At 58.8% G+C, this 66755-nt stretch overlaps 5 protein-coding genes across 8 annotated transcripts in view; 2 read left to right on the top strand and 3 right to left on the bottom strand.

Annotated features, from left to right (window-relative positions):
* Nucleotides 1-436: 436 nt before the first annotated feature.
* Nucleotides 437-13750, bottom strand: ZNF653 (zinc finger protein 653). 2 transcript variants are annotated; one of them, XM_067560455.1, is made up of 9 exons: nucleotides 13471-13750; nucleotides 10323-10366; nucleotides 7323-7538; nucleotides 5930-6529; nucleotides 5039-5207; nucleotides 4251-4362; nucleotides 3404-3518; nucleotides 2556-2655; nucleotides 437-1971 (listed from the first exon to the last, which is right to left on the bottom strand). In XM_067560455.1, the coding sequence occupies exons 1-9, from the start codon at nucleotides 13644-13646 to the stop codon at nucleotides 1794-1796; spliced, it is 1710 nt and encodes a 569-aa protein (XP_067416556.1). In that variant the 5' UTR covers nucleotides 13647-13750; the 3' UTR covers nucleotides 437-1793. The 2 variants fall into 2 exon arrangements, with proteins under 2 accessions (XP_067416556.1, XP_067416554.1); XM_067560453.1 differs by having other exon boundaries at nucleotides 13333-13750.
* Nucleotides 13751-14769: 1019 nt separating this feature from the next.
* On the bottom strand, nucleotides 14770-21077 carry ECSIT (ECSIT signaling integrator). 2 transcript variants are annotated; one of them, XM_067560456.1, is made up of 8 exons: nucleotides 20948-21077; nucleotides 20091-20392; nucleotides 19091-19511; nucleotides 18521-18744; nucleotides 18170-18227; nucleotides 17328-17476; nucleotides 16394-16496; nucleotides 14770-15465 (listed from the first exon to the last, which is right to left on the bottom strand). In XM_067560456.1, the coding sequence occupies exons 2-8, from the start codon at nucleotides 20208-20210 to the stop codon at nucleotides 15245-15247; spliced, it is 1296 nt and encodes a 431-aa protein (XP_067416557.1). In that variant the 5' UTR covers nucleotides 20211-20392; nucleotides 20948-21077; the 3' UTR covers nucleotides 14770-15244. The 2 variants fall into 2 exon arrangements, with proteins under 2 accessions (XP_067416557.1, XP_067416558.1); XM_067560457.1 differs by having other exon boundaries at nucleotides 20091-20245; nucleotides 20948-20970.
* A 2029-nt stretch (nucleotides 21078-23106) lies between these two features.
* Nucleotides 23107-33356, top strand: LOC137161243 (TLC domain-containing protein 4-like). Its single transcript, XM_067560346.1, has 7 exons — nucleotides 23107-23242; nucleotides 27603-27773; nucleotides 28119-28208; nucleotides 28739-28827; nucleotides 29555-29649; nucleotides 32461-32534; nucleotides 33050-33356. The coding sequence occupies exons 2-7, from the start codon at nucleotides 27619-27621 to the stop codon at nucleotides 33354-33356; spliced, it is 810 nt and encodes a 269-aa protein (XP_067416447.1). The 5' UTR covers nucleotides 23107-23242; nucleotides 27603-27618.
* On the top strand, nucleotides 32473-58491 carry CNN1 (calponin 1). Of its 2 annotated transcripts, XM_067560458.1 has the most exons (8): nucleotides 32473-32534; nucleotides 43636-43901; nucleotides 53697-53818; nucleotides 54347-54413; nucleotides 54996-55133; nucleotides 55787-55897; nucleotides 56607-56753; nucleotides 56969-58491. In XM_067560458.1, the coding sequence occupies exons 2-8, from the start codon at nucleotides 43686-43688 to the stop codon at nucleotides 57212-57214; spliced, it is 1047 nt and encodes a 348-aa protein (XP_067416559.1). In that variant the 5' UTR covers nucleotides 32473-32534; nucleotides 43636-43685; the 3' UTR covers nucleotides 57215-58491. The 2 variants fall into 2 exon arrangements, with proteins under 2 accessions (XP_067416559.1, XP_067416560.1); XM_067560459.1 differs by lacking the exons at nucleotides 32473-32534; nucleotides 43636-43901 and adding an exon at nucleotides 49739-52837.
* Nucleotides 58492-64076: 5585 nt separating this feature from the next.
* ELOF1 (elongation factor 1) overlaps nucleotides 64077-66755 on the bottom strand; it is a 3594-nt gene continuing 915 nt past the window's right edge. The window contains exons 3-4 of the mRNA XM_067560460.1: nucleotides 65563-65633; nucleotides 64077-64507 (exon numbers count right to left, since the gene is read on the bottom strand). Of these exons, the coding sequence (XP_067416561.1) occupies nucleotides 64443-64507; nucleotides 65563-65633 (136 nt within the window). The 3' untranslated portion in view covers nucleotides 64077-64442. The remainder of the gene's footprint in view (nucleotides 64508-65562; nucleotides 65634-66755) is intronic.

The following is a 66755-nucleotide window of genomic DNA, read 5'->3' on the forward strand; positions in this document are numbered from 1 at the left end:
ATGCGGACAGCAGGAGACCACAGCGGCACCCGCTAGCTGCCTCCCCACCTCTGCATGCCAGGGCCCCCCGAGCTCACCCCCAAACACAGGGGGGGCCCCCTAACCACCACAGTCAGAGTCTGTCAGGGCGTGTGGGGCCATCGCCACCTGCTGGAGAGCAGGGGGCTGCAGCGAACCCAGGCAGCCCTCACAGGGGGCACCCACGCCCAGAGCAGAGAGTGTGGTAGAACCCAGGAGTCCCGGGCCCACCCCCACAGCTCCAACCACTAGCCCCTACTCTCCTCCCACACCTCAGGATAGAACCCAGGAGTCCTGACTCCCAGCTCGGCCCCGCTCTGAACCTAGGCACGCTGTAATAACGGGGCCTACAAATCTACCCTAATCGGGAGCTCACCCGCACGCAGAGAGCGGACGTCCCTGCCACGTCCGTCTGTCCCTGACCAGTGCGGGGGAAGGGGCCATAGAGCGCGAGACTGAATTAGTCCAACCCCGCGGGCTGCCGGCCACCGCTCCAGGCCTGCGTTAAGATCGGGCCTGGGGAAGGAGAAAAGGGCAGAAGCGGATGTCCGTGACCCAAGGTGGAGTGACATGAGCTAAGTGGATGGGGGGGGATCCAGGGCCACCCCTTAACCCCACCGATCAGTCCCCTCCTGCCCCCACACTAAGCCAAGCCCCGGGGGGGAAGGATCTGAGAGGCAGCAGGGAGTGTGGGAACCGGGCTAGGGCCACGGCCGCACCCCGGCGGGAGGAGAGGGGGTTTATCTGAGCCAGTGCCTGGCTCCTCCTGTCCCTGGCACCCCCGCTTGGGAAGCAGCAGCAGGCAAGTTACCAGGAGTGAGATGTGAAGCGATGCCCCGGGAACCCCCTGCCCTGCCCAGGCCAGCTCCCGCGCCCAGAGCGGCTGGCTCAGGCTGGCTACACACCCAGGCAGCACTTACAGCCGGGCCACGCGCCGAAGGTTTTCTTCACGCCCACAAGAGTTAGAAACTTCCGTTTCGCTTGAAACGGAAGCTGAGATGCTGGAGAGCCAGCGGGAGATCTGAGCCCCGGCAGCGCGGTCTGGGACCAGCCCCACGCAGGAGGGCATGTGCCCCACACATTTTCAGGAACACCCGATTCAGGTAACACAGCAAGATCCCATGCCAGGCTGCCATGGGCAGGTGGCTGCTTGGTATAACGTCACAGCAGAAACCAGCGCTCCCCGTCCCCCTCCGAGAACACCCCCAGCCGGGGAGGAAGAAGCCAGGAGGCGGGTGGATAAAAGTAGTGTTGGTTTAATGGGCTGGGCGTTTTGTTCACCATCCTGGTTTGGCTACTAGCCCCGCCTCACCCCCAGGACGGGGGAAGGAGCCGTGCGTGCTGCATGTTGCTCTCCCTTGAGTCCGAGTGGGCCAATCCATGTCCCGTTCTGCAGAGGGGCATGGACACGTTCCCCCGCCCTTTTGTTCGCTCGACACCGGAGCCTTCACAGCCTCAATGTTAAAAGCAAGCTAAAAACCTCACCCTGGCAGAATCCCGGGGCTGCCTGCTGCGGAGGCCCTGCCATTTCACACACACACACTCACATACGCACTGCCCGCTCCAGGCTCAGCACCCTTTCTCCTGGCCGGGGAGGGCATGTGCCGCCAGCTGGCAGGGACGCACCCCGGGCACCGGGCTCTCCCCCTTCGAGGTGGGAGCAGGCACCGCCAATGTGGCCATCGTCCGGGGAGGGGAAGGGAGGCGGCAGAGGGTCCCCTGGTGGGGAAATAAATAAAGCGGTCCGAGGCTCCGGGAGGATGCCCCAGCCGGGATCACGTGGCCTTGTGATCTGGGTGGCTCTTTAACTTGTGGAATTTGACGCTGTCCATCTTTTCGAAGCGTTTGCCACAGTGCTCGCAGGTGAAGTTGTACTGAACTTCGGACGTGTGCTTCTTCATGTGCCAGTTGAGAGACGCTCTCTGCCGGCACTGGTACCCACAGATCTCGCACCTGCAGGGGGGACACAGACACAGTCAGGCGGGCCAGACCCCCCCTTGCCCGTCACAGGGCTGAACAAGCTGAGGGCGCTCGCTGCAGGAGTGTGCCCCTGACTTGTGCTGAGCTCAATACACCCGCAGCTTCAGCTGGATGTGGCATTGCTGTGTGCTGTTAACAGCTCCCACACCCCACCCCAGAGGCAGCTGCATCCCCGCACCAGGCGAGGGATCCCTGTATAAACAGCTGCTGCGTCCCACCCCAGAGGCAGCTGCATCCCCGCACCAGGCGAGGGATCCCTGTATAAACAGCTGCCGCGTCCCACCCCAGAGGCGGCTGCATTTCAGTGGCAAGAGAGGTAATCTCTCCACCACCTTCGTAAACCTCATTAGGATGCTTGGGGCGAAACAGCCTCGTCTAAAACAGCAGCACTAATAAAAGGCCCAGACTCCACGGGGGCAGCCCCACACCCCTCTCCGCCATTGCCCGGGTTCTAACCCCTACTGTCGCTGACGTGCTCTCGCCCAGAGGTGGCAGCTTGAATGAGCCCGGGGGCTCCTACGTGGGTCACCCTGCGCCCCCAGCTTCCCTGCACGTACTGGAGGGGTGTCTCTCCCGTGTGTGTCCGGCGATGCACCTCCAGGTGATTTTTCCGCTTGAAAGATTTCCCGCAGCTTTCACAGGTAAATTCACGGACACCTGCAGGGCGCAAAGAACGGGAGTTACCCCGGGAGGGGGCTCATCTGAGATTCACAAAACAGGGGCCTCAGTAGGAGAATCCAGGGTCTCTCTCTGCCCACACCGAGCCGGAGGCATACAGCAAGCTGAGCTTTAACCCACCCCAAGGGGGGTGACTCCAACCCACCTGGGATGTCACATTGGGTCTTTGCCTCCCGCTAGTCGGTGACCAACATAAGGCATCTGAGTCTGCCAATGGCACCAGCTAAAAAATTGACGTCCCTTAGCTCAGGCAGGAGAGAACCCTGCTTTTAAATCAAGAGGTTCTGGGTTCGATCCCAGCGGACAACTCAGCCGGGGGAGAGGGGCGTCAAGGGGACATTCTGAGGCTTCCTTCATTAGCAGATCTCTTCTGCAGAAGATTTCCGTCAAGTCCTTCAGTTTGTTCTGGATATTCGAATCTCTCCCCACGATGTACGTGTTGAACGCCACCAGAGTGAAACAGCTGATCCCGGGTGGGGGACCCGAACCAGACCCATTTCCCTTCCTGGGTGCTCCGGCAATGCGCCCTGGCACATGCAGCGGGCGGGGAGAGAAGTCTAAGCAGCGGCAAATGAGTTCCCAAGAACCAGGCGCCGTGTGGTGAAAGGCGGAGCGGAGGCTGCCGCCGGCCTGGCCTGGGGAGTCAGTGTCTCACCAGAGCAGCTTGGCACAAGATGAAGGCCAGCAGGACACGGGGGTGCCGGGGAAGAGAGCCCAGGGGACACACCTGAGTGAATGATCATGTGTCTGCGGAGGTGGTTGGACAAGTAGAATTTCTTGCCACAGCCCGGGTGGGGACACACTTTTGTTTTCCCTTTCCTGTGGACGAGGTTGACGTGATTCTGGAGAAACAAGAAGGGGGAGGGGGCACAAACGCATCCCCAACCACACGGGGTAAGTTTATGGGTTCACTTGGGGGGAGTGAGGTGGGACACAGAGCCCATGATGTTAAATGATTTGCCAAAGGTCCAAGTGGATGCCCAAGACTAGATAAAATCCTTAGTTAGACGCTGAACCAGGACTAATCTGGCCTTCCCATTGTGCAAATGGGGAAACTGAGGCACTGAACAGCTAAGTGACTTGCCCCAGGTCCCCCAGACAGTCTGTGGCAAAGCAGGGAATTAAACCCAGTTTCTCCCAAGTCCAAAGCTAGTGCCCTAACCACTGAGCCATGCTTCCTCGCTGTCCCCACTCTAGTGACTAGCCCCAGCCCACCCCCCTCTCACTGCCACGCGGGCTCGACGTTCAGGTTTTGGGAGAAGATGCGACAGAAATCTCTTCAGAGAGCTGTCAAGTTCCCAGCGCAGAATGTGGGATCCCCCGCAGCGCTGCAAAGCCACCAGGCTGGCCAGGAAGTGAAACTCACCCGCAGCAGAAGGAAAGCAACCGCCCACCGCCACGGCTCAGGCTCCCACCGCAGAGAACCACCAGCCAGCCCGAGAGACCTAACCCGACTCGTCCCCCCGTCTCGCGGGGTTACCAGAACGAGGCTCTCAGTCAGGCCCCTTTGAGCAGCCCTTCCCCCCTACGTCCCCCCCACAGGGCTCCAGGCGTCTGACGCACACGAGTCATACCTGAAAGCTACTAAGCGCTACGTAGACCTGGCTGCATCCTTCGTAAGGGCAGTGGAACATTTCCAACATGCCGTCCGCATCCATCACGCGGCCCCGTCTGCTTCGCCGCCTCCTGCCCAGGGAAAGGAGACGTCAAGGGGCAGGCCGGGGAAGGCAACGCGCTGCCCTCCTCAGAGCGCTCGGCCAGACACCGCCCAGCTCTTGCCCCCCGGATCCCAAAGCCCCTGGCAAGCGAGGGTGGCGATCACAAGCCGGGTTTTACAGACTGGGGGAAGGGAACCGCACAGGGTCACCCGAGAGAATCCAAACCTCATGACTCCTGTCAGCCTCCCTCCCATAGCGCCGCCCCGCCAGCGAGGGAAACCACTGGCCTGTTGTACAGGGGGCAGGGACTGGGCTGGGATCACAGTTGCATCAGCGGCAGAGCCAATGACAGAAGCCAGCAGTTCTGCCTGTTTTCTGACCACTAGGGCATAAACCTGCCATCACAGGGGACGTGGGCCTGCAAGGGTCTTGGGCTTAATTCTGACCTGGTTTACCTGTCTGGATTGAGGGCGAACTGCGGCCGTGTTTGAGCCACAAATGCAGCTCACGGCAAAGGGAAGGAAAATAGTAGGAGCCTCACTGACGCAGCTGGCCAGATCTCTGGCCTTGCCCGAGTGGGGAAACTGAGGCAAGAGCAGGGTCCCCTGCTGGCTTTGCAGAGACCTGGTACGTGGTCTAACACCGCGACCGCTGCTCCGCAGCGACCTGCCCTTCGGTCCCCATCCCCACGTCACGACACTCACTTCTCTGGCTCCTTCGGAATCTCGTAGATGATGGCCGACATGTCATTGCCGTCCATCTCCTCGGCCTCCGGCTCCGTGTGCTCCTGGGCCGGCTCCAGCTCTTCCGGCATCTCCATTTCGGTGGAGGGCTGCAGCTCCTCTGTTTTGAGGCCATAAAGGTCTTCTTTTTCTACCGCCACAAAACACGGGTCAGAAGGACGCGCCGCGCGGCCAGCGCCTGTCGCTGAGAATCTGGCGAAGCTTTTCAAACATTAAGTAGTTAAAACGCAGGCCCCATCCCAGAGGTGGGCAGGAGCCAGCGGCCACTGAAATGCAGCTATTGCTGTGGTGCAGCACAGCGGCTGTTTAACACGGCACCCAAGAACAGGAGAGGCCTGTTGCCAGTTGAATCTACAGACTAGAGAGGCAAAAGGCAATTACACCAAGGCCAACGCTTACCGGGGTGTGACGCGACCTGGGATTTTTAACAGGGCACATGAGCGGGCCCTAATTTCTGCGTCTCCCCCAACACAGTGAATCGGCAAGAGAATTCTCCCATCCAGCTCTGGCACTGAACTGGGGCATCAGATTCAGGGGACGACACCCCCTATGGAGCCCCTCACCCTGCAGCCCAGCACCGGGCTGCAGTACGGGGGTCGCTAATGCAGGGAGAGTGCCCCCTACTGACCCACCCACGCCAACCCCTAGCACCCCACTGGGGCATTGGAGTCAGAACTGCCCCAGAGGAGAGCATTCCCGCTCTCTCCCAGAGGCACAGCGCCCCCTAGCGCCGGGCTGCCCCACTGAACACAGCAGCATTTCCCCCTGGGGCACACAGATCCCTTTGGAGGCCTTCCCTCCCGACACCGACTGAGCCCCCCAGGCTCCCCTGAGGGCCGGGACCGCAGCTACCTTTTTTGGTTTCAATGCACTGCCCGCTCTCCGCCGGCTCCCTGCCGTCTGCCTGCATGTTTTCCGGCTCCATCTGGGTGTAGGCAGTGACGCCCTCAATCATGGCGCAGGGCATCTCCTCGCCCCCGCCGCTGGTGACGTTGAGCTGGATCCCCTCGGCCGTCAGGGCATCGTAGCCCGGCCCGGCGATGATGATCACCTGGGAGCCCTGCATCATGCCCTGCACGGGGCAGCTGGCCGCCATCACCTCCCCCAGCGTCTCCTGCGTCACGTTCTCAAAGAGAGTCCCGTGGCCTGAGCCCACCTGGACGGGCATCGGGACGCACACCACGGTCTCCACGCTCTCCGGGCCGTTGAGAGGTGGGTTGTGGCACAGGCTGGCGCCCTGCTCCGCCGTCAGGTTCTCAATGTGGTGCTCGAAGGGAATGTGGAGGCCGTCCTGCGTGATGAGGCCGCTGCTGCTCCCGCCTCCCATGGCCGAGGACGGGGGTGGCGGCTGCTGCTGGGCCTTGGCCTGGCGGCTCTCAGGCTGCTCCTCCAAAGCCGAACTGGAGCTCTCCGAGGAGGAGTCCGAGCTGCCGGCCCCTACGCCGTTGCCAGCTGCAGGGGGGAGAGCGATCAGCGGGCGCAGGGGTCTCCCCTGTTGGGGTCAGTGCCAGGACAGGACTCTTCCCTAGGCTTTGAGGGATTCCTTCCTCCCCAGCTGCCTTGCCACCCCACTAGCAGCCAGATGCAGCTGCTGTTCTCCCTTCCACCAGCCTGTCGCTGGGCCCCCTCCCCGCTCTGGGGCCCGGCACAACCAAGAAGAGCCTGTCTGCTCAGAGGCAACTCGCCCCAAGGGGTCCCCAACGCCTCCAAACTGTGCCTTCTCTGCAAGCTCCAGCCCCCTCGCCAGCCCCAGTAGTCCGAGATCCTGCCCAGGAGAGCTGTTCAGAGCAGCCATGACCCCCCTGGCAATCAATGGGGGGCGGCCCCTCACAGACAGCCAGACCAGGACAGCAGCGTGGCTGAGACAGTCAAGGGGATCTGCCAACTCTTCCGGCCACAGGGGCAGCATTACTCAGTCAAACGCCCCCTGAACCCGCTCACTCTGAGGGAAGCTACCGCCCAGCGTCACCCTGCGCAACCCTTGGGGCTGGGGGAGCACGACCGGCCGGCTGAGGAGCCCATCTAGTAGCAGCAGAACGGTCACCTCCCAGCCAGGTGAAACGTAAGGCGCTTAACAGACACATTAACCGACCAGCTGCGTTACAGGCCTAGGGATCACTCCCCCTTGCACTGAAAATGCAGCCACCTCTGGGGTGGGACGTGCTGCAGGTTATGTGGTGCATGCAGCACTAAGCACTACTCTGCAGGCCCCGGGAGACCGAGCTCGCCGCCGTTCCCAGCTCACCGTCGTCCGTCTCGTTCTCAGAGTCGCTCAGCGGCTTCAGCGGGGAGTGCAGGTCCTGGAAGTAGCGGTGCCCGGCCTCACACTGCCACACGGCCGTGGTGTAGAGCCCGAAGGTGGGGTCCAGCTCCGACAGGTGGGGCTCGTAAGGGCAGCGGTTCTTGTGGTCCTCGTACCAGATCACCATGTTCTTCAGGCAGTTCACGTTCCGCCGCCTTCCTTGGGGGGGGAGGGGGAAGGAGGAGAGAGGGGAGACGCACATAAGCCAACTGCAGGGAATCAAAGGGGCACCCCCGCTGCTAGCGGAAAATGGGGGGGAAGCACCCCATTGGGTTAAACCATTAGCCAGGAGAGGCCACAGAGAGCTCTGTCAAGTGACAGCTGTTTGTCAGCAATGGATTCCCAGTGGGTCCCCTGTAACTACCCCCCGCCCACTAACAACCCCCAGCACCCTAAGTTCCAGAGACCCCAGCTAGCAGCAGGGGGAGTTCCTGCCATCCACCACCCCTCAGCCCTGCCCCAGAGAGGCACCTCAGTGCTGTGGGTGCTGACATGACAAAAGGAGAGTGAACTCTGGAACCGGGAAGGAAGGAATCTGCTTCTGGCCCAGCTCTCACTCGCCGTCTGGCCCCCAGATATGCCAAACCGCCAGGACAGACAGACTGTGGGACTTGAGCAAACTGCAGACGGTTTTGTGCATGGATACGCTGATGGAGCCGGGGGGGCAGGCAAAGCGGCCTCCAGCCAAAGGCTGGTTAGCATATACACCAGGCTCTGGGCAGACATGAACACACTGTGCCAAGGTTACCGGTCTCATGGAAGCAGTAGCTATGACAGATCTTGATTCTGGTGAGGTTTTGATACACTCCCAAGTGCCATTTGCATAAGCACCGTAGGGAATCCCTACAACGGGTGGTTTTTCAGAACAGGTTGAACAAGCCCCGGTCAGGGTAGGTCTAGGTTTATTTGCTCCCACCACAGTGCAGGGGGCTGGAGTTGGTGGCTAAGTGCTGTGACACGCAGCTGGAATGGACAGCAGCTCTGCGACTGTCACAATTCTTCTCTGGCCTTCTTAAAGAGCCTCTTAGACCACTTTAAACATTCCCAGGAAAGTGAGATCTACTGCCCAAGGAATCCAAATCGCATGATCTAACAGATAACAAGGTCTCTTTCCAGAGCAGGGAGAACTCACACCTAGCAGGTGTTCATTTCAGAAGCAAAGGTCTCCTTCAGGTGTTAAGATGCTGGAAACGAAGCCTGCGACAGGCTGTAACCATGATGAACGCTGAGCAGAAGGTCAGCCTCCTGCTTTGCTAATACCTACAATCCAACCTTCCTCTGTAAAGGCAGAGGGATGTCTGTCTGAGGGGTCCTACAGTTCCATCTTGTTTGCCGTCTCTGGCCCTGCGCATCACCTCCCCACCATTTCCACTGACTGCTATGAACTTTGGCAGCTCACAACCGACATCTCTCTAGCTTTTCTTTCCCCCTCAATGGGAATGCAGCCACCTCTGGGGAGAATACAGCAGCAGCTTAAGAGCACACAGCATTGTTAAATGGCTCGTGGTGGAGATGGGAAAGTTATGACTCAGGCAGTAGGGTAAACCCCCTTAGAAGTGTCATGGGACACAATGTCTGTCTGTGGTACCTATACAGCTCCATGACAGTGGTATCTGAGCAACTCCCACTTATTAATGGCTTTACATTTGCTATCCTCCTGAATCAGGGCAGAACTATACAGATGGCAAACTGAGGCACAGAGAGGCTAAGTCACTTGTCCAAGGCCACCCAGGAAGTCTGTGGCAGAGCTGGGAATTGAACTCAGGTCTCCCAGCTCCTACACTAGTGCACTAACGACGGGACAACTTTCCCCCCATGACAGGGCTTAAGATATGAAGCTCTTTAGACACACACAAAGCTGCATGGCTCTCGATTTCTTTCCCTCAGAGCTGGACCAAGCTGGGGTTTAGTGATTTCCAACCCGACCCCAAGCCTGCTCAGCCAGCAATCCAGCAAGAACTTCAGAAAGAGCCACGGAGATCTACGTTCAGTCGCCATTCTTCACTAACTGGGTCCCTCCACTAGTCTCAGGGCAGCGCCAAGCCCGGATTGTGTTTTGGGGCTGTATGCGTGAATTTACCGAAGCCCCTGAATAAGCTTGCTGGCACTTGGAAGTCAGCCCTGTCAAATAAAAAGCTAAGAAACGAATGCAAACTAGCTCATTCACTGAATGCGATGCCAGCTACTTCCGCATTAGTTGTTCTCCCAGTAAAGACAGGAGTTAAACGCCAGCCTTTACCACAGGTCAGTGCCAGGGGTCAAACCTAGAAAAATCAACCTGCGTCCAATACTACTGCAGCAAACTGCTTTCAAAGAGGAGATATGTTTGCGTCTACAGGGGACACTAGCTAGGAGAAAGGTTGCTCGGGTCAGCAATTCTGATGCACCACGGCAGCTGGGGTCACAAAGATGATTATTTATTAGGTGTATTACAGGAGTGTCTAGTCCCTAGTCACGGAACCCATTTGTGCTAGTGTTAGATATATTACGGCAGCACCCATGAACGCTAGTCATGGAGTAGGACCCCACTGTGCTGGGTGCTGTACATAATTTATCAGGTATATTACAGAAGCATCAAGGAGGCCCAGGCATGGTCCAGGACTGCATTTTGCTAGGTGCTGTACATTATGTATTATGTGTATTGTGGTACAGCCTAGGAGCCCAGTCACGGCCCATGACCACACTGTGCTTGGCCCTGTACATTATGTATTAGGTGTATTACAGTAGAGCTAGGGTTCCCCAGTCATGGAGCAGGAACCGGGTTGCGTTAGGTGCTGTACAAACAGACAAAGGCTACCTTGTGGGGGACTGGACGGATGGCTATGCTAGCAAAGGGGTTGAAGGAACGTGTTCTGGGTGCAGGCACGGCTCTTCAACGTGTTCTCTGTACACCCACATTCAGCCACTGTCACAAGCTGGATCCTCCAGCACAAATTCACTTACTTTTCTTTCGTTTTGGCTTTTTAGGGATTTGCTCCCATGGTTTCCTGCAACAGAAGAAGAGAGCACGGATTTAGCATCAGGATCTATGTATCTGCGATAGACCCCAATGCTGCCGCATTAGGACATCTCACAATCCCTTACTGGAGGAGGCAGGGCTGGGCAATTACTCTCCTTCTAGGGAAACTGAGGCACAGATTCAGTGACTTGACATGACTGGCACCTCATGGGATGCTGCAGCTCTCAGAGAGGAATTCCCAGAAGCAGGGTTTATTGCTAAGGTTTATAACAGGGGCATTGTTTTTTAAACTACACAAAGACCTCTGTTCTACTAAAACACACAGGTTGCAACATCCGTCCCTTCTATCATCAAGGCTACTCCTTTGTCTGGAAACCAGCCCCCTCATTCGTGCTCTTTTGCAAAAGAAATCATTTAAAGGGCATAGATCGCTGGCTGGTGAGTGATCTAAGCCCTTTGCTCCCAAATTCTTTCAGCAGAGCATCTAAATGTGACAGACCACAAAACCCAGTTGACTAGTTGCTACCCAAAGGGACAATGCCCTTAATACAGCGAGGCCATGAAGTTTTCTTCCCACATATAATTAATCTGGGAAATTCCCTGTGGCAGGATATTATGTGAAGAATTTCATAGAGTTTAAGCCAGAAGAATCCATTATATCATCTCATCTGACTTCCTGTATCTTGCAAGCCACTATAGACACCCCTCTGCTGAACCAATGACTTTACTTAGACCAAAGTATTTTAGTCTTCAGGAGACTAAAGTGTGCCACAGGCAGAGAACAGGAGAGTTCGAGGTGCTGCCAGTGCCCCAGGCTCCTGTGATGGCAAGAATCGTTTAGGTGAAACTTCCAGATGATCCCAATAGGCACACCCCATGTTGCAGAGCAAGGTGAAAAATCCCCTGAGTCCATTATACTGGCTGAGGCCCTGAACCTGCAGCAAAATGCATGCAGAGAGATCTCTGCACCTTCAAACCCACAATGACTCAGATGCAGCACCACATGAATGCAGCTCATCTGCCCACGCATCTCTCATTGCAGGATCAGCTCCTAGGATACAATATCACAAGGGAAATTTCCTAAAGCATGAGAGCTGGGATCAGAGAGTAATTTCCTAGCAAGGTAAAGGATTGCCTGGTGAGATCTCTCCCCTTTAAGCATTCATCACCCATCGCTGTCAGGACACACTGAATTAAAAGGGTCAGTGCTCAGATGTGGGATGCCAACCATGATGCTAGCAAGATTTAACAATCCCTTGGAGAGCAGCAGAGAGCATAAGCAGTTCTGCTTTGAGACAGTTCTCGTCTTTGCAGATCCATGGCAGAAGCACGCCTGGGGAATTCAGTCACGACAAGGACAGAATTAGGCGTGTATCTTAGGCGTATCTTTGCTGATTCGGCAACACAGGCAAACCCTCCTAGCGCAGAGTAGTTTATCCTGGCGAGAGAGCTTTGGCTGGTACGGCCAGTTCCCAGAGCAAAATGAGCTGTACCAGCAAACAGCAAACATCGTTTTTGCTGTTATAACCGTGTCTACGCTACAGCTTTGGCTGGTATAAAAATGGTGCCAAAAGTCACACCCCAAAGCAACATAACTGTACAGGCAAGATTCTTCACACTTAACACCTTTATAGAGCCCCTTCTTCCCACACATCACAAAGTGCTTCACCAACTCTCAGACACCCAACTCCTCTGCCACCTGTGTGTGATATTATCCCCTACATACAGTGGGGGAAACTGAGGCACAGAGGTGTGAGGTGATTTGACCACAGTGTTTGCATACCATGGTGATGAGGGTGGTATAAAAATGTGACTAGAGCAGAAGGTCATGGGGGGAATCTCTGTGAAAGCTGAGAGCAAGACCCAGGAGTTCTGACTATCAGTTGCTCTAATCACTACTCCACACAGTCACACATTTTGCTGTCAAATGAAAAGTGGGGGGCCTGGGTCTCATCCCATCTTCTCAGTCTATGGGATACACCCCAGCTGGTGATGGGGGCAGGAACAGATGGGGGTTGTGAGAAATATGTATATTCATGCAGGGACAATATATCCCCTCCCATGTAGACAGAGTGGGATATGACACGTCAATCTAGCTGATCATAGCCCCTGTAGTAGGGGGCAGTAGGGGGATCCTCTCCCCAAGAGATGCTATATGGGGGGGATGGGGTAAATACCCCTGTGAGGGGTGCTGGGCTTCCCACACATGCTCTCACTCCAGATCAGCAGGAAGGAGATATAAGGGGAAGGAGGTAAGGGGGGGGTCCAGACTCCACAACTCCCTTATCCAGCCCCTCACTTTCTGTCCCTGCCCCAGTCACAGCAGGCAGAGACAGCCTGCGGGTGGGGGTCAGGGAGGAAGGGTCCCAGCCCCCCAACTGCATGCTGACTGCTCCAGCCCCAGCAGGTAGGGGTGTAAGACGATGAGGGGCAGAGAATGATTGATCCCAGCCCAGCAGTGTGGTCCTGGCTCAGCCTAGGAAAGAAATGGTATGTGGGGGTGAGTGTAAAGGATGAAGGAGTCCCAGCTCAGTCGGGGTCTGACCTCCCATTCCCACAGCACCCCACTTGCTGCCCCTGCTCCAGCCCCAGCAAATGGGGTGTGCGCTGGGAGGGGGATAGGTGAAGAGAAGTCCTGGCTGAACGAAGGCCTGGCCCAGCATGTGGGGGGCAGGAGAGAACCTGGCTCAGGGGGGTTCAGCTCCCACCAGTGGTGCCCCACACTCCAGCCCCAGCAGGTACAGGGTGTACATGGAAGGGCCCGGCCCAGTGGGGGGCTGGGGGGAATCAGGCCCGGGTGAGGGGGGGATCTGGTCCAGGGGCTATGGGGGCCCCCCCATCTCTCACTCCTGGTGCCCCATATGCTGCTCAGCAGATATGGGGGGTGTGGGGGTTGGGCGGGAAGTCGGGGGGAGGGGGTGCGGGGCAGGAGGTCCAGGCGGGGGGGGCGGGGTCCCGGCCCCCGGGGGTGTGGCGAGGGGGCCCGGCTCTCACCCGCGGCGCCCCGCGCGCTGCCCCCGCTCCAGCCCCAGCAGGTAGGCCGCCAGCTTGGCGTCGCTCCAGCCGCTGCGCCGCCGCAGATCCACCCAGGGCCCGTGCGCCTCGCCCAGGTACACCCGCCGCACGTCGTACTTCTTGCGGGACTCGAGGCGGCGCCGGGCCCGGTCGGACTCGGTCAGGCGGGGCCGCCCCCGGGCCTTGCGGCCGCCGCCGCCGCCCCCGGCCTCCGCCTCCCCCCCGCCGGGCCCGGCCTCCTCCTCCGGCTCCTCCTCCGCGGCCGGGCCCGAGCCCGGCTCCGCCTCGCTCATCCCCAGCCCGCCGGCCGCGCCGAGCAGCCCGTTGTCGGGACCCGTCGGAGCCCCGGCGGCGGCGGCGCAGGGGCGGCGACGTCAAACGCCCGCGACCCGCTTCCCGTTTCCGACGCCGGCTTCCGCGGCGGCGCCGCCAGAAAAGTCGCGGCTGCCCGCTGCGCGCGTGCGCGGAGCCCTCTTTTCTCCCCCCCCCGCGGGGAGGCGGTGCGCAAAGTCACGTGAGGGACGCCCGGGCAGGCGCCTCCCTCGCCCGGGCTTCGGTTGGGGCCCCGCCCTGCGCATGCGCTGGGAGATGGTTTCCCGAGGGCACACGGGGGCTGGCGCGAGAGTCAGGCGCTGGCATCAGAGCGTAATTTCGTCCTGAGCATGCGCACAAGGGTACCACCGCCTGTGCTTTTGGCGCATGCGCCGGAGATGTTCTGCCTCAGAGGCTACCCATAGACTCCCCCCGCGAGAGCTCTTGCGCATGCGCCGCCACCAGCCCTCTGGGGGCCTATTTACCCCCTCCCTCAGCAGCCTGTAGTGGGGAGGGACGCAGGGGCCCAGGGCCCCCCCCCTCCCAAATCCTCCAGGCCCCACCAACACAGGGCTCCTCCCGCAGCCCAGGCCCCCAGGACAGACCCCCCCCACCCCACGGCCCAGCCAGCACGAGGGGGGCCCCTCCTCCCTATAACTCCCACGCAGGCTTGGGCCCAGCCCCCCCAGGCAGAGGCGTGCACATGCCCCCCCCCCCCCCACCTCTGCCCCTAGACCCAGCCAGCACAAGGCCACTCCACCTCTCAGGCTCCCGGGCCCACCTAGACTCAGCAGGCAGAGAAGCAGGCTCAAGGCAGCTCAGCCACACCCTCTACCCGTAGCAAGGGGAGCGCAGTGCCAGCGCCCTCCCACTCCCCTCAGCGAGAGCAGCTGCGGGTCTCCCCTGTGTCCTCTGACCCCCCCCTCCTCCCCCCCCACATGAGGCCAGCTCCTGCCTCATTCTTCGTGCAGCTGCAGTGCAGCACAGGGAGCTCGGGCAAGCTCTGCCAGGCCCACAGGAGCTTTAGCAGGGCACCCACGCTGCACAAGGCCACAATGTTGACCTGCCCCAGTTGTCAGGAGAAGGACCAGCCAGGCCAGGACGTGGGTTGTTCCCCACAGTCTTCAGAAAGTGCTGAAGGCTTTTTAATAACATCTCTGCTCCACAAAAAGGGGGAGCAGTTTTAATAGAAGTTGGGATTACAACTCAGGAGGTTGCGAGCTCTTACTGCCACGATCAGAGACCACACGGAACAATGATCAGTTCCAAGTATCTTCCGCTGACGCTGCCATGCCAGATCCATGGTGACAAAGCACATTCACCCAATGCTCTATACAGTACTTTGTGCTTCAGCGAAGGAAGCATGGGCATGAGAGGGAGGCAGATATTTGCAGCACCCCCCCATTACCTGCGACTCTACTGAAAGTTGCTCAGACTGATTGAAAGGACGGATCCATTCCTATGCCATGGTGGCAGCTGAAGCAGATTCCCTCTGGCTTATACGCTCAACCTACAAGGCCAGGAGGAAGCTACATGCAGTTAAATAATCATGAAGGAAGACGACGAAACGGAGACCGGTTTAAAGCTCTTGCTTTGCGTGCTGACTTCGTGGGATCTCGTCCTCGCCGCTCTCCGAGTCAAAGGCCAACTGGAGCTCTTGGGGTCCTGGAGTGAGGTGGAACACTACTGGTGTCTGACTCAGCACGGGGTTGGTTTGCTGCAGGCCCAAAATCCACTTGGCCAGAGTGACTTGGTCTCCTGCCCCGGCCATGCACATGGCAAATATGGGGTATTCCTCCGCTGCAGGGGAAAGGACAGAGTACAGAAGCAGCGTTACTACTAACAAACCCTATAGCACTTTGCATACAGTGCAACAGAGCAATGGAGTTCACTAGTCAGAGCACGGGAACCAGAGATCAGGACTCTTTGGGGGGGGTCTAACCTCACCATTTCCCCTCCCTCCACAAGAAAACTTTGTCACCTCACTGTACAACAATCATGTGCCACCCTCCAGGGAAGGAGGCTTGTTTGTCAAAGACTTCAGATCCCTGGATGCAAACTCCATACGTACAGAAACTTTTTTTTAACCCAGCACTGAAATGCAGCCAGCTCTGGGGCAGAACACAACAGCTGCAACACATCCACTTAGAACACAAATGAATGCTGTATCCAGCTGCAGCGGCGTTCTGACGTAATGTGTTCAGGTAGGGTAGAAAAGTATCCGCTAATATCAGTAACCTGAATGCCTTCTTTTTATGGGGTCAGATACAGAGAGGAGAGGGGAAGGAGGAAGATCTCTTGCTCTGGATTAGGGTTGGGACTATTTGTTGTGGCAGGAACATGCATCCGCTGCTGACCTGGGCTGGATTTGAAGGGGCAACCTAGAGGTTGACACCAGATACACTGAAATATTACAAGTGTTGGAAGCTTACACCGAGGGGGAGTGGCTTTGGTTAAGGGGCAGAGTTAGACATTCAGAAGCAGTAGGTTTAGGGTGAATGAGAACAGAGACAGCAGTTAGCCTATGGAGCAGCCTCCTGGGGGATGGGGTGAGAGGCCGACGGCTGAGGCCTAGAGCCCAGCAGGTGGGCTACAATGCTGGAGACGGACTAGCTGGCACCTATTTCCGTTTCACTCCCTGGGCCTCCGGCTCTGCTGTTGCCCGACTGTAGCTTTGATTTGCTCTAAACATGCCTCCACCCCAGTGGGCTACCCCTGCGTCAGTTACCTTCATTCACGTTAAATTCCTCATCATCCCATTCTCCCCGCTCCAGGTCAAAGTCCAGGTACATGGGGTAGTAGAAGTTCCTCTCGGAGTCGATCATCTCTTCCTAAGTGGGAGGGGTAAAGATATTTATGTAGGGGGAGTTAATACCCCCCCTCCACCCCCTCTAACCCTACCTAATGTCTAACCAGCACCCCCCAGCTGCACGCACCAGGCTAGGCTCGGGGTATAGCATGCATCCCTTTACCCTCCTTGGACAAGACATGGCCACTCCACTCACTAGATATTCAGCTTGCGCAGCGCCTGGATCCCAGATTTCCAAAGAAAGATGCCAGAATGGCAGCCCTGTGTATCAGCAAAGCAAACTTCCCTGGACGGACCCCCCCCAGGTGGAAGAGGGGACCTCGCCTCTCCATTGAGGCTGCTGGCGAGGGGCCTGCTCACTGCAGATTATGCTGGTGGTTTCTGCGACACGTTCACCAGCCTGGCTTGTGGAATGAGCTGAGACCCGGCAAACTCATTGCGTGCAGGCCAACAAACGGCTGTCAGGCGGTGGTAATTATTGGTCTCCACTAAAGCAGGATGGAATGGAACTGGTGCCCCGTAGAGGGGAAAGGCCCCATATTCCAGTCTCTAACTCCCCTGAGCCAGCCAGCCAGTCCTCATGCTGTGGCTCTGGATTGGAGCCACCCCCCCGCCCAGAAGGGAAAATCCCTGTGTCCCATTCCCCACCCTCCTGATCCAGCTAGTCCCCCACCACTACACGACTTACAGCATTTCCAGAGTGACTTCTGTCATTCCCCAAACCAGCACCAACCTTGTGGACTTTGCAATGCCAGAAAACCGCCTGGAAATGCAGACCGACCCTCCTCCCCAGAGCGCCCAGCTGGCAGCATGCTGCTAAGAACCCACGCAGGGAGGCAAGCCCATTATTTACCTGTTCTTCAGGCGGTAACGGCTCTCCTCGGAGTATGTAATAATAAACACACGTCTTCTTCAGCCACAAGCGGAAGGGACCCTCAACAAACACAGGTCTGTCCGGATTGTGACAAGCCAGGAGCTCCTGCTGATCAGGACTCAGGATTCCTAGAGAGGGGGAGGGGAAAAAAAATCACACATGCCACAAACCACCCTGGATTAACCACCATGGGGAGAGAATTAAACACCCTCTAGTGCCTTTGTGTTGAACGGCCTTCACACCAACCAAAAGCGCCCAAGATGGAGAAGCTCCCTGGAGCCTGAGCAGCGTACAGCTCCAGAGAACACAAAATGCGGTGGCTATGATTCCTACCTAAGAGCTGGGCTTGCAACTGACACACAGGACTCCTGGGTTCTAGCCGAAGCCGCGTGCGTTGGTTACCCCGGATGCAAGAGAGGGGTGAGATGCCCTGCACCAAGGCCTTTCTAAAGCCTGGGATCCTCGGCACCAGAGCAGTGTCATTATTTAAAGGGGGAAGGAAGAGGTAGAGGCGAGGCTATAAAGAGGCCGAGCAAATCAGTGTCAATAGGGCAAAAGAGAGGACCCCCCCGTTCCCACCCTGCACACCCCCTCTTTCTGAGTCTATGCTTGTGGCACTTAGCCCCATGGCTCGCAATTCCTGCTTCCCCACAGCCTGGCTGCTTCTACAGTCTTCAAGACAGCAGCTGGAAGGACCACACGCTGCTCAGTGCTAGCTGAGACTCCCAAAGACGACAGACGGAACGGGCTAGAGACTTTTAGCTTCCACGTCATCCAGCACCGGCCAGTCAAAGACAAAGCTGTCTGGGGGCATCCACTACCTACGATGTGCGGCTGGGTGATCTCTTTTCCGGCATCGGAAATATCCGTCAGAGGCATCTGCAGGGACGAAGACGCCTTCATTAGAGACAGTACCCTTCACGCTCCTGGGACCCCCGACTCACTCCCCCAGTTCGGTACAGCCCAGCAGACTGTAGATCCCAAGCGTCCCGGGCCCCCTGCCTGCGCTGGAGACAGATCCCAGGCATCCCGGACCCCCTGCCCGCGCTGGGCACCAGCGAGAGGCCCATTGTCTTAGAGTCCTGCCCCCAGCAGCGCTCACTCCCCAGTGCCCAAGAGTCAGTCACGCCCATTGCTACAGCAACGCGCTATCACCCAGCACCTTTCACTACCTGATAGACCGTGATCTTGGCACTCAGATCCGCGGCAATCCTCTGCAGGCTGATCCTCGCAAGGTCAATAGGGTCTTGGGGTAGGACCTCCGGGACCGGGTAGGGGTTGATATACTTGAATCTGGGGAACCAGTACATGAGCCGCTGGTACTTGCGTATGGGATGGCTTTTATCACCAAAGATCTGGAGCAACAGGAATTTTGTCTGCTTGTTGGGCATGATGCCTGCGCATAAAGGGAGGAGAGGCTGGTAAGAGACGCAGACGGCGCGTTCACCGGCAGGTCAGTGGATTTCATACTTTTGAAAGTTATTGGTCCCTGGAGGTGTGAGATTTTACTGTAGAGCAAGCATCCCGCTCCCACCGTCCTCAGACCAAAGAGACTCAATTTTAAGTCACCATTTCTTGGAGGTGGAGACTAAGGAACAGACAGGTTAAGTGACTTGCCCAGTTTAGATGGGGAGTCAGTGGCAGAGCTGGGGACAGAACCCAGGAGTCCTGATCCCCACCCTCCAGCCCTAACCACTAGCCCACACTGCTGCTGTGGGTGTTTGGGCACCCCCTATCCTTACCATGGTTTTCCATCTGCTCCAAGAGGTGGATCCCACATTCCTGCTGCCTTGGATAGTGGTTGAACATCCTCTGGATGTAATTGTGGGGTACGAACACTTCCTTGGGGAAGATGTCCAGGATCTTGTTGTAGACGTCGATATCCCGCTCCACCCCATACTCTGGCATCTTCTTGAGGGCTGCATAGATGAACTCGATGTGACCTCTCCGCCGGATGTCTCTCTGGCAAAAGATCTCCACAGCTTGCTTGAAGGCGGCCTTGTCCTTGCCCCCTTTGCCAGCCCATTCGAAGAGCTCATGAAAGGGCACCAGGGACTCGTCACGGAACTCTTTCTCTTTGTCCCTGTTTGCTGAGGGGACGAGCTCAGAACGGGTAAGGGCGGCGCTGCTCCGGATGCTCCGAACAGGCACCGGCCGGAAGCACTAGCAGAGAATCGGACGCAAACGAGGCCTTTAGCACCTGCCATTTTACTTGCTGATTAGAGCGCTCTCACTGGGGCAGACTCCAGACATCGGCACCATGCTCTCTACAGCCCCCTTCGCTTCCCCTGGCTCCCGAGCGCTGGATTCCAGGTTCCAGCTCAGGGCAGCAGTGTCTGGTACAAATGGACAGCGGGTTGTGCAGTGAAATTGGCTGGGGTCTCAGACTGCTTCCCAGCGGCCCCTCCTTACCACCTTACTGATCCACTGTGATACCACCCCTATTAATGGGTACCTGCTGCCCTCATTCCTGCTTCCAGTTCCCACCCCTTTTCACTGCCCTCGGATTACAACGAACGAGAGCGACGGTGGGTGCTCAGCCCTTCTCGAAATCAGATCCCCCTGGACCTCTGGGCAGCAAATAATAAACCAGAAGAAAGGTTTTTAAAGATGCACAATCTCTCCCTGGGGCATCTCTCCCCAACTCCGCCCGCCTGCCTTGGACTGGAAGCTCCTCAGGGCAGGGCCCATGTGGAATCTGTGGGTGCCCAGCATGCCATCCTGCTTAAGTAAGGCTGATACCTGCGCACAGCTGCTTCCCTGCAGCCATGGGAAATCCCGTCCTGGAGCGGCTTGCCACAGAACGCCTCTTCGTCCAGCAGTGAGCTCTCGGGCCAGGAGCAGCTTCCACAAGCAGTTCATGGTGTGGAATTTGTCCCTCCAGTGCAGGGCGGGGGCTGGCAAGGAATGGGGGTGTTGGGTGATTCGGGATCACGGGGAGCCGGGGGGGGAAACAGCAGGGTCAGCCAGGCCTGGTCTCCAGGGTTTGCTTGAAACCGATGTAACTTAGAGATTTACCGACAGGTACGGGGACAGGAAACCTACTGCAAAGGGGGGAGAGAGAACTCACTAACCTCTGCCCGGGCTCCCCCACTCATGGCCCCTGCAGATGCATCCACACACACCCCTTTGGTGTCCTCCCCCACGCTCAGCTCCCCCCCACGCGCATGCCGCCACCAGCCCCCATCCCTGACACCCTTCACATCCAACCCTAGCTCTCATCCCCCCCTTGGGCATGGCCCTTGGCCCCCCACACTCCCCCATCCCCCTGACATCCCATCTGCACCCCCCAGCTCTCTCATATCCCCCCAGCCCCACGATACCCCATCTCCACCCCCCCGACACACCCCCTTCCAGCTCTCATTACCCCTATGGGCATGGCCCCCCACACTCCTCCCAGCCCCACACACCCACCCTTCCAGCTCTCACCCCCCTACGTGGGCATGACCCCGGGCCCTCCACTCCCCCGTTCCCCCCACGTGGGCCTCGCCGTCGTCGCCCCATCTCCACCCCACACATCCACCCCCAGCGCTCGGCGCGTGGACGTGGGTCCCGCCCCACCCGCGACGCGTCCCTGCCGGGCGGCCGCCCTCACTCACCCGGCTGCTGGGCGCCGCCATTGGCTCCGCCCCCTCCCGCCATCCCTGCCGGGTCAGGGGGCGGGGCTAACCACAACGCGCAGCTCTCAAGCCCCGCCCACTCCCAGCCTCCCCTCCCCCCCCAATTCCCGGTGGAGGTGGGGTAGAACCACGCTCCTGGATACCCCCCGCCCCTGCCTTCTAGAGTCCCAGCTCTGGGAGGCGGCCTGGACTCCTGGGTTCTCTTCATGGCTCCCCCTCTGACTTTGGCCAAGTGTGTCTGTGCCTCAGTTTCCCTGGCTGGGGCTGCGGTGAGGATAGATCAGGTAGTGCACGGGAGCTGCTAAGCCCTTCACATGCAGCCTCAGACAGGCCGCAGCCGGCCTTCACTGTGATTCATCACATCATGCCGGGGCCCCTTGTCCTGGCAGAAGGGGCGACAGGTGCAAACTGACGCCATGGGGGGGCGTCTCACCCAGACTCCAGGCAGGGAGGACTGTCCTGCACGGAGGTTTGACAGAATCCACAGTCCCGGTGAAAATCCATGCTATTATTTAATAGTCTCTCTTCACCCCACCAAGATCAGGGCCCCCCATTGAGTCAGGCACTGTACAGACAAAGTCCCTGCCCCATAGTGATCCCAGTGAAGGAAGGGTCAATAACCCCATTTTACAGATGGGGAAACTGAGGCACAGGCTGGGGCATCCAAGGTCACTCAGGGATTCTGTGGCAGAGCCAGGGACTGAACCCAGGTCTCCTGAGGCCTTGTCCAGGGTCTCCACAAGGCCCCCCCTTCTCCATCTCCTTGCTGGCTCAGGGGGTGCCCTGGCTTTCCTTTCCCCAGCTCTGCTGTAGTAGTCCACCTCCAGAGACCACCGCCTGGGTGTAGCCCTGCCTTTGCTCCAGCTGGTCCCTGGATTCCCCTACCCCTGCAGAAGGGGACACTTTGCTGGAGGCCAGGGAGTAGAGGTTTGGGCACCTGATTTGGACGCTGAGTCCTCAGTCCCGTTCCCTCCCCTTGGGGTCCCTCAGAGCCTTCCTCATTCACTGCCCCAAGCTGTGGCACGGTGTTGCTGTGCACCGTTAAACACCTGCCGTGCCCTGCCCCAGAGGTGGCTGCATCCCAGCACCAGGTGAGGGTCCTTGTATAAACAGCTGCTGTGTTCCAACCCCCGGGTGACGGTATCTCAGCGCTGGATGAAGGGTCTCTGTATAAACCACCCCTGAACCCCACCCCAGAAGTAGCTGAATTTCAATAATGGATTATGTGATCACTTTCTAACACACTTTCGGCTGAAAGCGCTTCTATAAACATGGGGCTGGGGGGAATGCAACTTGTGGCAACAGACGTAATTAAAGCATCGGACGTACGTTGCCCTGGGAGATAAGGCTATATTGTCCCCTTTTTCAGCAGGAGAAACTGAGGCATGGGGAGACGACGTGACTTGTTCATGATCAGGCGGGGGAGGCAGTGTGAGAAGTGAGACTAGAAACCCAGGTGTCCTGGCTCTCAGTGCTAACCACTAGACTCCATGCCACGCCCCTCCCAGGAGCAAGAGACCTGGGAGTTTGACTCACAGCTTCCTGCTCTAACCACAGGGCAGCTGTGAATTCAGGGGAATACCCAGGGGTCCTGACTCCCAGTGCCCCTCCCCCAAAAATGCTAGATCCCACTCCCCAGCTGGTGCTGGGATAGAACCCAGGCATCCTGGCTCCCAGCCCCTGGACTCCACTCTCCTGCGGCTGCTGGGAGCAGCATGGGGGGGAAGGCTACACTTTACCGGGGTTTGGAGGCCCTGGGGGGCCCGGCCCAGACAGCAACCCCCATGGGTTGGTGTGTGGGAGGGGGCCCGTGTTACAAGTTTGTACTGGGCCCCAAAAAATTATGCTTGGGCCCTGGCTGGGGAGATAGAGCCCAGGTGTGCTGGCTCCCCTGACCCTTCCCACAGCCAGGTACAGACCCAGGCGTCCTGCTGCTGTCAGAGCTGCCCCAGAGGGACTGGCCCCTCACCTGGAACGTGCCACCTGGCAGGATCCCCACCACCAGGCGGGGGGGAGGATGCAACGGGGGGCGGGGCTATCCCCAGAAGGGGGCGTGTCCTGTGCCAGGATTGGTGGAGGCGGGGGGCGCTGGCCAGCCCCGCTGTCAGAGGCGAGCCAGCAGCTGGGCGTGGGGCCGGGGCGGCTCCGGCTGGGTCTGGGGATGTGGCAGCTCCGCGGAGCCTCCGCCTGGGTGGCCGCGGGAGCTGGGAGCGCGGCGGGGGCCCCTGGGCTCGGAGCAGCGGCTCCCCACGGCCCAGGGCAGGAGTCTCCCAGGTGGGTGGATCGTGCAAGCCACGTGGGGGAGCCGGATCTGAGGTGGGGAGCTGAGCCCTGGGGGCGAGTGGGGGGGAGCCGGATCCATGGGGGGAGGGGCTGAGCCCTGGGGGCATGTGGGGGGGAGCTGGATCCATGGGAAGAAGAGATGGGGAACCAGATCTATGGGGGAGGGCTGTGCCCTGGGAGATGAATTGGGGGGGTCTGGATCCATGGGGGTGGCAGTCTGTGCCCTCGGGTAACGGGGGGGGAGGGGCTCTGTGCCCTGGGAGGGGGAGTCGGGGGCAGCTCTGGGTTCAGGGAATAGAACCCAGGAGTCCTAACTCCCCCCCCCCCCCCCCCCAAACACACACACAGACTCTACCCACCAGATCCTGTTCCCTTCCTGAATCTCCGAGGTTGCCTAGTGGGATGGAGAGGGGAAGCCATGTGGGGCCTGACTCCCTCGTGGCAGCCCCACATGCTCCTAAATTGGCATGGTGCGTTTGGGGGAGACTGGGCAAGCCCCCCTGAAATCAGGGCTCCTGTCACTCATCCCTGAGCCATGGGTGCTTCCCTTCAGCCCACAGCCAATGCTTCCATCCCGCGCATGCAGAAAGCCCTGGAGGGAGGGTTACCCCGGCCTGGCTGGCTGTTGAGCCCAGATGGAGTCAGTGGCTGGGGGGCAGGGAGATATAGGGAGAGTTATTTGCCCAATTTGCTTATTGACCTGCCAAAATCACTGATAATAATTAACCCCCTGCAGGGGGCTGGCTCACAGGAGGTGGCAGGAACTGGATTTTTGAATTGCATGTTTCTGCTCCAGCTCCCTGGCGTTGGTGTTTTGCAACCTTTAATTATGGAATGCGAGCGCCTCACCCACCCTGCAGGCCGGGCACCTCGGGTGCTTCCCCGCAGGTTGCCGACTTCCCTAGAATCCCCCCTCCATGCTGCGCTACTGGTAACCCACATTCCCCGTTCCCAGAGGGGGGGCTAGAACCCAGGAGTCCTGACTTCTCAGCCCCAACCCTGCTCTAACCCCTAGACCCCACTCCCCTCCCAGAGCTGGGCTAAAATCCAGGAGTCCTGACTCCCAGCCCCCATCCCACTCTAACCACTTAGGTGGCTTGATCCTATTTTTCCCTCTGTTAATTCCAGATTTTGAGCTAAATCACATGCTCAATCTGTGAGAGCCCCCCCTGCCCCCTTTGCAGCAGCATGGCACAGGAACTGAGGGAGCTGGTGCTGATGGCTAAACCCCACCTGGCCTGACCCAAGGGACAGCGGCCTTTGTCCCCGCACTGTCCCGCCGCGACCTGGCCTGGCTCACAGCTGCAATCCGCTTGGGAGGCATGGGGTGAGGGGGGGGGGGGGTTGCCCTGGCACTGAAAGCAGGAAGTGGCATCTCGATTTAACTTCAGAGCCCGTTTTCGTTATGTTGGCGCAGCCCCGAGGCTAGACACCCAGCAGCCGCTCTCAAGAGTGTCGGGGGAGAAGGCAGCTTGAGAGGGCGTCTGCGCCAGCCCCTCCAAACTGAGGCGGGACCCGGTAAAACCATCCTATCCCCAACAGAGCTTTGGCCAGCCTGCTCGTCAAAACTGCCAGCAACGGGGATCCCGCAGGCAGCCGCCTGGTTAGTCCCAGCCCCCCGTGGCTAATGCAATTGGCTCTAAATACAACTGTTCCTCATGGACTGCAGACCGGGCAGTCAGGCCCAAGGGTTGGAGCCACAAGTCAGGAGCTGAGCAGGGGCAACTGCAGCTGCAGGGAGTGCTACTGCTGGGCTTAAGAGCATGAGCCAGGACCCCCGTTGTGCTAGGTGCTGTACAAAACAGAACAAAGAGGCTGTCCCTGCCCCAAAGACCTTCCAGTCCCACCAGCGCTGATGTTGCTTCACTGCTCGGTGGGTCAGCGTGGGTGGGATCGGGGTGACAGTGTCAGACGAGAGATGGGTATGGCCGGGGCAGGCACGAGGGAACAGTGAGATGACACAGACGGGTTTGACGGGCAGCGGGCTCAGCTCTAGACTATCGTATTTTGTATGGTGCCCCTCACCGCGGTTTCTGGGCTGGAGGAGGAGGGAGGTGGGGGGTTAGTGTAATCTGGGCCGTGTACATCTGTGGATGATGCTAGAGGTTTCCACTTTGGTCATGGAGGCCAGGGCAGCCCCCCCCTCCCCCCCCTCCCGGTGCACCATAGCAAGCCATAGCACTAATCAGCCGTGGTGCCCTCTGCGCAAAGGCACCCAGCACCTAGCTCCAGACAGACCCGGAGACCTCGCCCACACCAGACCCCTTTCCTTCCCCACGCGCAGGGAGCCAGCAGTCGGTGCGGGGACCCCGGAGCGCTGCCTGCCCTCCCCACGCACAGGTCTCTGGATGGGCTCAGCTTCAGCTGGGACTGCTGGGCCCTACCCCATGGAGCTGGGGGCTCCGGGCCCCACTGGAGGGGCTCCCCCATGCCCAGAGCGAAGGGGTGGGAGAAAAGAGCAGGAGCTCTGTATTTTAATAAGCAGGATCTGCCATTGCACCACCACTCTGCCAGCGCCCCTCAATCCCAACCCGTAGCCCCCTGCTACCCCAGTCCTGGGCTCCCCCCCAGCTCTGCCGTTGCCCCTCAGTTCCAGTTGCAAACCCTTCCCTTCCTGCCGCTTCAGGCCAGGCGCTGACGTGGATGATCCCCAGGGCTCAGTGAATGTTGACTAAGGTTCACCAGTTTGCAACGTCGCAGCCTGTTTGGTTTCTGATCATGACCCGCTGGCTGAGAGAGGTCACCTGCCCTGAAACATCCCCCACGCCACAGGGTCATCTGCCCTGAACCTCTTCCCTGGCCCGCAGGGAAATCTGGGGTTCCAGCAGAACACATCTTGGGCAAATATTGAATGAAGTGCAGAGGTTAGTTTAGAGAGGAAGATCAATATACAAATCCTTAATTGCAGTCAGCAGGGGCGTCTGGGCAAAGATCTCTGCCAGGCTGTCAGGACTGCCACGTTGCCAGCACCTGCAATATCCAGGCTTGGGTTTAAAGCTCCAGCCTCAGGCATTGTGGGCTGGGACACCAGGAGCATCTCAGCTTTTGCTCATGAACAAAAGGACCCCGTTCCCCTCCCAGGGCTGGGGAGAGAACCCTGGAGTCCTAGGTCCCAGCCCCCCTGCTCTAATCCCTAGACCCTGCCCCCCAGCAGGGCTGGGGATATAACCTAGAAATCCTGGCTCCTAGCCCTCTGTTCTAACCACTGCACCCCACTGCCAGAGCTGGGGCTCAAACCCAGGAATCCGGGCTCCCAGCCCCCCTGCTCTTCCCATTCAGCAACGCTCCCTCCCTTTAGCAGGCCTATGGCATCCTGCCTCTCTCCCGAAAGCTGATCCTGCTGGGACCCGGAGCCTAGACAGTGTCCGTCAGGAGAACAAGCCCTGGTCCCATGAAGGGTTCGATTTCTTAGCTCCTGGAAGGGAAAGAGGCAGAGGGAGCCTCATAGAGCAGGGGGCTGGGAGCCAGGGCTCCTGGGTTCTGTCCCAGTGTGTGGGGCAGGGATTCAGTTTCCCGAGGAATCTCGCTGAACCCTTGATCTCTGTAGTCAGCTCCCACGGGTTGGTTTGGGACTGGGCAGTGGAGTCTAGTGGTTAGAGCAGGGGGCTGGCCCACCCTTGGATCCTTTTCCAAACAGCCCCTCTTTCCTCCCCAGCTCAGCAACTACTGCGACCCCAGCTGGCACTGCCCAGGGGGCATGGCCCCCTCCCCATCCCCCACTTTTCAGCCCGATCCCCATCTCAGCTCCAGAAAGCGGGGCATGTACTGGGTGGCTGCTGGCGTTCCCCCTTCTCCGCCGGTCTTGGCATGCTTGTGCTGTGCGCTGCCCATTCCCTTGGCAGCGGGGCTGGGGGCCAGCTGGGCAGCAGCCACTGACAGCCCTGGCCACATCCCCCACTTTGGGCTGCCCCACGCGGCGCTTGCGGTGGGGGAAGGGAACAGGCTGGGCACCGGTCCGTGCTTCCGGTGCTCTGAGAACTGGGGGGGGACAGGAAACCAGAGAGAATTAAATACCCAAATGCTCTTCCCTCTGGAGGGGACTGTGACGCAGAATTATCGCTGGGGTAGCAGGAGACTGCAGGTCGGGGCTGAGGAGCGTTGGCGAAGGACTATGGAGGGGTGTGTACTGCTGTCCTTCGCTGGCTGGAACGAGAACAGCTTTGCTGTGTGTCCTATGCCCTATAGTGCTAGCAAGAAATGGCAATTCTCTTGCTCAGGAGTGGGGGGCTGGTGCTTCTGGAGCAGGAAGCTCCAGCTCCGACCCCTGTGGGGCCCGTGTGGTTGAAAGTAGCCGGGCTGCAGCCCGTGAGGACGGCCGGATGGCCACGCTAACAACCCCCCACCTTTGCAGGTGCCCCTGAGCTGCCATGGAGGAATCCACGCGCCTGGGTTACTGCATCATGGCCAGCAGCTTCGTGGCCTTCCAGTTCCTGTTCTCGGCCGTCAGCCCCCAGCTCTCGCCGTTGCTCAGTCGCCATTACTGCAGCCTGCCCGCTGTCAAGAAGAACGAGTGGGACTCCAGGTACCACCGTCCTCGGGGGCCGGAGGGGAACGGGGCAGACCCCGGGAGTCCTGGCAGCCCGCTCCCCTGCTCTAACCGCTAGGCCCCAGCCCCCCAGCGAGAGCCGGCCGGGGGCTAAGCCGGCCGGACATTCCCGGGGGGCTCAGCCTGAGAACATCCCGGCGCATGAGGCGTCTTACGGGCTGAAAGGAGCCATTGTCAAAGCATGGGGGCTGGGCACTTGGCATGACTTGTGGGGCCAGAGGGCCGTGGGGGAATGGGAGGGGGGGTGCAGGGGCTGAGCTGTGTGCACTACCTCCGGGGGAGGCCATGGGGGGGCTGATCCCTCTGCGTGTCCCCCCCCAGGTGCGTCTCCACCCTGCACGCACTCGTTGTCGGGCTCTTCTGCGTCTACATCCTGCTCTTCGACGGAGCCGTTAACGCCAACCCCATCTGGTGAGCTCTGCCGGTGCCCCTCACCCTCGACCTGCAGCCCTCTCCGAGCCCAGCCCTGGGCTCCCCCTGCACAGAGCCCCGTAGCTCTGAGTTTGGGGGGTGGGTGGGTCAGATTGTCCCTTTCCCAAGCCCCGGCTCTCGCAGCTGGTTGGAAGGTGCCAGCCCTGAGCCTGGGGCGGGGGAAGAGGGAAGAGGATCCCGTGGGCAGGGGGGATAAAAGGGTGTTTTGTGCCTGGGAAGAATGGCCCCCTTGTTCCCCGGCTGCCAGGAGCCAGAGCCGCCCGTGCAGCTGGCACTGGCTGAGCAGGGGGGGCTGCGTGGCACGGAGCCACTTGCATTGGGGAGCGGAGCCAAGGGGCTGGCATGGTGCCCAGACATGTGGGTTGCATGGGGGAAACGGGGGCCCAGGCATGGGGGAGAGCTAGCGCCCGACGGGGGAGGGGGGATTGGTCCCATGATCACCCCCCCTGCCTGTGCTCATGCTCCACCTCCCCCCCCACATATTCCCCCTGCCCCCCGTCCCGTGCCAGCCGTTCATCTTCTGACTCCTTGTGCTTCCAGGGGGACCCTCACCTGGTGAAACTCAACGTGGCCATCACCTGTGGCTACCTGCTCTACGGTAAATGCTGGGGGCACCGTGCTGCCTCTGCTGGCCAATCTGGGGACTGCGCCCCCTGCCCGGGAGGGAGCAATCAGGAGTGGGGCCCCAAAACAGATTTCAGACACAACATTATCTGCCCCCTAAAAGACTGGGGAAACTTTGTACACTGTTGATGGCTTCTTCCTTCAAGACTGAAAGGAGCCGCTGGGGCCGTGGGTTTGGGGCGCTGCCCAGCGGGTCCAGGATGTGGGGCTGAAGCAAGGATCGGGGAAGGGGGCCGCTGGGGGTGGTGAGATCAGTGGGTCTGAAACCCCCGCCCCCGGGGGAGCCGTTTGTCCTTCCCCCAAGCCGAAGATCCCAGGAAAGGGATGGAAGGTCCAGGAGAAATCTGGGCGCCCAGCCCGGGGTGAAGGCCTCCTGGCAGGGAGTGGTTTTTAGGGGGCCCCTAAAGGGCGCTCTAGGAATCGGGGCCCGTACGGGGTCTAGCAGCTCCAAGAGAGGAGGGGTGGGAGAAGTCGGGTGAGCGGGAGGGTGGATGTGGGGAGAGCGGTTGGGGTGGGCTTGGGGGGTGTGGCTGTGGGGGGCGTGTGTGTGTGTTGTAGGGCCCGTGTGTGTGTTTGTGCATTTCCCCACTGCGCAGTCTGACACAGCACCCTCCCCTGGCACATTGGCCTGTCCCCCCTCCATTGTGTCCCCCCTCTGCTCCCCCCCTAAAGCCCCCTCTCTGTGTGTGGTTAAATTCCAGATTTGCTGCTGCTCCTGCGCTACTGGAAGACGCTGGGCGACTCCCTTTTCGTTTGCCACCACTTGGTGGCGCTCTACGCCTACGGATACGTGCTGGTCAGTGCCAGGCCCCGGCCGGCCGCTGTGGGGCAGGTTCTCTCCCATTCCAGCCCCCCAGATCTCTGCCTCTCTCTGTGCATCCTCCGCACCCCGCGGCCCTGCTCAGATTTTCCTTTCCCCCCCCCCCCCCCCCCCCCCCGAGGGCAGCGGCTGGCTCCAAATGCAGCTTCGGGACAGAACAACCCCTCCCTTTAATCCCCCCAATTCCTGCTCCGATTTCATCCCCCGAACCCGGGGCCTTGCTGGAGGGTGGAACTGACTCGCCGGGTGACATCCCCCCACCCCAGGCCCGGCGGGACGGAAACGCAGCCAGAACAAATGAATTAAAAGGGTTTCTTTGCCCCTGCCTCTGGTGCCGGCCCCTCTCCGAGCCGGGCGGCTGGGCTGGGATTGGGGGTAAAGGACTGGGATTCAAGAGAGCTGGGTTCGAGTAGGACTGGCTGCTGCTGGAGACAGGATACCAGGGTAGAGGGGCCCGTTATCTGTTCTGGAGTGGGGGGGGGCGGATAATCTCAGAGGGTTTAACACCAGGAGGCTCCCTTCGAGAATTTCACCCATTTCCCTGCTGCCAGAGCCCCATAACTCATGTCACAATTTCTACAGCCCCACCCCCCTTGATCCCAGCAGCCTCCCTTTCTCCGTGGGGCCTGCGCTGGTCTGGCAGGAACTCAGGGCGTCTCTTGCAAACTTCAGCCTGGCTGAGACATGGGGGTGGCTTAAGAAGGACGCGGCCAACATAACAAATCCCCCGGCCGTGGGGTCACCTGCACAGGAAATTGTCTCAGGCATTGAGCGTGTCCCCTTCAGATCAACCCCGCCAGGCGCTGAACGCCCCGATTGCACACTGCTCAGGGGGGGCACCATGGGACAGACTGAGAGGGCTGGACCAGGGAGGAAGGATGATCCAGTGGTTAGGGCCCTGACCTACAACTTGGGAGACCTGCTCTGCCACAGACTGTCTGCATGACCTTGGGCCAGTCACCTAGCTGCTCAGTGCCTCAGTTTCCCCCTCTGTACAATGGGGCTAATAGCCCTGCCCCACAGGGGCATTGTGGGGCTCAGTACACTAAAGCTGGTGAGGTGCCCAGATGCCGTGGGGCTGGGGGACAAAGCACAAACCCGCACACTGCGGCTGCAGGGCTGTGCTGGGGGATGACAAGTGGCCCTTTCCCACCACCCCAGGTGGCTTCTCTGGGGGTCCAGCAACTCTCCATGTGCAAGCAGTGAGGGGGGGCAGTTTGCCTGTACAGTCCCAGCTGCTCATTAGCACCAAAGCTCCCTGTACTGAGAAGGAGGCAGAGCAGCCGAGATCTGGGGCACGCCTGGGTCCTGGACTGGGTTTGGTTCCACATGGCCTGAAAAGCCCCCTAAGGCAGGTCAGTTACCTGGTATTAGGAGTATTACGGTATGGCCTAGGCACCCCGTTGTGCTGGGTGCTATATGTTGTGTATTACGGTAATCGCTAGAAGACTGTCTTGGGCCAGGACCTGATTGTGCTAGGTGCTGTACGTTATTTCTTAGATGTATTACAGCAGCACCTGGGAGCCCCGGTCATGGCTGGGACCCGGTCGTGCTGGGCACTTCACAGACACAGAACAAAAATTCCCCTTACCCTGGGAATCTCTGAGATCCCTCAGTCCTGACCGCAGCCCCCCTGGCTCCGCCAGGCGCTGGCACCCGCTGCCCCCAGGGAAGGGGAGAGACCCCTGGACGGGCAATGGTCGGAGACTCTCACGGCCCTTCCGCCAGTTGGCTCAGCGCGAACTTTGGCTGAGCCTCTCCCAGCGCGGCCAGCCCCCAACATTCACAAATGGGGGGGGGGGGCTCAAAATGGCTTTGAAATCAGGACTTGAAACAAACGTGGGGTTCGCCTTATTAACCCTCGGGAGAGCAGCCGGGAGCCCCTCCTGCTGGGAGCTTTATCCGCCCTCGGAGAGACGCTCTTGGAAGCTTTTCTCGCCCGCCCCGAGGGCCAGGAAGCTGCTTTGTCTTTGCGGGGAGGGTGGGATCCCCTGGGACTCTGGGGCTGGGACCAGACTGGCAGCTGGGGCGTCAGTTCAGAAAAAGGGGTCACTGGGAGGCAGAGCTGTCAGCGTAGAGAACATAGAGGGCGGTATTCCAGCCTGCTGAGTCTCGGGGGAGAGGGGGGTCATATATACCTATGAAAAGTCAGGGGGGAGGGCGAACCAAAGGGTGGGGGGCAAATGATGCCCCTGCTTGGCGGCACTGTGAGGATGGGCCAGGCTCCCTGTGACCCGGGCTAGTCACTCACGCCGTGTTTTCACCTGGCTCAGTCTCCCCCGTTCATTTGTTCTGGGGCTTTTGGGTATCAAGGGTGGGGGGAGGCAAACGGCCCCCCCAGAACTTAGCCAGCGGGAGAGTCAGGCCCCAGCCCCGGCTGGCATCTCTCTCCCCGATCGGCCCCTGCGCTGTGCCCAGGCCATGGGAACATGTGAACATCTCATTTGTGACCCGGGCCACAACTCACCCTCCCTGGCATGACGCGGGTACTGCCCTCTCCGTGGGATCTGTCACCCCACAGCCCAGACGCAGCCCCACAGCGGCTTCGGGGTCGCGGGGGGACACCCAGAAGGAGCCTGCCCTAAATATTTGAACAGGGCTTTGAACGGGATGGAGCAGGTCGGGAACGAGCCATCGGCAGAGCCGGGGCCGGGATAGCAGGGGGCAGCGGGTCGGGACTGAGGGGCACCGGCAGGGCTGGGGTGGTTCTCGAGCGGGATCCTTCCTTTCTCTCCTCCCCCCACAAGCCCTGTGGGGCAGGGGACTAACGGCCTCTCTCTCCCCCAGAGCCGAGGGGTGCTGGCCTATTTCGCCAACTTCCGCCTCCTCTCCGAGCTCTCCACGCCATTCGTCAATCTGAGGTGAGTCGGGGGGGGGGGAGGAACCCTGAGTGGGGGGTCTCGAGTTCGAACTCTCCCAAGGCGCTGGCTGGAGGACGGGGCTGGTGCTGCTCCCCCAGAGGATGTGGGGATGCAGATGAGGGTGGGACTGAAGGCACTCCACCAGGGCAGTGGTCTGCCCCATGCCCCCCCAGCCATGGGGCTGGCAGACGCAGCTGCACAGGGTTCCCCTTCTCCCCCTTCCCCTTGAGCAACGGGGACAGTAATAGGGGGCTGCCAGTTCTTACCCCAGCAGCCAGGATGTCTCAGGGCGGGGGACAGCGGCACTCTCCCCTGCCAGCCCCACACAGGGACCCTCGCTCCGTGGGGCTGGGAGTTAACACCCCTTTGAGTTGCATCAGGGCAGCTTCCCGGCTGCACGCTGGCCTCAAGCTCTCGGCAGACTCAGGTTTCATGAGCCCGCTGATGCGATCATGTGACTCCTGGGCGTGGGCGGAGCCTGTGAAAAGTGACCTCGCCCCTTTCTCGTGGCCCAGGTGGTTCTTTGACGCCGTGGGGCAGCCCCGCTCCTCCTGGTTCGTCCTGGCCAACGGCCTGGCCATGACCGTGGTCTTCTTCCTGGTGCGCATCGCCGTCATCCCCAGCTACTACGCCCGCGTGCTGGCCTGGTACGGCACGCCCGAGTACGCCCGCCTGGGGCTGGCCGTGCAGGTGGCCTGGATTGTGCCCAGCCTGGCCCTGGAGGTCCTCAACCTGATCTGGATGTACAAGATCATCCGGGGCTTCTACCGGGCCTTCTGCCGGCCCCGGGAGCGCAAAGCGGCCTGCAGCCACGGTGACTGAGAGGGAGCCGGACTTCCCCGGGGAGGGGGACGTGGCTGGGGGGACCTCCAAGGTCTTGGCAGAGGTAGAAGATCCACTCCAGTTCCCATCAGAGCCAGCAGCGATAGAAAGACCCTGGGCTGGCATGTGCCCCGGGCACCCAGGAAATACATGGGGCTGCAGCGACCTGGGCCGAGCTGCCGGGAGCAGGGGAGTTTGCTGAGGAGCTGGGAGGGCACATGGGTCCCGGCAGGGGCATCTCTGCCCCGGGTCAGGACCCAGACCCCAGCCTTGCACAAGCCAAACGTGTTCCTCACCCCCCTGGGCTGGGGCCCCAAAGATCTGGGCTCTGGTCCCTGCTCAGCTACAGGCTCCCTAGCGAGTTGTGGGGCCTCTGTGCCTCAGTTTCCCTGTCCGTTCAAGGGGGACAACGCCCCTTCATGTGTGCCTTCTCCAGCTTGGCAGCTCTTTGGGCAAGGCCTGTCCCTTACTCTGTCTGCAGCGCCCAGCACGGCTGGGGGGGCCCTGATCTTGGCTGGGCCCTGGCAGCACCTGGCACGGTCGCGGGCGGGGGCCTTATCTCCGCCGTGGCCTCCAGGCATTTCCATGCTGTCAGTGACACTAGAAGTGCCCTCCCTCAGCAGGTCTCGCTGTGGCCGGCTCCGAGATCGGATTTTCCTGCCGATTTCCAGGGCTGAATCTCAAACGTCTTCCTTTTTCCATCTGTTGTGTCATGACCGACAGCAAGGAATTAACAGCCCAACCCACACACACCCGGGCAGGTGCAGGCAGGTTCCCAACTCAGACCCCCCGCTCTGGGCCAGGGGACGAGCGCCCGGCTCGCTGCCTGTCCCGGAACCCAGCTCGGCCCCGACTTCTCTGGCCAGGTCCTCAGCCAGCATCTGCCTCCAGGGTCCATCTGTCAGGGGAGGGGCGGGTGGGACTCTCAGCGGCTGAGTCTGGGGCCAGGCCACCGGGCTGGGCCTCCGGACACCTGGGCTCTATCCCCAGCTCTCCCACTGGCCGGCAGGGTGACTCTGAACAAGTCACGGCCCGTTCTGTGCCTCGGTTTCCCCTCTCGTCCATTGTCTGTTTAGACTGGGAGCTCGTTAGGGCAGGGGCTGGGTCTCATTATAGGTCTGGGCTGCACCTGAGATCTTGGGTGGGGTCTGCCTCAAGTGCACTCGACCCCATGGACAGAGCTGCCCTGACCTCAAACCTGCCTTGCCGGGCCCTGTGCCGGGGGATTCTCCAGCCCGTTCTCCGGAGGGGGAGCAGAGTGTCCACCAGCCTCAGAATCCACTGCCCGGGGCCCTGCCCGGTGCCCACTCTTGCCTGGCATCGGCCCGCACCCCGCACAGCCGCGCAAAGGCTTCTGAGGCCCCCCTCAGGGCGCCCCCAGTTTGCACAGCAGGAGAAGGGGGTGGATAAGCGGCCGGCCCGTGACTGAGCTGCAGGGACCCGGCTTTGCCGGCCCGGTGAGTTCACGCGCTCCGTGGCACCGCGGTCGCTGGTTCCAACGGGCGAATCCTCCTGGCTGCGGCTGCATCTTTCCTGCCCCCGTCCCCGGCGTACCTGGCGTTTGATTTCTACCAGGCGCAGGCTCCCCGGCATCCGCTGGCCGGCAGGTTTTTAAAACAATAAACATTTTAGTTTATTACGCGGGGCCGTCCCGCCCCCATTGCTCAGGTTTGCGCGCAGCGAGAGTTGGCTCCGGGTGTGTTTTCGGAGGTGTTGTGTATCTGTGTGTGTATTGTGTACATGGGGGGGCAGACAGCTCCTTGACTTGCTGAACAAGTGTTTCATTAAGACAAGGGTGGAGACCACCCTGGGGGGAGGGGGCGAGTTGGTGTGTGAACGGCTGCGTGTTCGGGGAGGGGCGGGAGTGTGTACAGACTGCATGAGGGGGTGTCGGGGTCCGGGGGGGGGGGTACATCGGGGCTGTGCACACGTTGGGCTTGCATGTGGGTGTATTGCAACTGGGAAAATAACCCAGGAATCCTGACTGCCAGGACCCACCCCCGCTGTAACCACTAGACCCCACTCCCCCCCTTCGCTGCCCAGACAGCCCTCCTCAGACAGAGATGGGGTTAGGGGAGACAGTTTCCCGGACAGGAGACAAGGGAGTGTGTTGGTAAAATGGCAGGTGATGCACTCCCTCCCCCCCCCTCCCCGGCCCCGATGAAACAAGCATTAACTTGGGCAGCAGCTGGGGGGGGCCATTGTGCGTGTGGCTGTGAGATCCGCGGGCCAAGGGGCCGACGATACATCTGGAGCGAACCCCGGGAACTTGTTTCTCACCCGCCAGGGCCGGTGGGACTCCCTGCCACATGATGTACAAGACCAGGCGGCCAGGCCACGCTGAGAAGAGGCTGGGGCATTTTGGGAGAGGCCCCTCCTCCCCCCGTGCTGGGGGAGGGAAACGCGAGAGAGCCCAGACGAGGGGAGCTGGGGGGAAGCCTCCATCACTGCGGCGAGTCTCACACCTTCCTCTGTAGTAGCTGGTGCCAGCCCTGGGCTTCCTGGGATCCTACCCAGATGTCCTAGCGCGTCGGGCGCTGCAGCTGGCACCCCAGCCCCACGGCCGGTGCCCCCTACACCTGCTGCCCGTCGGTAGCTGTTGAGCAGTGGGTGCCCAGAGGAGCCTGGAAACCTGGGCGCCCCCCAGGGGCTGGGAGAGCTCCAAGGTTCCCCTCTATCCCCAGGGGCTCCCCGGCCGGTGATTTCACACCCCCGCTCGTTCCCCCCGGCTGCTGCATGGCTGGAGCGTTAGTCGAGGGAGCTGTGGCCACCCCGGGTGGGGGGCAGGATCCTGGCATATCTGCCAGGCCCCCAAGCGGGACCCCCCGTTCCCAGGGGCTCCCTGTTTGCCGAGCCGTGGGCGGGGAGGCCGCCAGGCAGCTATAAATGGAAATGCTCATTGTGTGCGATGGGGGGTGGGCTGGGGGGGGGGTGCCCGGCCTGAGTCAGCCACTGCACATCCCAGCCTCACGTCATCAGTCAAAATTAGAGGCCCGCCAGGTCCCTCCAGCATCCCAGCCCCTGGGGCCGTGAGCTCAGGGCTGAGTCAGCCTCGGCCCTTAACCCTGCGCTTGCTGGGGCCTGCGCACACACGTGTGCAACACGCACAGCCTGGCGGTGCTGGGCTGGCCGGATCCAGCCTGCCGGGGGGTGTGGAGGCCGCAAGCTTGCCCCCCCGCCCTTGTGCATCTCCCTCTGCCGGGGGGGGGGGGCACATTGTGTGCATGGGGGGGCTCACCCCGCTGGGGTCCCCCCTGGGACACAGAGTCTGCACCCCCAGTGCTGCCGCCAGCACCCAGGTACAATGAAACCTGGCAAGGAGGGTGCTCGGGGAGGCCCCACCCCATCGCATGGCCACACCCCTGGGGGTGCCCCTGCCATCCCTCCACTGACCCCCGGGGGTCTCTCCGGGGGGGGGGGGGGAACAGGGCCGGGCCCCGGGGTGAGCATCCAGCACGGCAGGAACCACGGCGAGCCACGTCCCAGCCAGAGCCCCAGGGGTGCCATGGCTTGCCCCGGAGCAGCAGCTGATGCTGGAGACTGGGCCACACAGAGCCCGGCCTGGGCATCATGGCCATTCCCACACTCCTCCCGGACACCCCGGGCCGCGCAGCTCCAGTCCACCTTCCTCGCCACATGGCCCTGGCAGCGTGGCAGGCTCCCCCTGGCCGGGGCCTTCCCACCCCTGGCCGGGGCCCCCCCTCTGCCTGCCGGGCCCACCTGGCCTCTGCTGGGATCATTATTAGTGCTGGGGGGCAGCGTGGGGTGGGGGGGTGCCAGGAATAATTATCGGCCAGTGACCCCTGCTCTTGGAACTTCTGCCCGTCGAGCGACAGCAGCGCAGCGCTGTTAGCCCCATGTCACAGATGGGGAAACCAAGGCACAGAGCGGGGTGCTGCCTTACCCAGGCCAGCGGCAGAGGCGGGGACAGGACCAGCTTTCACTCCAGGGCTCCGGCCGCTAGGCCGCGCTGCCCAGCTTGTAACCCGCTCAGAGTCTAACCGACTGGCCCGTGTGAGGTGGGGGTTGCCGGGGGGGGGGGGGAGTTGCCTTCCTCTGTGCCATGGGGTGTGGGTCAAGTGGGCATCTCTCTCCTCATCAATTCCCTGCCACTGTGGGGGCCACAGGCATTGGCAGCCCCTGGGTCCCCTGATCCCCACCTCCCCCACCCCCACCCACTCCAGACCCTACTTCAGGGGCGGCTCCCTGAGCCCCATTTGTTTCCTGGGCTTCCAGCTGCGTCTCAGCCTTTTGCCGGGGCCTGGCTGCCCCAGGCCGTCCCCGGACCCCAATTTCACCAGCCCCCTTCGGCCGCTGATTTCAGGCCAGGCGCGGCTGATTGAACAGGCCGGCTACCTCCGGGTCCCCTGTCCCAGGCTGGGCCTGGAACGGGCCCTGCGGCTTAAACGCTGGGAAATCTCTGAGCCAGGACTCCTGCGTTCAATCCCCGGCTGTGCCCACGGCTGCGGCCGGGACACTGGCAGGCTCCGGCCTTTGCGCTCGCTCCCGGGGTCGCTTCAGGCTAGCGGCAGCGAGCCCTCGGCGCACTTGCTGCTCCGGGGCGGCACGCAGCCGGGGGGGGGAGGCGGTGTATGCCTCGTATGTGTCGTGGGAGGGACGGCGGGTCCCGGCCCAGTTGTGCCATGTGCTGACCTGCGCAGGTGGGAGGCGGACACACGGCCTGTCCGTGCTGGGCGGGAGGGAAGGCTGGGGCTCCTGCACTAGGTGAGGTGTGGGGGGGGGGGGATATGACCCATAAGTGCTGTGTTTGGGGGGCACACGGCCCATGGGTGCTGTATTTGGGGGGACATGGCTCATGGATGATGTGTAGGGGAGGGAACGTGTCCCATGGGTGCTGTGTTTGGGGGATATGGCCTGTGGGTGCTGTGTGGAGCGGGACGTAGTCCAGGAGTGCTGTGTTCTGGGGGGACGTGGCCCGTGGGTGCTGTGTTGCGGGGGATGTGGCCCGGGGCGCTGTGTTTTGGGGGGACGTGGCCCGTGCGTGCTGTGTTGGGGGGACACGGCCCGTGGGTGCGTGCGGGGGCAGGACCGTGGCCCGTGCTCTGTTTGGCGGGGGGATGTGGCCGTGCCGTGCCGGGATGGCTGCAGGATGCACCTTCCATCGTTAAGACACCCCCGGGCCTGGCTCGGGGGGGGATCAAACCCTCTCCCCCCCACAAGTCCCTCCATATTGGCTGGGGAGCTCTTCGCTTCCCCCCTGGCCTTCCCGGGTCCCACCGAACCATATAAAGGCTGAAAACGACTCCAGCTTGGCCGCGGCCCATCGTGTTTATAAAATAGCCTTTGGATTTTGGCAGGGGCGCGCCTCCCCCCCCGCCCCGTGCTGCCTGCCGAGCGCGGCCGCTCGCCTTTGATTGTTCCCAGATTTATGGGGCGCGAGGAAAGGGGTGAAGGCAGCAGAGCCACCAGGAGGGAGCAGGACTTATAAGGAAAGTGAGGAGCAAAGCCTGAGTGCGAGCGGCCAGGCTTTGGCCTGGACGGCTGCTCGGTTCTAGGGTGATTTAAAGACACAGGCGCGTCGTGTACCTGGGACGCCGGCACAGGACTCCTGGCCTCTTTGGGGAGTGGGGGGCTAGTGGTGGGAGCAAGGGGTTGTGAGACAGGTCTCCTGGGGTCAGTGCCCAGCTGGGCAAGGGCAGTGGGGTCCAGTGGTTAGAGCAGCATGGCCTGGCCTCTGTTCCTGGCCAGGGCCCAAGCATAATTTTTTCGGGCTCAGTACAAATGTGTAACACAGGCCCCCTCCCACACACATACCTAGAGCCCCCCCCCCCATGTGGGGGCCCTGTTCCTGGCTCTGGGAAGACAGCAGGTTGGTGTGGGAGGACTGGGAGCCAGGCTGGGTTCTGGGAGGGCAGTGGGGGGTTGTGGTTGGAGCAGCGGGGGCTGGGAGGCAGGACTCCTGGGTCTGGTTCCTGGCGCTGGCTAGAGAGTGGAGCCAGGACGGCCAGAGATGCTCTGGGAGGGCCCCCTGGGCATGTGCCCTGGTACCAAGGGACTCCAGGGAAGCTCTGCCTTTGCTCAGGATGCTGCAGCTTTCCAAGAGGCCAGAAGCAGAACCCAGGCCCGGACTCCGGGGCATACAGAGCTGGCACCAAACACTGAGTTCCTGGCTCATGGGCCAGATCTTCGGCAGTTCCCCCGGGGGGGAGCAGCCTGGCTCCCGTTTCCCCTGCTCCCTCCCTTGGGGCCGGCTGGCTGCGGGCGCCGAACTGCTGCTGCTTCTCCTTGCGGGAGGTGGCTCCGGGGCCGGAGGTGCCAGGACCCTGCCCGCCTGGCTAGCGGGACCAGCGGTGCCCTGCCTTGCATAGCCCAGGCTGAGGCTGCGTTCCCAGAGCTCTGGCCTGGCCTGGGGAAAGAGACCCCTCAGATTTCTCCCCTTCGCTGTGGCCTCGCCCCGCTGCAAAGGGAAACCTCAGGGAATGAAAACCCAGCTCAAAGAAAAAACTCGCTCCTGAGAGCTCCTCAGTTCAGATTTAGGCTCCTCAAGAGACATTTTTATCTCAGTGCCCAAATGCAGACGTAGGGGCCACCCTGCCAGGCCTCCAGCTTGGACAATGGTGGCCTAAAGCAGCAAGAAAGGGCAGAGTTAAGGTGATGTGGTGGGCAGAGTTAAGGTGATCAGGATTGCTCAGGTGACTTCAGGGTTTGAAGATCCCTTCGCTGTTCGTGCTCTTAGGTTCCTCAGAGCCAGCGTGTTTGGCCGTGCGCTGAGCAACCCTCTGAAAAGGGGAATGTCCTTGCCTATGTTTGCATGTGAAGGGGAAACGTGCACAGACTCCCCGGTGCAGGAAACCGTTCTGAGCTGGGAGCAATAAAGACCCCCAGCAATTTTCCTCAAAGCAGAGCAGTGTCATCAGCCCCATGTTACCGAGGGGGAAACTGAGGCATAGGGCAAGGCAGTGATGGGCCCAAGGCTGTCCAGCGGCACAACCAAGACTAGAACCCAAGTCCCTGGCTGATGTGCTAGCTACAAGGCCGTGCTGCCTCCCCTGAGTAGAAGCTGGACATGAGTAAACTGAGGCTGGAAGGGGATGACAGTTTCTACCCCTGAGAGGAATGAGGGTCAGGAACAGCCGACCAACAGGCGTGGGGGGCAAAGAACCTGACTAGTTCTAAGAGCTTATCTGGGCCAGCGAGGCAGCCACGAGGCCCCGGCCGATCTCACGTGCTTCAGCTCTTTGCAAAGTGCCTTGGGACCCGCAACTGGCCAGTGCCAGAGGAGCCTGGGATTTACGATGATTTATTTGATGTTTCTTTCTCTTCATTTACCCAGGCCCAACCTCCCAGGCCAGGCATTTCCCGGTTTAAACGTGCTGGGTTTAGAAATGGCTAACGGGCTCACCCACCTGCCCAGCTGTGGCAGAGGTTCCCATTCACCACAGGCCGGGGCAGAGAAATGAAAGATGATGATTGCGAGACCCAAGCAGATCCAGGCCCATCTGGACCCATATCCTATCTCCAAAAGGTTATGAATTATATTACTGTGGCACCGAGATGTGCCAGCCCACATCCAGCTCCATCGTGCCAGGTGCTGTACAGAGACCAAGTGAGAGACAGTCCCTGCTCTAACCACCAGCCAGAGCTGGGGACAGAACCCAGGAGTCCTGGCTCCCAGCCCTCTGCTCTAACCACCTGACCCCCTCCCAGAGTTGGGGACCAAACCTGGCTCTCAAGCCCCCCTGCTCTAGGGAGTTACCCAGGGTCACACAGATCTGTGGCACAACCGGGGAGAGAACCCAGGAGTCCTGACTGATAGATTCCAAAGCCAGAAGGGGCCGTGGTGAACATCTAGTCCGACCTCTTGGCTGACGCAGGCCAGAGACCTGCCCCACAATCGCTGCTGGAGCAGATCGTTAGAAACACGTCCAAGCTGGATTGAAAAATAGTCCGTGATGGAGAATCCGCCATGAGGCTTGGGAAATTGTTCCCATGGTTACTGGCCCTTCCTGTTAAAAACGAACGCCTGATTTCCAGGCTGAATTCGTCGAGCTTCATCTTCCAGCCGTTGGCTTGTGTCCGACCTTTGTCTGCTGCCCGACGAGCCCCTTTTCAAACGTTTGTTCCCCGCCTCGGTTCTTAGAGACTGGGACCAACTCACCTCGAACCTGTTTGAGGCTGGCACGATCAGGCAGGTTTTCTAATCCTTTCATCATTCTCGTGCCTCTTCTCTGACCCCTCCTCAATTTATCACCGGCCTTCTGGAACTGTGGGCACCCGAACCGGACACAGGACTCCAGCCGCGGTCGCCCCAGTGCCAGATACAGAGGGGAAATAACCTCTCTGCTGCTACGCAAGATTCCTCTTTACGCCTCCCAGGATCCCATTAGCCCTTTTGGCCACATGGGAGCTCCTGTTCAGCTCATTCTCCCCCAAATCTTTGTCCATCGCTGCTCCCCAGGACAGAGCCCCCCCCCCGTAATTATGACCCACATTCTTTGTTCCTAGATGTTTACATTTACACTGAGCTGAATTCAAACACGTATTGTTTGCTTGGGCCCAGCTTAGCAGCTCCCACCTGCTTTAACCACTAGACCCCACTTCCCTCCCAGACCTAGGAAGAGAACCAGGAGTCCTGACTCTCAGCCCAATGCCTGATCCACGAGAGAACCGCGGACTAACCTGGCCTATGGGGAAGTTTTTTCCTAACTGCCGGCGGTGAATGTTTGGCAAAGGTCCCGAAGGAGTGAGCTTAGCGCCCCGCACCAAAAAAGGGGGCTTCTGTGTCTCCGATGGCAGAGTCTTTTATTTCCAGCGTATTTCTCGTTACCTTTCTTAACTCTGGGTTGGAGGTGCTGTGTGTGTGTACAGACAGCACATGTGTGTGTGCATGGACGTGTGCAGACAGCATGTGTCTGTGTCTGTGTGTGCGGTCTCCCACTCACAAGCTTATCAGCCGATTTGAACCCAGCCCTGTGAGGACACAGCTGGAGGCTGCTGCTGGGCTGTTTTCTGAGCTATTTCCGAGGGCACGTTTGGGTTGATAACCCCGATGGAGCTGGGAGTGAGGGGGATTGATGCTGATCTCAGCGACACTGGCATAAATCAGGAGTAACTCTACACTAGGGTAACACTGGTGTAAGCAAGAGGAGAAGCAGCCCTTCTTTAGCAAGCCCCAGGGCCCAGTTACACTTAGCTATCCATTTGCAACGGAAATTACGGGAATTAGGTACCAGATAGCCAGTGAGAATTGGGTGCCTGATCTCTGACTCCCCCTTGAAGCTCTCTGATGTATCTCTGGTATTTATCTGGCCTCCATCACTGTAGTGTCTGGGCACCTCACAATCTTTAATGTATTTCTCCTCACAGCACCCCGGTGAGGCAGGGCAATTATCCCCAGTACAGATGTGGAAACTGAGGCACAAAAAGGCTAAGTGACTTGCCCAAGATCATACAGGAAGTCTGTGTCAGAGCAGGAGATTGAACCCATCCCTTCCTTACTGCCCTGCTCCCTGTTCATCCTGTAACTCCAGCAGCTTCGGTGCCAGCCACAAAGCTTCATTATTATTAATAATTAATAAACACCAACAATTAACAGAGGCTTCATCCCACTCTAGGCCGCCTGGATCACGGTGCCCTTCTCTGAGAGAGGCATTCAGAGTTGTGTCTGCCCATGGGGACTCTGGGAGGATCTGGAGTTTGATCTATTCCACAGCTGTTTGAAAGGAGTGTATGGGGTTTTTTTTATATACATGCTCTGATAAATTATAAAAATTCCTGATGGGGGAAAAGAATTAAAGGCCAGAGGAATGTCTGCCGAAGTGAAGTGTGCGTCCAAAACCAAAAGCCAGTGAGGCCAGAGGAACGGGCAGAGAAGGACCGGGAGATCGGGCCTGTAGCTCCTTGTTCCACCTTGAAAATACTGGGGTTACAGGAAAGCTTTTTTCCCTACCCTTGTCTTTTGGGGTGCAAAGTGTGAAAAGGGAGCGTGGCATGCGGGGAAAGGGGGCTTTGGTCCGACATGATGCTGGGCAAGAGACAAATGCAACCTGGGCAAGGGAGAAAGAGGGAGGTGAAGAGGGCCAAGAGTGTGTGGGGCAGAGAGAGGGATGGTGTGAAAAGCGTGTGGAAGCGGCAGGGAGAGATGGCGTGAAAGGAGGCCTGAGCGTAACACCGGTGGGGAGAGCAGACGCCGACCCTGCAGCAGTCTGGCAAGCCGGTCGTCTGTGATGAATCGCAGCGTTCTCTAAATATTTGCAGCGTCCGCCCCACTTGCCCCCAAGGTGGAAAAAATGACACCATCATTTCTTAATACCAACAGGCTGACATCAGGGTCCCCAGTGGGCAGCGATTGGCCGGGCCGGCCGGCCAATGGGAAGGGCTCCCCCCCAGACACGCGGAGGGGGAAGAGCCGGAGAGCAAAGAGTTTTAAAAAGTTGCAGGGAAAGCGAGGAAGAGGCAGAGGCGCAGAGGGCACCGAGCAGGGCTCCCAGCTCCAGCAAGGCCGGCGGTGACACAGGCAGGATGTCCACCCCGCATTTCAACCGGGGACCAGCCTACGGGCTGTCGGCGGAAGTCAAGAACAAGGTGAGGGGGGGGATCGCAACCTGAAACGCCGGGGTGGGTCAGGATTGGGGCCAGTGGCAGCTCGGGATGTGGGACCACACTCCGTGGGTCAATGCTGCCTTGGAGGATGGGCCCGGCTGTTCCCAAGGACGAGCCATCCTCAGGCTTCAAGGCACATGCTGGCCACTGGCTGGGGGGTCAGGAAGGAAGTTGGTCCTCCGTGGGAGAGGGTCGCAGAGCGAGGGGTTTTGTGATGGAGGAACACCTTGCGAAGGAGCCGGTGGCGGATGAGTCTGTTGCTCTGACCTGGGGTGGCAGGGATGGGGTGACACCGTGCTGGATGGGCCTGGGGTCTCATAGCTCATATCGCCCCAGCTAGCGGATCCTAATACCCCCGTGTAGCTCAGCTGTCTCGGAAACTGACCCTTCCTGAGCACCCCCATTTCCTCGCCTCCTAGCCAGGTCGGCAGCTGGGTCTTAGACCAGGGAGCAAAGGAACCAAGACCCGGCCGGCTGCGGGGGAGACAAGATTTAAGGAGCACCCTGCACCAAGCCCCCTCGAAGCGGCCACTCCAGCCGCTGGGCAGAACAGGGGCTTAACTCAGGGGACGTGGCCTAAAGGGCTCCAGATGGGCAGGGGAGGGTCCTGTGTGTGCCCCCCGTGGGCTGGCAGACAGACGCCCTATTGTAGAAGAGTCTCAGAAACAGTTGGGCGGAGGCAGGGAAATGGCCGCAGGAGGAGGGGTTTGTAATACCGTAATAAACCTAATAAATAATGTACAGCGCCTTGCACAGTTGGGTCCTGGGCTATGACTGGGGTTCCTTGGTGCTACCGTAATACACCTAATAAACATGAATATGATGGGGAGCAGGACAGGTGTGGGGCGCGGTGCTGCCCCTCAAGTGCGGCAAAGGGCTGAATTGGGAAGGGGCGCGTGTGCGGCAGAGATCAGGGGCTCCAGCGCAGCCGCCACAGAGCCAGCCAGACCCCGGGAAGTCTCCCGGCCTCGCCCCGACCCCCAGAGCCACCAGTGGGTGCTGATGGGGTGGGGGACTCTGTTCTCTGCATGGGAGGGGGGGAACATGCTTCATTCCAAGCTGGATTTTAACACCCTCCCCCCCCCCCACAGCTGCTCAGGCTTCCACACCCCTTTTGGAGCCTAATGTCCGGGGGGGGGGGGGAGGCACCAGAGCCCCACGTGCTCCCAAAATGCCCCTGCCAAAGCACAGTGCATTTACCATGGGGGAGGGGCATCAGGGATCTCCCTCCCCTCCCCGACTACCCACCCCAGGCTCAGTGCCCACCCAGGACAGATCAGCCCCAGCTTTCCCTGCGAGAGTGGGGGGGCATTAGCACAGGCTGCACAGCACAGGGTAGAGACGTGACCCCCCCTCAACAGGACAGAACCCCCTGCTGGCCGGCACACGGCAATGGCCTGGGTCCTAGCCCCAGCTCTGCCACTGGCCTGCTGGGTGACCTTGGGCAAGTCACTTGGCTCCGCCATGCCTCAGTTTGCCCACCTGTACAATGGGGATAATGCTCCTTTGTAAACACATCGAGAGCCACAGAGAAAAGTGCTAGGAGAGAGCAAGGCCTTCCACCCCCGGCTCTGGCATCTCCGCCCTTGGTATCTAAATCCCTCCACCCCCACATCCACTCTAGCTTGAGCTACAGCCACCCTCCCATCCAGCCCCCCCCAAGAACCCCCACCCTTCAGCCTAGGAATGGCATCCCTTGCTCCCTAGCCCCACCACCCATCCCTGCTAGCCCCCCGCCAGGCTCCAGCACATGCTGGATGCTGCTGCCTTCCTCCCCATGTGCCCAAGGAAGCGTGACCACATCTGCCCCCCCTCTCCCCACTTGAGATCCTGGCTCGACCTGCCCTCCCCGGTTGTAAAGCTCACCGGGGCTTTGCCCCTCTGGTCTCACGGCCCAACTTTCTCCAGCCCCAGCCTCCTCCCCGTGCCTTGACACTCTCCGGGCCGCTGGCGCGAGAGCCTTCTCCTTCGCAGCTCTGGCTGGTGGGAAACAATATCCTGCGTCCCTGCCTCGCGGCTTCCCCGGCCCCTTTCAGATCACAGCTGGGAACATCTGCTCCTCCCGCCCCCTCCTCGGTCAGGGCTCAGCCTGTCTGAGACGTGATACAAATACAGTGAAGTTCAGCTGCAGCTGGCGGAGCGGGGTCCAGTGGTGAGAACAGGGGGCTGGGAGCCAGGACTCATGGGCTCTAGCCCCAGCTATGGGAAGAGCATGGGGTCTAGTGGTTAGAGCGGGGGAGCTGGGAGTCAGGCCTTCTGGGTTCTAGTCCCAGATCTCACACTGACTCTCCTTTGTGGATTTTTCCTCTCTGTGACTCAGTTTCCCTATCTGTAAAATGGGGATATGGCCCCTCCCACCCAGAGTTATGCACAAGGGGAGGCAAGCAGGGGCACAGCCCCCCCCTCCCCCCCCCCAATAATCAGCAAAGGGCATAGAACTCTTCCAGAGCCAGGTGGGAAAAGCAAGTTCCTCCGCTCCCACAGAATGTGTCCCCTCCAGGGGATCCAATTTTTATTTCTGCTCCCACCTAATTATGGTTTGTGAAGTGCTCTGGTGCCGAAGTGCTGGGCACGACCCTAATCCAACAGGGTGCCCAGATCAGGGCATGAAAGCACTGGGTGGGGTGGGGGCTGCTCAGATACCAGGGTGAGGGGCACAGGATACCCGAGGCTAACTAGCTCAGAGCACGGCAGAGGCCGTGTTATTTCCCACTGGAGCCAAGAGGAAGTGCTGGGGGCTGCTCTCCCTTTGCTTGGATTTCTCTGAGGAGCGAGGTGAGGGGACCTGGGACACCCCCCCCCAAACCGGCACTGCTTCCCAAAGGGAAGAGTCGGCATCATGCATCCCTAGAGCACTTTTCATCCCGAAGGAACCCAGTGCGCGTTGGAGGCCTCCACACGCAGCACTGCCCAAATGCAGCCACTTCTTGGGTGGGGAGCAGCCAACAGCCACGGGGAGGGAAAGTTTGGCCCCAGGTCCCTGCAGCAAAGCCCAGCTCCCAGAGATAGCAGCAGAGGATTCTTCCAGGCAAGGCAGCCATTGAATGAAAGAACCAGCCCACCCCCCCTCACCCAAATCTCGATCTTCCAGTAATTCTGGAGGGCAGGGAAGGTTGGCCCAGGGCAACGGCAGCACCCCCGCAATCCACATGGATCGACGCCCCTCTTCCCACTTCCCGGGGGAGGATGGGGGAACATTACAGCGCGACCTAGGCAAACTGCAGGATTGGGCCAAAAGAAACTGCTGAGGTTCAACAAGGACAAGGGCAGAGTCCTGCACTTAGGATGGAAGAATCCCAGGCACTGATACAGACTGGGGACCGACGGGCCAGGCAGCAGTTCTGCAGAAAAGGACCTGGGGGTTACAGTGGACAAGAAGCTGGATAGGAGTCAGCAGTGTGCCCTGGGTGCCACGAAGGCTAACGACACACTGGGCTGCACTGGCAGGAGCATTGCCAGCAGATCACGGGCAGTGATTGTTCCCTCTAGTCAGTCACCTGGAGCAGGGAAAATCATCCCTGGGTGCTGAGAACAGCTCCAGGACGAGCCTTTCTACACTCTCGAGGCTTTAGGCTGGGGCCTGGCAAGGGTTAAACACCCCCTCAGGGACCCCCACACACGTCCTGGGGGGGTCACCCTGCTTTGAGGTTCTGCTCCCCAGAGGGGCCTAGGCCCAGCTCCGGGGGCAGAACTAGCCCGCCTCCGTGCCCATGGCCAGCGATTACAAGCCAGGACCCCCCCCCCCACCAGCCCTTGTCTGGGGCTCCCCCCGCTGTGAATTCTTCAGCTACCTTCCTGGCCAGCCAGCTCTGTGTACAGAGGCCACGGCAGGCTGGCCATATATGGTCGGCTTTGGGGATTCTTTGCAGCGGCCCAGGCGCGGGGGCTCTATATAAGGCATGGTTTGCTTTAGAAAGCCGGCGCGGGTGAGGATGCCGGCAGCCGGCTGTCTGCGCTGAGGGATCCCAGGTGGGGGAGACACCCCAGTCCCGGAGACGGAGACCCCTCCCCACCCCCAGCCAGCCGCTTGCTGGTGCCAGCTGTCAGAGCCGGACTCTGGGAGGAGGGGGATCTATCCTGGCAACTGGGGTGAGGCCCCTTCCAGGACTTTGGCCTAGGACCCCCCCATTATCTCTCCCCAGATTGAATCTGCCCTGCCATGGGGACCAAATCAACCAGCCATGCTGGGGGGCAGGGAGCGCACTCTGGGCCAGGCCCAGCCCGCACCAATGCTTAACCCTGAGCGATCCCCACCCTTCGCCCCTTTCAGGGCTCCCCTGCAGGGGGGGACTCGAGACACCCAGAGGGAGGAGGGAGTGACGGAGTGGGGCTCAATGCCCCAGGCCCTTCTCTGGTTGCTCCCTCTTTCCTCCACCCCCTCCCACCAGCCTGTGAACCTGCTTGTTGGGGGCCCCCAGGGTGGAGGTGCAGGGGGGTGTCAGCTGGCTCAGCAGAGGGGCTGGGACTGAGCTCTCGGAGGGAATCCGCTTCTTTCCCCCGGTGGGAATGGTCCCAGTTCCCAAGCAGGCAGCACGTGGGCAGCCGTGCCACAGGAACGCGAAAGGGGCCTATTCCTTCCATCCACGCAGGGGAGTGGGGTCTAGTGGTTAGAGCAGGGGGCTGGACGCCAGGACTCCTGGGTTCTGTTCCCAGCTCCGGGAGGGGAGAGGGGGAGGCTGCAGCTTGGATCGTTTGAGTTATGCCAGGTCCCAGAGCGGTGGAAGCTCAGGACCGTGGAGGAGCAGGGGCTTCCTGCAGCAGCTGGCATCCTGGCGAGGGGCAGTAGCTGTTCCCATCAAGCCTAGGCCAGCTTGGAGGCTCCAGGGGGAAGGAGTTTTGCTGGATCTCAGCCCGGCTAGCAGCAGGAGACGAGGTCCCGTTGGCACGAGCTGGGCTCCTTGCTGCCATGCCAGGGAGAGATCGAGGATTGACCTCCCGCCTCCCCGCCCAGGCGCCGGCAGGGTGCTGAGGTGCTGTACAGAGAGCGGGGCTGGGGGAGCCACCGTAGCCTCGTTTTATAAATCGGGAAATGGGGTCACGGGAGGCCAAGTAATTTCCTCCCCAAGGCTGGGACGTAGAACCCAAACCTTGACTCCCAGCCCCCGCCCCGCCTCTAACCTCCAGCCCCCCCGTCTCCCCCAGAGCTGGGAACAGAACCCAGGAGTCCTGACTCCTACCCCAGCCCCCCTCCCATGAGACCCCACTCCCCTTCCAGGGTTGGGGCTAGAACCCAGGAGTCCAGGCTCCCGCTCGCCCTTGCTTTAACCACTAGACCCCACTCCCCTTCCAAAGCTGGGGATGGAACCCAGGTGTCCTGACTCCCAGCCCCTCCCCACCCCCGTTCTAAGCACTAGCCCCAGTGACCATCCCTCCTCCCGAAAGTGTCACCCAAGCCCCCAACTGCTACAGCAACCAATGGGGCTGGCGGGGCCATGCAAGGGGAGCAAAAGTACCATGAAGACTGATGGTAGGGCTGCCGGCCCGGTTGGGGGATGCAGGTTGGTTTGTTATGGTAGGGTTGCTAGCTGGGCTGTTATTATAGGGTTACTGGCCAGCTTGGACGGGGTTGTAGCTGGTTTGCTGGGGGGTTGCTGGGCATCAGGTCGGAGGCAGTTTGCTCTCCCTCCCAAGGGGACAGCATGGTGGGTGCGGTGGGATGGCTCCTGCAGTGCCGGCGCTGGCTCCGCGCTCTGGGGGTGCAGTGACTGCAGTGCTGGGGTGCAGCCCAGGGAGGTGAAGGCAGAAGAGGGGCAGCCCAGCCCGAACCCCAGCCCACAGATGAGGGGAGTTTAATCCTCGCTGCCCAACAGGGCCAAAATTTAACACCCATTGTCCCTGGGAATCGGGCTGAGACCCACCAAACTCATTTCACAGGCCCCTGAACGCAAACAACTCGGTCACTAGCCCCCCCCAGCTGGATCAGAGCTAGCTCAGTAACAGCAAAGCCCCATATGCCATTCCCTGCCCCTCCGAGCCAGCCAGCCCCCCAACCTGGGACCAATCAGAGCCAGCACCCTCTAGGTGGGAAAGGCGCCATCTGTGTCCCATTCCCTGACCCCCGAGCCAGCCAACCCCACCACGCCGGGGCTAGCGCCCCCTATAGTGAGCCAGTCCCCTGGACCCGGCCTTCTAATAATAACCCCACTATCCTCCGGGGTAGCAATCCCATGTCCCATCAGATTGTGCTTGTCAGACACCCAGAGAGACGAAACGAGCAAATTCCTCTTTCATGGAGCTCAGCATCATCAGAGTCTCAGCCCTTCCCGTCTTCACCGCCCCACAGCCCCGCTAGCTAGCGCCAGCCTGCCCTGGGTGGAAGGGGCCGGGGGTGTGTGGGTTCTGCCTTCTCTCACACCCCGAATGCCTCCCTCCCCCGCGCCTCGGCCGGGGGAGAAATCCACGAGGATCTGGGACAGGCACGGCCCCATTTTTCTCCCAAATTTGGTGAATTCTTCCTGCAGGGGCTGTTGCCTGTTTGGGTTGGCAGACGGCCCTGGCACGGGCTGGAGCCATGAGACAGGCCGGGCCCCTCGCGCCCAGAAAGACGGGCCCTAGGAATGTTAGCGGGGGGCGGGGGGGGGACGACACAGGTTCTGGGCGTGGCAGGTGCGGACTCCTGGGACATGCCACTTCCCAGCACCCCTGCACAGGCTGCCTTGTCTGTTAGAGCCGAGGGACAGATCAACCTCCAAGCTGGAACCTGGGATCACACCACGGTGGGCAGGGCAGGGCCGGGAGGCCAGGAACAGTTGCCATCCCTTCCTGCCAGTGCCCCACCTGTACCCCACGGGCTCCACCCCACACCTTGGCTTTGGACCGGCCTCTTACAGGGACTAGTTAGCCCTCACAGGAACAGAGGCTGTGATCCAGGCCCTCTCTGAACAGCCTGCGCTGCCCCCAGGGGCCCGAGCCGGGGCAGGCATGTGACCCCGAAGCAGGAAGGATGTCGACTTAATGCAGCACCTGAAAGCCGTAAACCCAACATCGTGACCTCACACGGCAAGCGGTGCCAGAGCAGGGGCCATGGGCAAAGTGCCAGCTGGGATCATTACTTTCTGCCACTGTTATTTTCTGGACATGGGGCCAGACTGAGTCCTGGTGTCACTCTGGAGTCAATGGACTAACACCAGGAAGGAAGAATTCAGCTGTTAAACAGCTGCTGCTTTCCACCCCAGAGAGGGCTGCATATCAGCAGTCAGGGAAGTGGCCCGTAGCTGTGTGCAGGCCCTAGGCTTCCCGGGATGCTCCAGAACTGGCTGGGGAGTTCAGTTTTTAGGAGCCGATACGAATAGTCCAGGGGGCGGGGGGCAGAGAATTAACCGGGAACTCTGTTTCCCTTTGTGAGTGGCAGGCCTCCCTCGATGAATTAATCCCTCTCTTTACTAGCAACCAGCCTGGGACTCTTCCAAGGGGAGGGCGCTTGGCAGAGACCGATCGTAAACATGTCAGAGCTGTCTCCTGTCACTCAAGCACGGGATTCCCAGGAGAGCAGGGTCTGGGAATTCCTGAGGCCATGGGGGGCCACTGATGGCCCCTTTGGGGGCTCAGCCGGCCCTCAGGAGTGCAGGCACCCGGTGCGGAAGCACATTTCCAGATAAAGAGGTTTGGCTCTAGAGACCTTTCTCCCCAGCGGTGAGTGCAGCACAACAACCACAAGCACAGGGCTGGGGGCAGAGCAGAATCCACTGCAGATCTGCTCCACTGTGCAAGAGAAAAGGGTTTATCTAGGCACTGTCCACCCGGCCTGGGGCTTTTTCTGCCCCCTCCAGATGCTGCAATCAGCAGGGCTGGTGCAGAACAGAGCCCAGCTGCTGCTAGCATGTCACACCTAGGGGTCCCGCCTGAGATCAGGGAGCAGGTGCTGCCCAGACACGGAGCGGGAGTGGCCCTGCCCCCTAGAGCTCAGTGGAAAGTGATGAAGATCATCGACTCCTCCCCACATCACAGCTGGCGAACTGAGCCCAGAGGGAGGCAGTGACTTGCTCCAGGTCACACGAGGAGTCTGGCCAGCTCTGCAGGAGAAGCCACCCATGGGGAGATGAATTGGTTCTGCTGGCGCTAGCCCTCTTCGGGGAGTGACTATTCCAGGACGGGGGCTCCCAAAGCGGGTGCTGCTCCATAGCAACGGGTCAGTTAGCTGGGGTGGACGGCTCATTTAGATGCTAAAAGGTATTAAAACCAGGAACAATATGGCTCGCCAGACTGGACCACGTCCCAGGTCCATGGGGCCTAGGATCCTGGCTCAGCAGCCAGCACCAAGGAAGATGCAAGACCTGCACAGGAGGCAGATGGGGGTAGTCTGCCCCCACGAGTTAGAGACTGGCTTAAATCCTTGAACCTGAGGTGGTACATCCCGTCCCAAGCTACCACCTATTCCGACTCTGGATAGTTTGCTTAGCCAGAGAAATGTCCAGTCCCTCTTTGAATCTGACTAAGTTCTTGCCCTCCTGTGGCAAGGAGTTCCACAGTCTAACCTTACACGTGGAGCAAAAAGGCATTTCATTCGTTTCTAACCGGCTGCCTTCATTTGCCTGTGCCCTTCTTCTCATGCTGAGACCGAGACCAGAAATTCCCACTCCCCCTTCTCCAGCCCAGTCAGGATCTTCTATATTTTTCTCGTGTCTTCTCTTATTCGCCTCCTCGCTAGGGGAAGCAGTTCCCATCCTTATGGTCTCTCCTCAGCAAGAGCCTTTTTTTTTTTCCAGACCCCTAAATCATTTTCACCACCCATCTAATTCTACAACAAGCGGGGAAACCAAGTTGCTGGGGTTGCCATGGAGACGTCATTCAAGAGCCAATGGGATGGGAGGCGGGGGCCACACGATGCTGAATGGTCCACGAATTGATTCCTATTAAGCACTGAGCAGATCTAAGATGGCCCCATTTTAGCAGACAAGCCCCCCCGCCTTCCTCCAACAGTGAGTTTAAATAAATACCCGAAGAAATGTGTGAGCGCCCAAGGTACAGAGGCAGGGTACAGAGCTAGCCTGCCACCTGCTCGCTAGCTGTACCCTGTGAGACCCTAGGCAAGCCACTTAGCTACTCCGTGCCTCAGTTTCCCCAGCTGTACAATGCCCTGCCTCCCGGGATGTTGGGAGGAGAAACACATTAAAGATCAGAAGGTGCCCAGATCCCCAGATGATGGGGGCTGGATAAGCAAGTTCACGATTCCCTGGAAGCTCCCCCACAGGGAAGAAAGGGCTCTTGGCACCGGCGGACCAAGGCAGAACCAGGTCCAACGGCTGGAAAGGGAAGATTTTGCCCAGTGGTGGCGATTAACCATCAGGGTCGGATTCTCCAGCACTCAGAGCCTGGTGTCTTTCTGAGAGAGACGCAAGCTCACCCACAGGGCAGGGACCGACTCAGGGATCAGACGGGAAAGTTCCATGGCCCGCGATACGCAGAAGAGCCGGCCGGCCCCTGCTGGCCTTGAAATCCACCCAGCATTTGTACCCAGAACTAGGTTCTGGCTGTTATCAGAGTCGGCCCCGGGCACATTGGCCAGTCCGGCGCAGAGGGCTGAGATCAGCAATGGAGGGTCCCTTGCCAACAGGCTCCCCACAATGCCGGGGGGGCTCACGATCCCAAAGGGGGTTGCCTCCAGCCAGGCGAGGTTGCCACTGGCGTTACCAGGGCTCCTGCTACCCGGGGCACGGCTCAAATGGTTCCAGCAGAAGGCGGCAGTGTCGGGGCCAGCCGGGGCTGCCCCATGCTCGTCCCCCAAAAGCTGGCACACGACCGCTCAGCCGTGCCCAACGCCCTCTGGCTCTGTTACAGCTGGCCCAGAAGTACGACCCCCAGCGGGAACAGGAGCTGCGGATGTGGATCGAGGACGTGACGGGGGAGCGCCTCGGAGACAGCTTCATGGAGGGGCTGAAGGATGGCGTGATCCTGTGCAAGTGAGAAGCCTTCTGGGCGGGGGGCGGGATCTGCCCTGCTGGGGGGGGGGGGGGCTCCCCAGCAATGGGGGTTAGGGCTCCTGGGGCCGTACGAGATCCCATGATGCTGTTCTGCAAGATTTGGGGTGGTAAGTTGGGAGTGTGACCAACTTCCAGCTGTATCCCAACATCACCAGTCCCAGCCCGTCCCCCATTCAGCCGGGGCTGGCTGAGTCCTTGGAGTCAGTCCCCAGGCGAAGGAAACCCATCTGCTGCAGGAGTCATTGCTGGTTGCGGCGCTGGGAGGGGCTGGAGCAGGAATTTGACCTCCGAGTATTTTCTGCCTGACGTGGGGCGTCAGCCCGACCCCACGGCCACCTTCAACCCGCTGCCCTTCCGTTCTACATCCCACGTGGGAGTCCTGCCCCCTGTCCGGAGATTGGCACGCTGGGCCCCGTTTAACAGCGTCTGCGTCCCACCCCACAGACAGCTGCGTTTCAGTGGCGGGCGAAGGCACCGGCCGACAAAACAAACCCCTTCTCGTTTCAGACTCATCAACAAACTCCAGCCAGGCTCCGTGAAGAAGGTGAACGAGTCCACTCAGAACTGGCACCAGGTGAAGGATCCCGCCACCCAATGCAACCACCTTTGGGGTCCAATCGCAACCCCGGCCACGGGGCCTGGCTTCCAACCTCCACCAGGGTCACCCTGGCCGTGTCCTTTGAAGCTAGAGCTGGTCCAAAAGTCAGGAGATCCATCCCCCACTCTGGGTTGGGGTTCCAGGCTCCCCAGGGCCCATGGGTGCTGGGAGACGCCCCAGGAAAGGGCAGGGGTTGCCCGCAGTGACATCTTTGTGGGCAGGGGGAGGGAGGAATGGCACTGCAGCTTTCCTTGGCTGGTGCAATGCGTGGGCTGGGCAAGACAGAGCCCTCGCCGATGCATTAAGCAAACGCTCTGGGGGTGTCAGATCAGACGCCAGGGCAGCAGGGGCCCCCTCTGTGCTCTGGGAAGACGCTGAGTGGAGTCCTGGGACGGCAGAGTCTAGTGAGCCGTCATCTGGGACGTTCGCTGGGTCGGGGCGGTAGGAATCCCGAGAACGGTTGGATTGGGGGGGCCCCTGGCTGCTTGGGAGCCGGCCGGGGCTGGGCTCGGGCGGGGTGGATCAGCCGCTCGGTAACCACCGGCCGTTCCGCCGCAGCTCGAGAACATCGGCAACTTCATCAAGGCCATCACGAAGTACGGGGTGAAGCCGCACGACATTTTCGAAGCCAACGACCTCTTTGAGAACACGAACCACACCCAGGTGCAGTCCACCCTGATCGCCCTGGCGAGCCAGGTGAGTGCAGCGACGCCCCCGCGGCCCTGCCTGGCTGGTGCCTCTTGGGATGTTTGAAAGCACCTCAAGACACCGTCTTGGCAGCGGTGCAGGGCACGGGCACCGCAGGCGACAGGCGTCCTTACAACCCCCTGCTTCGTGGGCTGCTGATCCGAACCAGCCTGGGCCACGCCCCACACTCGGTCCCTGCTTTGCCCATCGTGCTCCGGCGCCGGCCCGGACTAGCTAGTTTGGTTACAGAAGCCTCCGCCTCACCCCGGGTTGGGGTCTCAGGCTCCCCGAGGCCTGCGGGGGCTGGGAGAGGCCCCAGGAAAGGGGGTGGCTTGCCAGACAGTGACCTCTCTGTGGGCAGGAAGGCACGACCTCCTGGGCTGCAGAGGGGTGGGACCACCGCAGGGCAAGACCCGGCTGACACCCCCCCGTCCCCCCCCCCAGCTCACTGCACTGGCCTTGGCTTTGAATCTAATCAGTCATCGGTAACACAGGAGTAGAATCGGTGGGGGGGGAGGGGGACTGTGCCTGGGGGCAGATGAGAGCTGGTATCCCCACCCAGGCTGGGCCATGGGTTCTTGCGATGGGGGGGGGAGGTAGGGAGAGCTCCCCCTCCAGCCCTCCCCACGAGGCCCTGTTTGTTCCCGCCTCCCCCCCCCCAGGCCAAGACAAAAGGCAACAAGGTGAACATGGGCGTCAAATACGCGGAGAAGCACCAGCGCCGATTCCAGCCCGAGAAGCTGAAGGAAGGACGGAACATCATCGGGCTGCAGGTCTGGGACGTCCCCTCCCACACACCCCCGCCCGGGCAGCCCCGGGAGCCCCCGAGGGAGGAGGCCAGAGAACTGGTCCAAGCACCACCCAGGGGCCCAGGGGAAACAAACAAACCGGGTCCGGGGGGTGGGGAGAGACAGCTCAACAGCCGCAAGCTGTCGCTGCTGCTCGGGCTCTGGAGTTACACCACACCTAGAGCGGCTGCTGCGCCCGCAGACGTGTGGGCAGGGTTCAGACAGACAGCTGGGGGGGAGGGGGCAGGAAAGCCGGCCCAGCCCATGTCCGCAGGCTCCCACTTAAACCAAGGGGCCCTTTCCTGCCCCCATATCTGGGGCTTCTCTAACAAGCGACGGCCCCATTTTGATCAACAGCAGGGACCTCGGGAGCTGAAAGCAGACACCTGGCGAGCTCCAGGCAGAGCTTCCCTGGCAGGAGATCCTGGGGCAATGGCAGCTCCTGGAAGGCAGGAGGCCCTGGGAGGCTGCGTCTTCGCCCCCAAACTGCAGCAAAGCCTGGAAGCCAGCAATCCCTCCTCACCCGTCCAGGCGCCAACTGGCGTCTGCTCCCTTCCCCTGTGGTGCCCACCCCCGTGGCAGAGCCTGGTGCGGAGCGCGGAGGCCCACGGAAGTGCGCTGGGCGGAGGGATGGGGTCTCCCACGCAGTCAGCATTAATCCACGCAGTCGCTTTGACTCTGCTTCTCCTCGCAGATGGGCACCAACAAGTTTGCCAGCCAGCAGGGCATGACGGCCTACGGCACCCGCCGGCACCTCTACGACCCCAAACTGGGCACAGACCAGCCCCTGGACCAGGCCACCATCAGTCTACAGATGGGCACCAACAAGGGAGCCAGCCAGGTGAGAGAGAGAGAAGCCAAGGAGCGGGCGTGGGGGCGGGGAAGCGGCATTAGAAACGTGGGGCTCACCCAGTCCGCTGCCATTGTTGGGGGGGGAAGAACCAGCACCTAGAGAGGAAAGGCTGCAGATCCCACCTCCTGGTATTCGTCAGCCTTCGCGTCTGCAAACACAGCTTCACCCTGCCTGTCCCATTAACCCCCCTTCTCTCCCTGTAGGCGGGCATGACGGCCCCCGGGACCAAGCGGCAGATCTTTGAGCCCATGCTGGGCATGGAGCACTGCGACAGCCTCAACGTCTCCCTGCAGATGGGTAGCAACAAGGGTGCCTCGCAGCAGGGCATGACTGTGTACGGGCTGCCGCGCCAGGTCTACGACCCCAAATACTGCCTCCAGCCCAACTACCCCATGATCGGAGAGGATGAGTACAACCACAGCCAACATAACTTCTACAACTCCGAATGAGGGGCAGGGGCGAGGGCCGAGGCACGGACTGAACAAAGACACAATCTTGGCGCTAGAAGAAACTTTTTTTTTTAAAAAAAAGCAAGTGATTACTTTAAAAAGAGGAGTAAGAGGAAATTCCGACTGCTTCCCCCAAATGCTAACCAGCTCACAGAGGCTCCCCAACCCTAAAAAAAAAAAAATCCAGACCCGACCCCCCCTTATTTAAGTTGTTTTTAAATGTAACACTTGACACAGAGCAAAGCCCCAGGAAGCAACGGCTCAATGAAATCAGGAGACGTTGGGGTGGGGGATAGATGTAGATGTGAAAAGCCATAAGCATTCGTGTTTTTTCACCATTAGCACCAGCCTCTCAGCTCTGCGACGCACACCTTTCCCCCCTCACCTCCCTCCATCTGGGCGCTGGAGTACTCTAGAAATGCTGCCACCTCCCACCCCCTTTCCTAAAGTAAGGGAAAGAAAGACGCTGGTGAAACGAACTGGCCTGCGACAGCTTGATGGCTGAGCGCATCTAGTCAAGAGTGCTTCCTGCTTGACTGTCCAGGTACCCCCCACCCACACACACTCCCTGGGTAGAACGCACCCACCATGCCATCCCCGGTGTGTGTTAACATCCCGACAGAACCAGTGGACTGAGAAAGCAGACACAGGAGGGACCGGACTAGCCGTACAGGAGGTGGCGGAGCCAAGTTTAACCTGTCCCCCCCACAAGTCTCTGTCAAAGGTTCTCCTAACATTTCTGTGCTTTGAAAAGGGACAGATGCCATTTCTGTAAATAAGATTCTCCGTGTGTGTATATAAGAGATCCACTCTATATACACGCCCCCCCCCCTCCCTTTCCATCCGCCACCAGCACAGCACTCTGGCCTAACAAGTTTTTGTGTCAGCAGGTTTTCCAGTCGCAAGGCTAAGTGAGAAACCCTCTCCCCTCACGTGAACGCTGCCGAGTTCCTGGAAGGGTTACCCGCGCATCCCCCTCTGCCATCACCCATGTTATTATGAGTATTTTGGTTACAATCTAACGCATGGGAAAAATAAGAGTGTGAACTACTGAGATAAGGCACTGCATTTCCTACAAGCCGGGCTGCCTTTAAACGCCTCGGAATATTTCCCCTACTCTGCATGCTGGCAAACGAAACACTTTTTTTTTTAAAAAACAAACAGCTCCAGCTCGAGTGATTTATCAACTGATATCGCAGCAGTTTGTAATTTTCTGCTAATGAGCAACTCTTTAATCTCTCACTGTGGCACAATAAAACAAGGGGAAAAAAAATCTATATTCTAAACCTATTTCTGAGCTTCTTTAAGGGCTCCCTGGTGAAGCCTGCTTATAAAAGGGAAGGTCAAAATGAGATCTAGTTCATGTCACAAAGCCTGTCACCTCCAAGTCCTCTGCCCTGCTGCCAATGATCGTGGGGCGCCCATTTTTCCATGCGCCTCGCTTGTGTGAAGGGAATCTTCTTAGGTCCGTCTGGCCCCCGTCACCGTAATATTTGAGCACCTCACAATCTTTCCTATATTAATCCTCAACAGCCCATTGAGGCAACGGGGGCAATTATCCCCCATTTTAGAGATGGGGGGACTGAGGCGAAGAAAAACGCGGTGACTTGCCCAAGGTCACACAGGAAGTTTGTAGGGGAGCAGGAACCTACCCCACGTCTCCAGCCAGCGCCCTAACCAGAGGGCCATCCTTCTGCTATACAGAAAGTGCTGTCAGAAGCGTAAGCAAACCAAAGAGAGGAAAACGTTTGTCTCCCCTCCCAGATGCTGATTTCTAACTCTTGGGTTTACAAGAGTACAGATCAGGCACAATGCGTGCAGACAGAGGTCAGGCCCGCGGTGTCCCTTTAACAGAGGAGGCTGCAGAGAATAATACTGAGGGCTATGTGATTTCCCTCCTCCCACAATGCCTGGGTTGACACAAGCTGGTTGGCAATGTTTGATCAGGCTAAGATAAGAAGCCATCTAGAAATGCTCACCATTTTCCAGCATGTATCAGTGGTGAGGATGAGTTAAGACCCTCGAGCCCTGCCATGTCTCCAGCTGGGCACTTCCATCGTTTTCATCACTGTCGTGTCTCCCAGACGTATCGATTTACCTCCTTTAGCCCTGTGCGGCAGGGAAGGATCATGGTCCCCTTTAACAGGTCAGAAGCCGGAGCACGGAGATGAAGTGACTCGCCCAGGGTCACGCTGGTAATTGAACCGGTTTTCAGAAACCGTGTCCACTCCTAGCCGTTTGCAAATCCCAGGTTCAGCTGGGCACAGGGCTCTAGAGGGTTCGCACCTATACAAAAAGGCTTTGAGACCCTCCTGCAAAAGCTGTTAGACGTGCGGAGAGACTCCCCAGATGCTACCATTTGCAGAGGGGCTCAGACCCAGCTTCTTCAACACAAACCCTTAACACGGGGAGTCGATAAGCGGACCGGCAGCCGAATCGCACCACCAGCTGCTTTTGAACAGACCCCGAAATCTTTTTATTTTCTCGTCATCGTTGTTTTATTTTATTATTGTCTCTCGGGTCTGGACCTTGACCAAGAAATTTGGACCCTGGCAAAAAACAATTGATGGTATACCCTGCCCTAACGCTGGAGACAGCTGGCTGTTCTGCTTGCCATGAGATCTGCCACCAGGGGGTGACGTCCACACACACAGCCCAAACGAACAGCTTACACAGGCAGCGCATCATCCACCTCTGATCAGCTCTGTCCTCACCCCGCTGCCACAGGCAGGCAGATGCTCCTTAGACACCCCAGCTCCCCCCTTAAAAGCTACGTTAACCCTCAGAGTGCTGGACTAGTGCTTCACAGAGCTAGTTCTAGTCTAGCTTACCGAGACAGGCAAGGCAGGGACAGTCTCCTCCAGAACTCTTCAGGTTACAAGTTTCCGTACCAGGTCGGGGAGAGTTTGCAACTATGTTCTTGACATGACACGTAGCAGGCCCCTGTGAAATGCCAGCAAGAAACCCAGTCAACACTACTCAGCCCTGTTGCAGGGGGTTCCCATTAAGGTCTTTAAAGAAAAGGTCTAATGGCACGTGTGCCGCGGCAGCCGAGTCAGGAGGGGGCAGCCCAGCTTGAAAGAGGCAACGCTGCTGCAGCCCCGGGAGCGGGGAAAGAGGCATGGCTTACTTCCAGTCTCCAGCCACAAAACAGCGTGGGAAGGAAAAGGTTGCATGCCCAGGATTGTAGAAGATTACAGGCAAAGAACTGATACTGGAGACCTGGTCTACACTTAAAACCAAGACTGGCACAGATATGTCGGACCGGGCTGGTGGTGAAAAAAACCACCTCCTTGGCCGCCATAGCTATGCTAACAACATCCCCCATGTAGATGCAGCCCCGGTGACAGAAGACAGTTTCTGTTGCTATTGTTCGGGGAGGTGGGGTCTCTACCCACACAGAACTACTACTTCTGATGGCGTGGGCTGCATCTACACTGGCACGAGCCATGTCCCGCTTCAGTGCGGGAAACTGGACTAGCTGACTGATCGAGGGCCCGGCCCGGCCCAGATGGCTAGAAGTCTATGCCAATGCTACAGAGCCTGAGAAGGAAACATCAAGAAGGGAGGGAGGAGGGTCAAGCGCTAAGTAACCTCCTTCCTCCCGTACGCTAGAACATCACATCCTCCATGCCCTGGCACTGCCTGGCTTTGCAGCTGTGCCGGCTGCAGCAGCTCAAGGCTGCCCTGGCTCAGGCAGCCACCTGCTGAAAGTCGTCATGAGTGTCTGAGCGACTGGCCTTTCGCCTCTGGAGTTGCAGGCTCATGCAAGGCCACCAGCGAACAGAGTTCGCTGGGTCTCTGGCGACTCTGCCCCTCAAGACCACCATCTAGCTCAGGACAACTTGGAGGGTGTGCTCTCACGAGACCCAAACCTACAAACAATAGGAAGCGAGGATTTTCACTGAGGGACATGGGCAGGCCTGGGGGGCCGGAGATTGGATGACAGCAGCACGGGAATAGCAGGTGTGCAACAGAACAGAATTAAGAAGCATTAGCAGAGCCCTACCTGCAGGGAGCAGAGAGCAGGGAAAGCTGGGGGCTGAAGGTCAGGACTAAGGCGCACTGTCAGAACAGGGTAGGGGGAAGGGTGCCCAGGGCTGGGATAGCAGGGGGCTGTAGGTCAGGCTGAGAGGCATGGGCAGAGCTAGGGGGCAGGGCTGGGGTAGCAGGGAGCTGTAGGTCAGGCTGAGAGGCATGGCCAGAGCTGGGGGGGGCCAGGCTGGGATAGCAGGGCGACTGTGGGTCAGGACTGAGAGGTATCGGCAGAGACCCATAAGCAAAAACAGCAAGCCTGTGTCATCAGCCCCTCCTGTGTGACGGCCACATTCTAAAGGACACACGTTAATTGTTTAAAACCTATGGTACAGTGAAAAGGGCCCAGAAAGCTCCCCCCACACCACCAGCGATCCACACAAATCAGGTAATGGGCTGCTTTTATGAGCTGTTTACCCAGCACAATCTTCCAGAACAAATAGCGCCTGCTCAGCTGATTTTCTTCTTCCACCACAACCACTCCCATGCAGCCTCTTGTCCTTCGCTGGAACGCAGCCTCCTGTGCAGTTTCGATGAGTAAGGAAGTCTGCATTGGCCATGCCGTGACCCCAAGAACACACTTTGCCTCTAGGCAACTGGCTCAGACAGAGACTAGGTCTGAGGCCCGGGGGGACTCCAGCTCACTTGCAATGAAGCTGCCGTGAGGTCCGTGCTCCTGGTGTAGATGAGATCACGGAGGGTACACGCTTCGCTCCCCTACACTGCAAAAAACCCATGGTCTGTATCAGCTGACTCAGCAGCTCGCCCTACAGGGCTAACAGTGCAGACACTGTGACTCCAGGTGGAACCCAGGCTCTGGGTCTCGGATCCCAAGCGAGAACGTCTACACTGTTCTTTTTAGGCCGGTAGCGCAACCTGCCTGAGTCAGCTGACCCAGGCTCTGAGACTCCCAGCTGCGGGTTTGTTCGGGTTTTTTTGTGACATACCATAAGTGTTCAGGCAGCAAAGAGCTAGAGGGGATGGGTTTGGGGCAGTAAATCAATAATTTGGAATCCTAGCAGCCCTTCAGCCTGACAAGGCAGAAACCTCATATGCTCACAGCCCATTTAAGATATTAATCCCCATTTTACTGAAGGGGAAACTGAGGCGCAGGGCAGGGAGGGAATTTGCTGAGAGACAGGAAAATAACCCAGCATTTCCTACCACCATTGCTCATCTGCTCTGTCTCATACAAGGATGCAGCTCGCACAAACACCCACCTGCCTCGGGAAATGAGCCCAGTCACTCAGCCCAGAATCCATGGGACACCAATGACAATAAAAGACAACAAAGACCACTTCCCCCTCCCATAATGGCATTTATTAAAGGGACATTCTACCACTCCAAACGATTTCTAAAGGGCCACCCTCCCAAAACAAACCCAAAACAAACCAGGGCTGCCGCTTGCTTTCCCCATGCCTTGAGGGAAAGGTGTCCAAACCCAACCTGGAATTCAGAACAGCTTAATCCTCAACCAGTGCAGCTTCCCCTTGTAAATCAATCAGCGGCCAGGATGGAGTTCCAGCTGCTGCTGGTACCACCCAGAAGATCCAAGGAAACATCTTGATACAGTAACAATTTCCTCCAGTTAAAAGCAGCAGGTAAAAGCCAACGAAGGCCAAGGTAGTTAATTTAGCCCATCCTCCTTCCCTTCCCTCACTCTGATTCATCCACACACACCCACACCCACACACTCTCTCTCTTGCAAACAATCCTCTTCCCTTTCATTACAGGCCCCAATTCAGCTCAGCCAAGTATCTGCCACTACCTTAAAAACCAGCAGAGCCAATGGCCGTGCAATTGCCTCTTGCAAGACCACGAGTAACCGCGGCATCAGAACAGAGGCAAACGTTTTGAATCTAAGACAGAGAAGTTATCGCACAAATAAAACAGAGCAGGACGTACTGGCAGTGATCACCAAACAGCTCTGCAATCCTAAGCAGCAGAGATTGTGCTCAGTCTAGCGTCTGGATGGTCAGAAGGTGAAAAGCACTTGTCACCATGACTAGACTGAAGAAAACATAGTAACAAAAGCTATTATCTGATCCTAAGCTTTCCGTGCCACAGAAGTCTGGCCGTTCTCTCCCCCTCCCCAACACCTGTTATTCAGACAACTCCCCAAGCTCCCCAGCACTGCAGCCTGATTCACTACCCACACTCCAGTACAGAAGTTTTGCTGTATTTTGATTTTTAAGGGCCAAATGAGCAAATCCGGGCCTACTGCTGCACAGGGACCAGTCAGAGAAGAGCAGTCATCTGTACCAACATGACTGGCCTGTTTTCTGACAAATTGCTCATTCAAACCAGTTTACCCCGCACTGGAGTAAAGAAACCTATACCACAGTGCCCCTGTTTAGGTAAGTCAGAGTTAAATGTGTCAGATGGGGACCCTTCTACGCCAATGAGTCCTGTTGGAGAAAGCTAGTCAAAAACCAATATCCAAAACTGGGGCTGAAGGGGGGGAGTCTACAGTACTTCATTGTTAAGAATATCTTACATTTCTATCACATTTTGTGTCCAAAGATCTCAAAGCACTTTATTTTACAAAGCTAAGAGTGTTATTCACTCTGATTTAGAGGGGGAAGCTGAGGTCCTAGGAGGAGAAGCGACTTGCCCAGGATCACATTGGAAGCTGGTGGAAGACACAGGAAAAGAACTCCAGACAACCTGCTGCCCTGCTCTAACCACTAGACAAGACTTCCTCTGTATCAACATTTCAATTGATATTAAAAGCAGGGTAGAAGCCAAGATATAGCCTATTCCAACAGGGATCCAGCCAGCACTGCAAAAGGACATTTCTTGGCCCAGACTAGGATTAGTAACGGACTTTTTTTTTTTATTATTAACTGTTGCAATTTAATCATGGTGACAAGTCATTTCTTATCTTGTGAACTTTCAAACTGCTAGGCTGAGCAAAGCAAAATACTCTTCTCCCCCTCTGTAACTAGAGCAGCGTTTCCAATTGTCCGCTAACAGCATTACATGTGCATGGGTCTAAACTGGCCCCAGGATAATTCATAAAAAGGAACAACAGCTATAAAAAGATCCTTGGATGGAAAAGCTAATAAAAAACCCAGACACCTTCTCCAAACCCCCCGATTGTCTCATGTTATGGAACTAGCACATTTTTTTCCATGTACGAAATACTGTAATATCCAGAATTAGCACAAATGAGCTTCATGCCCAGCTGCTGCTACTGATTGGCCGCCTCACAAGCATCTATCCAATCGCTGTACACGTCCACCGGTTCTGAAAGATCTGAGGGGATCAAAGGTCAAGGAAGAGGACACCAAAACAACACCCCTGCCATCACCACCTCCCCTGAAGCATGGAATTCATCTTGTACTTGGAGCTCAAGATATTTGTTTTGCACCTTTCAGACTCTTCCCCACAACTCCTTTCTGCCAGCCCTTTGTGACAGACCTGTGGGGAAAACACCACTGCCACTCTGGCTCCTCCTTGCTCTTTTCATCAGTAGATCCCAAAGCACCTTATGAAGGGAGGCGAGTATCATTATTCCCATCTTAGAGACGGAGACACTGAAGCAGCTACAGGGAGAAATTAGCAGACAACCATGCTAACAATAACCACATTTCATTCCCTGTCATACCAACCAGGATTCTGACCTTAGTGTGGACATGGACTATGACTGGATATCATGTCATATCGGCCCATGCTGCTACAGGACGATAAAGGCCAACAAGTGAAAGCGAGGTGGGAAGTTAATTCTATTTTTTAACATGCGTTTCTGGATTCAGTTCCTAATGGTTACATGCATCACACAAGCTTTTTCCTGGAGTCAGTGACGGGTTCGAGATTGGATGTTTTCCTGAAAGATCTGCTCTAGTTGAAACAAAATTATTCTGGCGAAGTCTTATGACCTGTGGTACTCAGGAGACCTGACCAGATGATCACAATGGTCCCTTCTGGCCTTGGAATCTATGAGCACTGCTATATGATTGCCCAGTTATTTTAGCTGCTGCCTCTTGCTTCCAGTTTCCATCATGGGCTGGAACAGGAAGTGCCAAGATACCACAAGAAGCTGTGCTCTAGCCCAGTGGAAAGCACCTAACCCCAAGCAGAGCTTTCAGAGTTTGCTGCTGCTGCTGACTCCAACCAGAGAAAGTTCTAACCGTGATACTCGGACACTTCATGTCAGCAAAGTTCTGGGGGCTCAGGCAAAACCTGAACTCCAAGATCCCCATGGCTGATGTGTAACTGCAGTGAAAATTCATTTCCCTTCTTCAATTCATGGGGAAAAAACAACTGCTGGAAAGACACCTTGCTTCAGTCATTAGAAGCGCAAAGGATACACGTTATGGGTGTCTGAAATTCTTCCAGACACACAGTACACGATATTACGCCAGTGTTCCGAGCCCGGTCCCTGGAACATAGAAAACAATATTCCAATAGCAAATATTTCCAAAGAGCAAAGCAAATGGACCTTCAAAGAGCAAACAAACAAGAGTAAGTGGTTAAGAATACACTAGTCTTCCATAGCAACCACTGAAACAAAACACAACATTAACAAATTAAGCATCACAACCCTCTTAGAGCTATTAAGTTAGTCACATTTTACTGACAGGGAAACAAGCGAATGAAAGGGAAGCAACTTGCCCAACCTGATCACAAAGCAAGTCAGCTGCAAAAGCAGGGAAAAGAACCCAGGAGTCCTGACTCCTGGTCTTCTGTTTAACCAATGGACCACGTTCCTTCTCAAGATTTGAGATACGTTAAGAGAACGAAACATTTAGGCATTAGGCTAAAAGATAAATAAGGTGAAAATGTGAAAACCATCCGCAAGCTCTGAAGGAGGAGAGAGGAAGCATTTGAGAGGCTACAAACCTGAGTTGCAGAGTGTTTGATTAGACACTCAAGAACAGGGAAAGTGGGATGAAGATTAGGAAAAAAATTCTTAATAGGGAAATCTTGCTGCGCTTGACTACTACTTTTATGGACATGACCCAGACCATGCACAGCTGCACCTCAGCAGTACTTGCTGATGGGGATATAGCAAAAACCCAAATGCCCTTACTGTGTTGCTCACTTACATCATTTAAAAAATAATGTTGCTTCATTACTGAAATGCTTTCATAGGGCTCTTGCCAAAAACACAGGCTTCACCACACCAATCAAACTAACGGGCCAGTCTAGCTCTGTATCCCCCCCTCTGCCTCATGCCAGATCAAACCAAATGGATCCCTTCTAGCCTGGCTTCTCTCTCCAATCGGGAGAAACCACCAGCTTACCCAGCCCCTTCCTTGCCATGCCAGAGCTGGCAAACAGGTGCATCAGCCTACTGATGAAAAGAGCTATAAAATAATAATAGTAACAACAACCCCTCGCTCTTATCTAGCGCTTTTCACCCATCGAGCTCAAAGCACGTCACAAAGGAAGTTGGCATTATTATCCCCATTTTACAGACAGGGAAACTGAAGCACATGGGGGGGTGATGTGACATGCCCAAGGTCACCCAACAGACCAGTGGCAGAGCCGGAAACAGAAC

This window comes from Emydura macquarii, unplaced genomic scaffold (genome assembly GCF_026122565.2).
Source record: "Emydura macquarii macquarii isolate MOO-44397 ecotype Brisbane River unplaced genomic scaffold, CSIRO-AGI_Emac_v2 contig_2292, whole genome shotgun sequence".
NCBI lineage: Eukaryota > Metazoa > Chordata > Testudines > Chelidae > Emydura > Emydura macquarii.

Excerpts from the sequence above, each read along its gene's own strand:
- CNN1 (XM_067560458.1), top strand. The coding sequence starts at position 43,686 with ATGGGAAGGGCTCCCCCCCAGACACGCGGAGGGGGAAGAGCCGGAGAG. Across the intron at positions 53,819-54,346 it reads GATGGCGTGATCCTGTGCAA|ACTCATCAACAAACTCCAGC; the intron begins GTGAGAAGCCTT and ends TTCTCGTTTCAG. Across the intron at positions 56,754-56,968 it reads CCAACAAGGGAGCCAGCCAG|GCGGGCATGACGGCCCCCGG; the intron begins GTGAGAGAGAGA and ends CTCTCCCTGTAG.
- LOC137161243 (XM_067560346.1), top strand. The coding sequence starts at position 27,619 with ATGGAGGAATCCACGCGCCTGGGTTACTGCATCATGGCCAGCAGCTTC. Across the intron at positions 28,828-29,554 it reads CTGTGGCTACCTGCTCTACG|ATTTGCTGCTGCTCCTGCGC; the intron begins GTAAATGCTGGG and ends GTTAAATTCCAG. Across the intron at positions 32,535-33,049 it reads ACGCCATTCGTCAATCTGAG|GTGGTTCTTTGACGCCGTGG; the intron begins GTGAGTCGGGGG and ends CTCGTGGCCCAG.
- ECSIT (XM_067560456.1), bottom strand. The coding sequence starts at position 20,210 with ATGAACTGCTTGTGGAAGCTGCTCCTGGCCCGAGAGCTCACTGCTGGA. Across the intron at positions 17,477-18,169 it reads CACCCAGCCGCACATCGTAG|GAATCCTGAGTCCTGATCAG; the intron begins GTAGTGGATGCC and ends CCCCCTCTCTAG. Across the intron at positions 15,466-16,393 it reads GGAATTTAACGTGAATGAAG|CGGAGGAATACCCCATATTT; the intron begins GTAACTGACGCA and ends TTTCCCCTGCAG.
- ZNF653 (XM_067560453.1), bottom strand. The coding sequence starts at position 13,646 with ATGAGCGAGGCGGAGCCGGGCTCGGGCCCGGCCGCGGAGGAGGAGCCG. Across the intron at positions 7,539-10,322 it reads AAAGCCAAAACGAAAGAAAA|GAAGGCGGCGGAACGTGAAC; the intron begins GTAAGTGAATTT and ends TCCCCCCCCAAG. Across the intron at positions 2,656-3,403 it reads ACACATGATCATTCACTCAG|GTGTCCGTGAATTTACCTGT; the intron begins GTGTGTCCCCTG and ends TGCGCCCTGCAG.